At 33.9% G+C, this 61,142-nt stretch overlaps 2 protein-coding genes, 1 long non-coding RNA gene and 1 pseudogene across 3 annotated transcripts; 2 read left to right on the forward strand and 2 right to left on the reverse strand.

Moving 5' to 3' along the window:
* Window positions 1-12,189: 12,189 nt before the first annotated feature.
* On the reverse strand, window positions 12,190-12,678 carry LOC127240969 (uncharacterized mitochondrial protein AtMg00810-like). The gene has a single exon (XM_051259841.1). The coding sequence runs from the start codon at window positions 12,676-12,678 to the stop codon at window positions 12,190-12,192; it is 489 nt and encodes a 162-aa protein (XP_051115798.1).
* A 27,931-nt stretch (window positions 12,679-40,609) lies between these two features.
* On the forward strand, window positions 40,610-45,100 carry LOC127240922 (SNF1-related protein kinase regulatory subunit gamma-1). Its single transcript, XM_051259776.1, has 6 exons — window positions 40,610-40,940; window positions 42,617-42,789; window positions 42,866-43,063; window positions 43,144-43,419; window positions 43,543-43,706; window positions 44,536-45,100. The coding sequence occupies exons 1-6, from the start codon at window positions 40,772-40,774 to the stop codon at window positions 44,831-44,833; spliced, it is 1,278 nt and encodes a 425-aa protein (XP_051115733.1). The 5' UTR covers window positions 40,610-40,771; the 3' UTR covers window positions 44,834-45,100.
* Window positions 45,101-46,945: 1,845 nt separating this feature from the next.
* Window positions 46,946-49,797, forward strand: LOC127240835 (glucose-1-phosphate adenylyltransferase small subunit, chloroplastic-like; annotated as a pseudogene).
* LOC127240836 (uncharacterized) lies at window positions 47,514-51,321 on the reverse strand. The gene is made up of 3 exons (XR_007836370.1): window positions 51,208-51,321; window positions 51,048-51,084; window positions 47,514-47,626 (listed from the first exon to the last, which is right to left on the reverse strand). It is a non-coding gene; the product is annotated as an uncharacterized LOC127240836 (long non-coding RNA).
* Between the last annotated feature and the right edge of the window lie 9,821 nt (window positions 51,322-61,142).

Consider the following 61,142-nt stretch of genomic DNA (forward strand, 5'->3'; position numbering starts at 1 on the left):
ATCATAGTAAGGCTTTCAACATGGTTGTATGGTCATCAAAATAACAAATGCTGTAAATAGAGTTTAATATTAGGCAACAAATACTGTTCCTGCAGGGGGACATTCTCCTTCAGCAGCGGCGGTGGTTGGCTGTTCCTGTCATCTTTTCTCATAGCTCTCAGATCGACAATGGCTTCCTCCCTGAAGCTCCGGCTAGCATCTTGTGGCTCTGATCTCCTCCAGAACACGTGGCCGCCTCGCCTCCCTTTTTCTCCGGCAGAAATGTCTTCGCTCGGACTTTTAGTGTACCGCCCAACATAGCCAAATTGACAAAACTCTTTATGGAAATCATTTGAAAAAACATTGCAGTTTTGGTACTGAAAAACCAATGGGAGGAGGCGCCATTTATGCTGAAAATGAGAGAACACAGTGAAGAACAGTCCCAACGAGTAATTGTCCAAGGGCAACAAGGAGAAATATTCTTCCAATGAGATTTTGAGTTCATCCCCGTCAATCCCATCATTCTTAGCCGACATTTACTTTTTTGTTATCAGTTTACTTTTTTAGTTTAGGAGTGAAATAAACAACTTGATATGGATATGTAGATTGACTTTATTTTGATTTTATATTACTTCTTGGTTCCTTTATGTGATTTATAATTTTAATGTTTAATAATATTTATTTGGTTGGGTATTTTGGCCAGATATTTCAATTAGATTAAAGATTAATTGCTAAATTAAATTAGACGTCCGTAATTGCATTTTGTAAGGTACACACCATTACGAAATGACATAATCAATTTTAAACAATTCCGCATAGATAATTGTTAAATTGAATTAGACGTTTGCAAGAAGGTTTGGCTGGTAAATTCGTTGCATAACTAGTGTTTTAGTTTAATTAGGGAAACAATTCGTTGTTGCATAACTAGTGTTTTAGTTTAATTAGGAAAACAATTGACGGCATACTTAGACTCTCGAGAAATTAAGAAAGAGTTGGTTATTAGGCGTGTGTTGATAACTATAACTAATTGACAATATTCTAGCCGTGCAATAAATATTCCTACTTTCTAATCGACGAATCATAGTATAGTAAATACGGTCGTCTCCACAGGGATCGGTTGATTTATTTCTTTAATTCACTATGATCAAATTAAGAAGGGGTTTTCGGAGTTTAAATCTAATCGTAAACTAAAATAAAAGTACAATAAAAACAAATCAAGAAAATAAAATAAATCAAAAACTTCAAATAAAAACGCCTAGCCCAATGATTGATTTCAGAAGTGAATCTCGGGTTAATTAATTAATTAATTAATCACGATAATTAATTAATTCCCTAATTGAAGAAAAATCTGGATACGCCCACAAACTTGAATTTCTCAATCGCATTAAGCTCTAGAAAAGCCCAACCATGATATGCTAATTCCTATGCAGGATTATCGCAATCATATCATAAATTACTAAGATGGTTCGTAAGCATCTTATTATCACTCAATCAAATAATCACACAATTACTGATACAATCATTCAATTGACTATGGATTACAAACTCAACCTAAATATGCGGCCATGACCATGAAGTTTAAGAAATTTAGCTACTCAAAAAGAAAAACAAAAGAAGAAAGAAAACAAGATAGCAATTCATTTGGATGAAGTTCTTCTCGTTCGGGATCCTGTCAGTTTGTCGTCTCCTCCAGGAACGCGGTGTCACGGCGCTCTCCTCCAAAAAATGTTCTTCACTCTATGCTCTCCACGTCCAGATCTGCCTAGGGTTGCCTTTGCGCCTTCTCCTCTTGTTTTAGATGTTTTTGGATATCTTTCTTGTTTTGCTTTATCGGTAAAGAAAGTTGTTAGAAATAATTCTCAGATAAAATATATCAATAGAAGCGAATACTGTAATTAAACAAATCTGCAGCCATTGCTAAAATTAAATTTGTGCTTCAGATTTTCTTCTTCACTAAGTTGGAACCCTGGCAAAATCTTGCCAAACCCTGACCCTAGGAAATTGTTGCCAAAATGTATTATAATTTTCTGATCTGAGAGTATTTATAACTATACCACATCTCAAATATGGGCCACAATTTAGGGTTAAATATCAAAATCAAATATGATTAAGTAATTAATTAATTAAACTAAGAGAAGTTAGCTTGGATGGAAAACTTTCCCACGTATTTAGGGCCTTCTAGATATGGTTGATTGATTGAAGATATATTAAGGGTATTTTGGTTTTTTCCAAGCTGAGATGGATCATCAAATTCGAAATTCCAATTTTTCCATCCAAATTCCACACAAGCTCGGCTGCCTTAGTCATGGGCATGACTAAGGAACATGTTTTGCTCCGTTTTTGTACTTTGCCTTCCGTTGCATCCTCGCTTTGAATATAATCTAAAATAGCATAAATATCAGTAGAAAACTATTTAAAGCATCAAAAAAATACATATTAAAAATGCATGTGAAATATGAGCTATCCTAAGGAGACGACCCTAATTCCAACAAGTCTCTCCATAAATAAAATAAGTTGGTCCAATGCTTAGCCCGGGCCATCGGATCAGTCCAATCCTTTATAACCAAACCCAAGCCCAATTCCTTTAACCCATTTAGTTAAAGGATTTGTTATGTAGTTTTTTTTTGTTATGTATTTAAGTTTTGGGCTGTGAGTTGTTTCAAGGAGAAACTGTTCGACAGAGAATGAGAGGGAAAAGGGAAATAGCTCGTGAGTGGTTCCGGTGAGAGAAGAGCCTTCATTGAGTGCCAATTCCAGCGGGTGTCGTGGCTTGGAGTGTCGAGCCGACCTCCAACCTTGCGGTTGTAATTACCTCGAGCCATTTAGTACCATGGACCGAACCGAAACATGTCGTCCCGTAGCCGGGAAGAAGAATCGTTGAAGAAGAAAGAAGATTGGAGGAGATCGAATTCGATCGGAGCAGATTCGGAGTCACCAGTGGTGTCGCTGTTTGGAAGAGCCTCTGCCCAACCCCGCCGCTGCTGTCCGGGAGGAGTCCCAGACAAGACGGCTGATGCCGAGGAAGCAAGCGCCGTCGTTGTCGTTCTGTCCAGGTCAGTCATAGTCGCAGGAGATCTTTCAGCCGCTCCGAGCCGCCGACTGCCGGAAGACATCCGCCGCGAGCTGCTGTCATCAGTCGACAGAAGGGTGAGAAATTGATGCTCCCCAATTCTGTCCAGAACGACGAATATGAAGTGGCTAATTCATTTCAATAAATTCAAAGGCGTGTGTAACTTGGTTTCGGTTTTAATTGCCAGTAATTATCATTTATTGTTCGATAAATCCAAAAGATCTGAAAAATAAATTCACAATCATCGTAGAAGTCGGAAGCATTCAAAATCAAATGACTACATCTTACAAGTCAAGCTGAATGAAAAGCTCTTGTACCAGCTGTTTGTTATGATTGGTCAACTTAACTGGTCAACTTAACGCATAGTATGATATTTTTCACTTTGGATCATGCTAGTCCGAATTTACTTTTGGACTTCACCAAAAGTTCTGATTAGACGTGGAGTTATACGTTATCTTATAACTAATAATATTTTATCTTTATTTTTATGATGTGGGACTTCAGTTTGTTATTTTATTCTCAATGTTAGCTCTAGATAATAATCCTGTTAATGTTTTGGTTTATGTTTGCAGACAGACCAGTCTATATACAAACCTACACTAATTGGGCTAGAAGCTGAAAGAGATAGTGCAAGATACAAATTGGCCCAAGATACAAAATGGCCTAAGAACTCAACACAGTTGTGCAAAAACATAGTTGGTCCCCTCCTCTGTAATTGTGGAATGGTTTTTGAGCCCTACCCAAACTCTCGAATAACATAAAGTGGAGCACAAGATGCTGGGAAAACTTTCAACAAATACATGTTTTGAGCTGTTGCACATGGACATTATGGGTCCAACGGAAGTGGAAAGTGTTGGTAGGAAAAAGTATGTTCTTGTAATAGTGGATGATTATTAGATATTCACTTAGGTAAGGTTTTTGAGAGAAAAGGAGGACGTCTATGAAGCCTTTAAAGTACTGTGTAAGAAGGTCGATAATGAGACAAGATCTAAGGTGATGAGAATTCGTAGTGATTATGGAAGAGAGTTCGAATAATACTGTAATAAGAACAGCATCATCCATAAGTTCTGTGCGCCTAAGAAACCAACAGTAGAATGGTATTGTCAAGAGGAAAAATCAATGTCTCCAGGAGATGGCCATAAGCATGATGCATGGAAAGGAAGTTCCAAGGAATCTATGGGATGAAGCAATAAATACTTCATGTTATATCATCAATCGAGTCTTCTTGAGGCCTCACACATCATCCACACCATGCGAGATGTTGAAAGGTAAGAATATGAGTTTCTTGAAAAAGCTTGATTCGAAAAAAGATGAGGCAATCTTTTTGGTGTATTCTACAAATAGACGAGCCTATCGTGTGTTACATTTGAGCAACAAGAAAGTGATGGAGACGGCCAATGTGAGATTCTATAACGAGTTAATCGATGAAAGGAGTCACAGCTCCAATGATGAAGAACCAAAATTTGAATAGAAGCAGATTGGAGAAAGTCTGGATATAATTGATAGAAGTAAAGGGAAGTTAGACTAGGTTTGGACAACAAATGAACAACCTGCAGAAAACAGCAATTCTGAACCTGAAGCAAAATCTTTGACCAAAGCCAATAAAAATCATCCACCAGAGTTAGTCGGACTGAATTGCCTTATTTCTAAAATTGAACCCGCAAAATATTGCTAAAGCTTTGGAAGATAACCATTGGGTGGCGGCAATGCTAGGGAAAATGCAAACCAATGGATGTGACAAGTGTTCAGCTCGTTGCATATCAGATTGGGCAAGTGCTTTTAGATTTGTGGAGTAAAATATTTCTAATTACCAGTTGAAACATATTGGAAGTGAATATGTTGGGATGGAAGGTTGAATGAAATGAGTTGTGCTCTTGGGGTGATTAGGGTTGTGTTTGAATTAGTTGAGGTTGGGCTGAATAATAGTAGCTCTTGAGCCACGCTTGAGGATTCATGTCCTGACATGTGTATTGGGCTGATTGAAGGCTTGAAGATTGTTGTGATGATCGAAAAAGTACCTCTGGGGTTGCTTTTATCTTGATAACAACCTGATAAGCTGATTTTCGAAGAAGCGGAATAGTATCGCTCTCTCGACAGCAAAGGCTGAATACATAGCAACATCCGGAGGATGCACACAACTGCTTTGGATGCAACAAATGATGACGGAAATCATTATTATATCGTAAGAATATCAAATCAGTATCGAAAAATAAATTTTGAAATCAAAATAATTTATTGAAATGAATTCAATAATCAATAATAATTTATCGAAATAAATTCGATATTCACGTCTAGTCGACGTAGAACCTCTCTAATTTATCGAAATAAATTAGATAATCAAAATATTTTATCAAAATAAAATAGATATCGATAACAATTTATCTAAATAAATTCGATAATCGCAATAATTTTAAAGAAAGAAATTTGATAATCTCAATAATTTTATCGAAATAGATTCGGTAATCAAAAAAATTATCAAAAAATTCGATGATCACGTCAATTTGAGCTATAACCTCTCTCCGTAAAAATAAATATGCTCCGATGGTGTCTCTGGTTCATGGTGCAATATTCCCAAAGATAAAATGATGTTCGTCTCCTAATTAGGTGCCACCGCAATATGTCAGAGCTCTGGCGAACTAAAATGAGGTGAATTCGAGCTATGCCAAGAGGCTTGAACATAAGTGCAAGTGCCCAGAATATTGACTGGAAACTCGCCGAAAATATTGCCAGAAACTTAGAGAGGAAAAGAGAGAAGAGAGTTCTCTCTTGGTTTGTGTTACAATTTGGTGATGAGAGTGACCTTTTTACAGACACTCCACCCCTTGAGAAATAAATCCCTATTCGAAACCGTCCGCGTTTAATGGCCGGTATCCGCCGGTCATAATTTCGATAACGTCTGACCATAAACACCGTACTAAATTGTGGTTATAAATATATTATTTTAATTTTTGAATTTCAAATAATGATTTACCATACATGCATGTAATGACAAATTTGGGATCGGGCAAGTGGTAAACGCGCATGTGGCTTACTGGCGTTTATATGTCTAACCACACTGTCAATAACCAAATACATTTCAACTTCCTGAATAATCGGTTTCAAAAAATTATGATTTTAATTTAAAATTAAATTTCATCGATTAAATAATTAATCAATTTTTCAATATATTCTCCCCTATGAATATGGTTTTGATTGATTTTTAGCTTTTAACCTAACCGGGATTGCCAAAGGAAAAAAGATGAACTTGAGTCCTGACACTATATTACATATGAAAAGTGGGAATTCAACCCGATGAATCTCAAGAATCCATTTGCTCACTTGTGGGAAGGATACGAAAGTGTTATAGTATCAGTTGCCTTACCACTAGGCCTGACCTGGCCAGGGTCCATTCTCACTAGGGCCCATATAGCCTAAATAATAATATATATATATATATACACTAATATATAAATATATACTATTATTATTAAAATTTTATAAAATATATAAAATAAGCTTTTAATTAAAAATTTTATTTTGTATTTTATATTTAAATAAATTATTTTTTAATTATATATTTTGTTGTATGATTTAGTGTGTTTGTTTAATTTTTTACATTTTTACATTTTTTTATTGTTAGTTATGTAAAATTATAAAGATATGACATAGAATAATATTTTGCATATATATATTTTTGTTATTTTTAGTTTTATGCATATATATTAAATTTTTATATTTTTTATAATAATTTTTAAAAAATTGTGTATTCTGTAAACAATAAATAAACATTTTTTTTGGAGAAATTTTTAAAAACGATTTTTACTATTTATAAAGTAATTTTCTAAAAAATATTAAATCAAATTTTGTTCAATTAAATTTAAATTTAAAAATATTTAAAAATTATTCTTTTAATTATTATATTATTATAGAAATTAATATATATATATATATATGATTTTGTCCCAAGCCTAAAAAAAGGTTAGGAACGCCAGCTGCCAGGGATCTGATTCCACAAGGTGTCTGGGGCTGCTGGCCATCTACTTCCGTTTGCCAATGGAATGACACATACAATCATACAATCACTTGTAGCTTGACAAAGTGAATGCTTTGTGACAAAACTATGATGCATCGAAACCTACATTGTTGTGTCTTCATTTTGATCATCATTTCCATTTTTTACGTCCATATATCATTGTTGCAGTTAAAAAGCTTGTAATTGTAACTTAGGTTAGATGCCCGGTTGCCTCTAGTATGCAAAGGTTATGTGTCACTTTTGACGGTGATGCGCTCTTAACTTTAATTGATTGGTCGTGATTCCGATGTTGTCACTTTGAAGAAATTAATGTATTTATATAGTACTTTGTTTATTTAATTTGAGAGTAAAAAATGTAAAAACAAAATTAAGAGCAAGAGAAGAAAGATTGGAACTCTACTGTTATCAACAATCTCAATACAACCATAGCCAAACCACAAAACAATAGATAATTTTAAAATAAAAATAAAATAAAAAAATAAAAAAAAAAAAGAAAGCTTTTTCCAACCGAATACAAGTCTGTCTTTCAACTTTCATCTTCAAATTGACACTCCTTCTTTATGAATAATTAAAAATAAAAAATAAAATCCATTCATCAGAGTCAGAAGAACAAGGATCCCCTAAAATCTACAAGGCAGCATATTGATTAAAATTACGCAACATGTCTCCGGTGCCACCTGGAAAGCAATTAGCTTTGCCTCGACTGCTCCGAACTCTGAAAGTGAAGTGAATTAAATTCGAATTTACGAGATGCAAATAATCAGATTTTTCCTACACTATCAACAATTCGATTCCAATTTCTCTTGTTAATAAATAGCAAAGTTGTATTAAATCATTACAATTTCCATAGATGCATGAAAAAACTTTGCGATTTTTTCTTATATCCAATCATTATAATTTCATAAATAGTTATGCAGTATATATCCACGTTAATTTGTTAAGCCTTTTTCCTTTTTAACATATGTCCTCGTATTAGCTATATTTTCGGTGTTTGATAGTAAAACAAAAAATGGAATACAACAAAGATGAAGCCACAAGAGCCAAAGATATGGTTGAACAGGTTGGCTTTGGAGGCTCAAAGTCTCTTTCATGGACTTGATGGCTTGAGTCAGTTCATCGGAGATCATCAACATACACATTACTAGTGATAGATGTTGGATTTTTGGGTCCAATGTTTATCCACACACCAAAACACTAACACACCTATTTTTGCAGCCCAAGTAAATCTTTGCATTAGCCCATGATACAAGCCTGTGACCCGCTCTCATGACCCATGCCTCATCTCTCTTTCCTTGATCCGCAATAGCCCGACCTGGTTCTAGGATCCGCGTCTCTTTTATTAGACACGATCACAACTGTCCGATCTAAGTTTTGCATCTTAGCCATCCATTATGTTTTGACCTATGTACAGATAATGAGAGAAAGAGAGGGGCGCCGCTCTCATTCCATATCTCTCAAACTTTCTATCGCTAACCTCTCTCTCCATCTCTCTCACCCGGGTCCCTTTCCGGCGACTTTGTCCGGAGTTCCCTCGGTGGCGCCTTTCTCCCATTTTGTGGAGTTTCTTGGTAGGCTACTGCTTTTGTTCCTATTTAGCTTGTTTTGATCTGTGGGGGTTCTTTCTTATATGTGTCGTAGGTTGTGGCCCGGTTTATTTGTGTTCGTCGCGATTTCGGTATATTTTTCTATTTCGAGTGGTTTTGGGGCTAAGCCTACAAACCAAGTCATATTTCAAGTTTTTATTAAGATTTGTTGGTATTTTGATCAATAATATCATTGATCCTTTTATTTTTACCATAACAACGACAAAATAATTAAATAAGGATCCGGATTATTATGGAGGTTGATCCAGTGGCGGATGAGGATACATTGAAGACACGGTACAAGAGAATGACCCTCTCCGTTCACCCACATAAGAAAAAATCAGTAGGGGCAGACGGAGCCTTTCAAATATGTTCACCGGCCTGGAGTGCACTATCCAATAAAGAGAGAAGAAATGCATATAATCTGAAGATAAAGAGACTGCCTCAAAATCAAAGTGGTAGTGCTGCATCAACTCAGTGCCGCCAATGTCGATTGGCAACCAGGCAAGACACATTTTGAATATTTAAATAAAAATTTGGAGTAACCTCGGTGCGAAAAGCCTATCCAGGGAATGGAGATTTCTGCTCCAAATTTAAAAGCTCCCGGCTCACACTATTGGAGCGTCTTCCATAAAACTGAGGATCTATCAACATTCTTGAGTCGTTTAAGAAGTGTAGGACAATGTGATGAATAAATAGGATTATCGCAATAGGACTTTGTTTATTAATTAGCTAAAGATTAAGTTAGTTAAAATTGTGGGAATCATCACATTTGTATAACTACTGCGACTATAGCTCTTATATCGACTTTGTTTCCGCCAGTAAATAGGGGTAAAATATGCGTGTATTTTGGATATATAATACAATTTCAAATTTCAGTTTCAATTTTTCTACTAGCATGACTTCTTCTTCTGTTTTTTTTTTTTTTTATCCCACACGCCACTTAGAGCTCAAGTGAGGACTCCGGTGGCTTGCACCACTTGTGACAAAAGTGTTGTGCCCAGCTCCCCAGCTAAGCAATTAAAATAACTGAATCCCTACATATTCCAAACAAAAAATAAATAAATAAATTCAACTTAATTCAACCAATTTAAAACAAATTACAATCCATCAATTTCAAATAAATTATATTTTGTGTTTGTTTACTTATTAAATATCAATTATTACCATTAGAAAAATGTATTGTAATTAATTGCAATTTTAAAAAAAAATTATTAAAAAATGTAAAAATGTAGTAATGCAGTAGAAAAACGTGTAAAGTGCAAATAGAAGAAGAATAATGCGTAAAAAAACAAGAACTTTGTTTGAATGAATTTTAATGATGCCTTCTTGGATGAACTTTTTATTCTTTCCAAAATTCTCTCCACAAAAGTCTAACCGCTCATCTCTATGTGGATTTTCCTCTTAAATATTTACTCATTCCTTTATTTTCTCCCCAAAAATTTCATCTTCCACTTCTACAAAATATCTCTGCTCACTACTCCTCCACTTTCTTTATCCATGTGGCATCCCTTTGGATTAATTATATCTTCCAATTTATAGCCCTTAAATTTAGTACTTTGTCTGCTTAATTCCACATCTCAAGATATGGGGTGACATTATGCCTATAATTCCTCCTTTCAATAATTAATTTTTCGATGAAGTTTGACTTCATATTAATTCGAGTTCGGTGGGAGCCGCATGGAGTTGGGAAGGACCATGCTTCTTGGATTGGATCCGTTTTCTCTTGATTGCATTGGACCAAATTTATATGGGGTGTATTTGTAGGGATATAAATGCCCCCAACAAAAATATTTGGGCAAAGTTTATCCTGCAACTCGAATATTTTTGTTTTCAAAACCCAAATAAATAGCTCGGCATCCGCTCAAATGGATGCCCACTGAAGCACCTGCTTTTGGATCCTTGCGCCATTTTAAGGCCAATTTTTTCCTTCACCTTGAACCCACCCATAGTACCTTTGATCCTTTTCTAGGCGCCAATCAACCGACGGCTGAAGAATGCACTATAGTTCCAATCTTCGCAACTTTAGGACCTTCTGGGAGGACGGCCTTCCATATCATATCACTTTCCTCGAATGTTTGAGGCCATACGTGTTTTTAAAAACCAAACTTGGCCTTCTCTTTAACGTTTGGCACTAGTTCTGAATTAAAGCACCACAGAGGATATTTATGGAGCCTGATATGACAGCATCCTAGGTAGGCGGTGCACCGCCAAGCTTCTTGACAGTCCCGGCATCTCATGATCATCTCCCGCAAAACAATCTCTAAACTCCGGGATCAAGATGACCATTTTCTCCTACTTTTCCGCACTCATCAAAGCACTGATCCGCATTATCTAAGGAGCAACTTCATCCCCCAAATTGACCTCGTTCATCGGGTCTTGCACCTCAAATGGTGGCATAACTCATCGGATCGGGGAGTAAATCTCATCTTCACCTTCATCCAAAAGAGGCGGTTGTGGAGGAGTCCTTGCCTTCTCACCAGAAAGGTAAGCGGCATGAGTTCCGGCTTGCATTAATGGACAACCAGACCTACCTGCTCTTTCCTCCATATCTTGCAATAGCATGTCGTCATTCATGAGCACCTGATCAGCTATTGGGCCACATGTCGGCCTCAAATTCTCAAGGAAAAACTATGATCATATTTAATTTGAATCCGCCCTAGTAATGTTGGGCTTGTTCAAGGTCCCAATCAACCGATACTATGTCCAAACTTTCTTATGATACTACGTTGCAATCAAGTGCTCCAATCATGGGCTCATCCTCCGAAATATGGGCCATTTCGGAGATTGCAGGAGGTTGTTGGTTGGTAGGACATTCACCCTTTGGCAGAGGACACTTCGGCCTCCATTCCTTCCGGGCCCGAAGCTGATGACGCAAATCTTCCCAGTCCGATTTCGGCCTTACTGATGCTACTATTTCTTGATCGTCCGGCTGCTGCCCCCTATCTGACTTTCTTGATAGAGGCTGGTAGCTAGGCATTGTCGCCGCAACCTTCTTTTTGAGACCTGGAGGGAAGCCTCAACCTCCGCTCCGTTGGTTTCACGGCCCAGCTTTCATCATCCGGAGCTTTCTTGGGATGGCATGTCCAATGTGGTGTGATTACCATTTGATGAAAGCCTGAATTCAAGGAATAATTGAGGAGATGGAAGGAATTAGAGACGTGGACAAAGGAATAGCTTTAGGGTTTATTCTGCTCAAAAAGAGATTGTAATTCATGAATGAAATTACAGACAGGTTATTTATAGTGACTTGATGATGGGTAAACTTCAATAATAACTCAACAAATTTTAACTACTTATGCTAATAATGGTAAGTTAGCTCCTAAACTTTTGCAACACGTGATCCTCCTGTTGTAGACTTTAACTGACTTGGTCTTCATCTACATAGTCAAGATTATTAATCCACCAAACTCCCCCTTAATCCTGACATGGCTCGAGTTTGCGTACGCCCATTAGATGTCTCTTTTTTGCCAATTGCATTCCTGGTAGACTCTTGGTCAGAGCATCGGCACACTGTTCATCTCTCCGAACAAACTCCACTTCAATTAGCTTTTGCTCGACACAGTACTTTTCCTTGTATCTGGGTCTCCTGCCATGTCACTATCTGAATATCCGATGATGATTTCTCCAACTCCATCTTTCTGATAGATCAATCCATGTTGAATTGTTCCCTTTAAATATCTCAGGATTTGCTTCACAGCCTTTTGGTGCATAGTTGTAGGTCTCTCCATGAACCTGCTTGCAATTCCTAATGAGTATGATAAATCTGGACGGGTGCGTAGTAAGTACCTTAGACATCCAACTACTCGTCGGTATTCAATTGGATCCATCAGCTCTCCATCTAGGTCTTTATGAATATATGGATTTGGCTCCATCGGCACTTTAGTTGCGTTGCATTCCGCTATACCAAATTGAGTCAACACCTTCTTGGCATATGCTGATTGCTTGAGAGTTATTTGTCCTTCTTCTTGTGCCACTTCTATCCTGAGATAGAATGTGAGAAGTCCAAGGTCGCTCATCTCAAACTCAGACATTATCTGTCTTTTAAACAGTTTGATCTCCTGCGGTCTTTCTCAGATGACAATCAAATCATCGACGTATACACCAATGATGATACCTGATTGTCCCTGTCCTCTGGTACAGACGGTTTGTTCTTGCGTACATTTGGCAAAGCCGAGCTTCTTGAGGCTTCTGTCTAATCTGATATTCCAAGCTCTTGGTGCTTTTCGAAGCCCATATAGCGCCTTGTGTAGCCTGTAGACTTGATGTTCTTTATTCCTCACTTTGAACCCTTCTGGTTGGATCACGTACACCTCCCCCTCAAGATCGCCGTTCAGTAAGGCTGACTTTACATCAAGACGATGTACCTGCCAACCACGATTAGTCGATATGGCAAGGATTACGTGTAACGTGTCCAGTCTGGCTACAGGTGAGAAGACTTCCTCGAAATCCACGCCATATCATTGTACATATCCCTTTGCAACGAGCCTTACTTTGTGCTTAACCACTTCACCATCTGAATTTCGTTTTAACTTGTAAACCCATTTCAGTCCTATGGGTTTGTGTCCTGGTGGTAAGTCGATGAGACTCCATGTTGTATTCTTCTCGATTGACTTGATTTCATCCTCCATTTCCTTCTCCCAGGCGGCTTGTCCGGCAGCTTTGCGGTAGTGAGATGGTTCCTCCATGTCAGAGAGTAGTAAATATTCATCATTTTCTTCCTAAGCTCCACTTTTCGAGCATCTCGTATTACTGAATCAATATTTCTGAAGCGCAGGGGTCTGTCGTCAGTACTGGTGGAGCGTTCTTCTGATGATGGCGATATAGGCACAACTGTAGTAACAGGTTTGGGTACGGATGGCCCTAGCGTTAGCATGCTCTGTACTGAGGGACTTGCTGGATCTTCCTCCGAGGGTCTTTCTGGTACTTAATCTGACTGAGGTCTCCAGATTTGGCATCCTTCGACAGTAAGAGGTTGGCTTCCATTGATTTATGTGTCTACATCCCAACTCTATGCAACGTTCTCTTCAAACTTGACATCCCTGTTTATATGAATCTTCTTTTGGTGAGGATTGTAAAGGTTATGTGCCTTGCAGCCCTCTTCGGCACCAAGATACACCATTGTCTGACTGCGATCATCGAGTTTCTTCTGATGGGGTGTCATAATCTTTGCGTGAGCAATACAACCAAATACTCTGAGATGAGTGAGGTTTGGCTTCCTTCCGCACCACATCTCAAATGGTGTATGATTGTCTAGTGCTTTTGTCGGTAGCCAGTTTAGGATGTACACTGCATGTCTTACGGCCTCCCCCCAAAGCTCGTTCAGGACATGCATAGTTTTGAGGAGAGATCTCGCCATCGTCATTACTGTCCGGTTTATGCGCTCTACTACTCCATTCTGTTTTGGCGAGTAGGGAGCGGTCAGATGTCTCTGAAATCCTTTTGTTTCACAGAACGTGGTGAACTTTGTTGATAAGAATTCACCGCCACGATCGGTCCTCATTGTTTTGACTCGGTACCCGCTGGCAGTCTCCACTTGCTGTATAAACTTTTTGAATATGCTACACGCCTGGCCCTTTGAACTGATCACAAAACTCCACATCCACCGAGAATAATCATCAACAATTAACATAAAGTATTTGTTACCAGATGATGTCGATGGAGTGATTGGTCCACAGAGATCGGCGTGTAATAGTTTGAGTGGGTTCTTTGCTCGGTACTGCGTCTGTGTTGGGAATGGCTGTCGTGGTTGCTTAGCGATAAGGCATCCTTGACATAGCTGGTTCAGACGTGTGATCATTGGTACTCCAATTGCCATTTTCTTTTCTGTCAGCTTTCTCAAGGCCTCAAAGTTGACATGTCCGAGCCGACCGTGCCATAGTCATCCATGATCTGAAGTGTTCGCCATCAAGCATACTGGGTTACAGGAGGTGATCGTAGCCTTGTACAGTCGGTTAGAATGGCATCTCACCTTCATGATCAAGATTCCACTCGAGTCGTATATCCATAGGTGCTCCCCTTCTATCACCAATTTATTTCCTATTTCGGCCAGCTAACCACAACTAATGATATTATTACGCAAATCAGGGATATAATATACCTCATCGAGGAGTCGCTGCTCGCCGCACTTCAACTGGAATAATACAGATCCTTTTCCTTTAATTTGGACCTTGGATCAATCCCCAAATTTCACTTCTCCTTGTACCGACTCATCCAGGTCACGGAAGTGTCTTCGCTCTCCGGTCATGTGATTACTTGCTCCATTGTCGAAATACCAAGTGTCACCACCGGGTTCATCTTCGCCCTTGGTTCGAGCCCTTGGTTCGAGCGTCTGTTTGTTCCTTGCTCAATAGAGCTCGGTTCTCTCTTTCTGCCGCTGCTGACAGCACGAGTGCGGGCTCCTTTCCTCTGTGCACGTTAGGTTGGCTTCTACCTTTCGTTGTTTACTCCAACACTCTGATGCATAGTGCCCCACCTTGTTACAATTGTAGCACCTTATATGGTTCTTGTCACGGCCTTCTCCGCCAGAGCCTCTTGTGTTCTCCCTGCGTGAAGTTTCGGTGTGCTCACCTCTGCCACGACCTCTCCCGCGATCGCGTCCACCCCGGTGCGATTGCCGCTTACTTCACTGAGGTTCCTTTCCTTGCCACCTTTGTAATGTTGTCCTTTCCAATTTGTCTGGGCAAGAAGTAGCTGACTGCCGTTGTTTCCGCTAGGTGCTGTCTGGCGTATTCGCTCCTCGAACATTTTAAGACGTCCAACGGCTTCTTGGAAAGGCATCATGGTGAGATCACAGAATTGTTCGATTCCTGCGATGACTGGGTAATACTGAGTAGGCACAGTGTCAAACAATTTCTTTACCATCTCTGCGTCGTTTAGCGTAGCTTCCAAGCTGGTATACTTTGCCGACATGCCACTCAGCTTTCCTGCATACTCCTCCAATGTCTCCCCTTCACTCATCCGCAACCCATCAAATTCTCTTTTCAACGTCTGCAGTCGCGCTGCCTTAACACGATCAGCTCCTATGAACCTCGTCTTGAGGCTGTCCCAAACCTCCTTGGCCGTCTTTTTCTGAGCAACCTGCAATAGAAGATCTTCCGAAAGGGCTTGGAGAAGAAGTGCTCTCGCTGCTTTGTCCTTCTTTCCCTCCACAGCCGCTCATTCTTCTGGTTCGATGGCCTCCCATACTCCTTTGGCTTCCATTATAGCCTCCACCTTGATCGCCCACGTGGTATAAAATTTGTCGATGTCAATTGTGGATAGACGAATGACACCCCACCGTTGTCTTTTACTGCCGCTTCATGTCTAACGATCGACATCGGATCAAGGCGGAGATATTTTGGCATACAAACCTTGCTTTGATACCATGTGAAAGCCTGAATTCAAGGAATAATTGAGGAGATGGAAGGAATTAGATACGTGGGAAAAGGAATAGCTTTATTCTGTTCAAAATGAGACTGTAATTCATGAATAAAATTGCAGACAGGTTATTTATAGTGACTTGATAATGGGTAAACTCTAATAATAACTCAACAAATTTAACTACTTATGCTAATAATGGTAAGTTAGCTCCTAAACTTTTGCAACACATGATCCTCCTGTTGTAGACTTTAACTGACTTGGTCTTCATCTACATAGTCAGGATTATTAATCCAACATTTAATCCATTGAGGTCACTCACCAAACCTCACCACCCTTCTCAAAACTTACTTTCGCAATCCTGTTGGTAGGGGAAAGTCTCTCCAAATTGAGCTCCTTCTCGGAGGTTTAATCGACCTTTGAAACCTCTCAAACACTATTTTCAAGATCCTGATCCTGACCTTAAAGGCATTGTCGGGCTTACTCCGACGGTGTTTATTGGTGTGGGGAATGTATTGGTATCAACCATCATTTCAAGTTTATCGGGCAGCCGGAGGTGACCTTACTTTATGGCCTTCTATGCTATATTTCTGAACACGATACAATTTCTGACTTGATGCCCATAAATTATATGCCTATTTCAGTACGAGTTCCCATTCAGCTCCTCATTCACTGTCATTTTGTATCCTTCCTTTAGACATAGCTGATTGTCCTTTAGCAAATACTAAAAAAATCCGCTCCATCTTAGCAATGAAAAAAGAAAATGACACCCTTATATTTACCTCTTTCACCGGGGTGGGTTAAGAGCCGGCAAGTGTAGGCCTTCCCTGGGAGATCTCAGCTTATCATGTCCACGAGTTTAGTCAAAGCGCCACGTTTCGGCAGCTCAATTATGGGCATAAACATAATGGTTCCCGCTCTCAAATTAGACCAAATATTTATAGGCTAGGTTGGCCTGGCCAATTGACTAATTTATGTTTGATATCTTCACCTATATAATTTTTTACAAAAAATTATAGTAAAGTAGTGGGCCATAAATTAGTTTTAGACCAAAATAGTCCCTGGCCAAACGTAAGATGGTTTTCAAGAAACAGTCCGAATAAAGCCCATAGTAAATCTTAGGATCTAATCCAAATATAAATTTGTTATATTGGCCCATGTTAAAATGTGTTAGACCAACCTGTCTTGGACAACTTGAATTTTATCCAATATAAAACTCATTTCTTTTTTTTATTTATTTTATTTTGAAATTTATACTGTATTAATTTTTATTTTATTAGTTATAATTATAAGTCTGTCATAAAATAACTTATTTATTTAAGTTTCAATATAACTAAAATTTTAGTTTTTGAAAGTTTGTTTTACCTCCATTTTCAACACTATTTACGTTGACAATATAACTAAAATTTAACAAATCAAAACACAGAAGAAAAAAAAAAAAGAAAATCTTGAAAATCAAGTAAATTACCCTAAATTTGTGTAAATCAAATATGGTATTAAAATGAAGTACTATTATATACCTTAATTTTCAGACAATCAATCTGCCTCCTTTTCTCCAAACGAAGGATGGGGTTATAGACATGCTTGCGAACTGGCCGAACATCATGCCCTGTGTGAAAACCCGATTCAATACAAAGTTTGGCAGGCTAAAGCATCGATTCTATGCATGCAATATCTGCTCAATTCATTAGTGCTTCCTTTATGTATTGACAATGTTTTCTCCATAGTCAAACCCTTGTAGATCAAGCGCTTGAGGGTTGGGTCTTGGGTTCGATCCTAGGTGAGTGCATGTGTGCATGCTTTGGGTGAAATTCCCGCCGGGATGTGAGTTAGTTATAATGTACCCACAAAATGTAGTCTATATACTTTATAACTATCAATTTATTAATTCATTATCTTCTTAAACCTTGTTATAATTAGCTCAAATCCAGTGGAATCAGAAAATGCCTTTGAAAGTTGTAATATGATTTGTCAATACGTTGTTCTAGTGTTTATATTTATTTTGTACTTTATTTTGTACTAAAATAAAAGTCTACTAGAATCAACTGACAAGTGTCAAAATTAGGTTATATTGTATATTAAAATGTCACTTGCATTGGGAATAATTGTAATAATTTTGTATTTATTTCCAACTTTATCCCGATTTTGTTACTTTTAAAATTTAATTTGCTTTTATTCAAAACTTATTTGGATATTATTAAGAAACTTTTTTTTTGTATTTTTGTATTTCGTTAGGTTGAAAATATTACATGAATTTTCTTTTTAAAATATAATACTCTCAAGTTGTGGGTAGAACAATATGAGCTGTTTTAGCCTTTTATGTATGATTGAACATACTTTTTTCAATCCAAATTAAAAAAAAAAAAAAAAAAAAAAAAAAGGAAAACTAATGGACAAAAATAACTGAAAAAAAAAAAACAAAACAATATTTTCTTTTTCTCTGATACCATGTAGATGATCGGAATCATTATCTCACCTAAGAGCTTAAGCTAGTACAGATACATATCATTAATTTATTTTTCCACATATAAGAGTCTCCACGCCCCTCTCACGTGCAAAAGGATATATGCAAGACTTGCACATGGATATATGCTTGATGGGGACAGTAATACTTAAACTTGAGACCTAGAGCTCTAATGTCATTTAAATTAATTTTACAAAAACTAAAAAGTTAAATTATTATTCATAATGAAAATAGAAGCCTATAAATAGGCATGTCATACAGACTCCATAAACTCAAATCATAATAATCTAACCTAATAGATACAACCAAATCTAATACAACTAAATCTAATACAAAACTGAATAACTAAAATATCTCACATGGAAATACATACTAACTACTAACTCATGTTACTCCAGGTACATTCAACCTAGAATGTACCTATAATTATTACTCTTTACAGGTGACGAAACTTATTTCGTTGCAAAAATATTTTTGCTAAAAATTCATTAACTTTTGCTACAAAATATTTTGTAGCTAAATTTCAACTTTTTGTGGTGAAATGACATAAATATTCTCCAAAAAATTAGATTTACAACAAACTTTAATCGGTGGTTCTAGGAAATTTAAACAAATTTTATCACATAAAGTAACGAACATCATATCATATCAAATTTTAAAAGTGTTGACATAACGATTTATAATCCAATCTACTTTTCTCAAACTTAGTGAAAACATCCAAAAATCATGGAGAACTAATCCATTCTCCGATCAAATGCCCTTATTTTAATACCAAAAAATTGCATACAATAATTATATCAGTTGCATGTTGAGAAAAGAAAAGGTTTAATCACACAATGTTCATTCTAAAATGACAGCGTATTGGTATATTATGCAAATGATAGTATATTACTGCAAACAATATGATTTATAACAACGTATATAATTTGTTTCTTCATGTGACGATTATTGAACAAATGCATCATTTTCGAGCCGGATGATTCGTACAGGAAGGAAGTGGGCACTACCAGAAAATTAAGCTATAGCTGCGGTAAAAAAAGTCATGGTTTTAGTACAAATTGGTGACTTTTTACTAAAAAGTCACGGAAAAATGTACAGAATTATTTCCGTTGAATTTTGCTGGTGACTTTTTTTAAGTTGTGATATTTCTGTGACAATAAGTTATAGAATAATACCATGACATGTCCGTGACTTTATATAGCAACAGAAGCTGCAACAAAATTTCGTAAATATTTTATAATTATGACATTTTCGTGACAATAAGTTATAAAATAATACCATTACAGCTCTGTGACTTTATATTAACAAAAATTGTAACAATTCTGTGATTTTATATTTTTGAAAAAAAAAATTATATTATATTTTGTGTTCAATGCAACCACACACGATTATTTTTTTCGGAATTACTTCGTACCACACTATTTTCAACCAATGACCTTATAGTTATTATTTAATTTAATCTGGCAAGTCGAAGGGTTTCGAATTACACTACCTGTCATGCCAACTTAGCTATCTACTCTAAAGTATTACTTTTTGTTTGTTATTATATTTTAACTATATAAATATTATTGATTATAAATTTATCTTTTAAAAATATATACATATTTATTTAATATATCATCATGAATTTTTAACAAAAAATTGAATAGCTACGAACGATATTGAATAAAGATATTGAAGATGATTTTATTATTTTGTTATTACTTTGAATAGCTACAAACAATAATAAGAAAAATTTATAGTTATTTTCGTTACTTATGTTGTGAAATTTGATTTTAAAAAGTCACAAAAATTATACTATGACAATATCTGTAATAATTTTAAATGTTGGAAATATTTTAGTTATTTTTGCCGCAACTTAAAATAGTTAAGAAAAAATTTTGTGACAATTCTCGTGACGAAATAATCAAAAGACACGGAATAGAAATATCTTGGACATTTTCGTTACACAAGCCGTTACTTTAAATAGTTACGGAAAGTTGTTTGTAACTTTTTCAGCAAATATTATTTACGGAATAGTCAAAACAAAAAGTTGTGACATAAATTTGTCACGAAATTACTTTCCGTGATTTTTAATTGTCACATATTAAAATTTGCGACAAATTTCCACAATTATCAACATTTTTTCTAGTAGTGGGGAGGGAGCAGCTAGCGGAGGGATGGAGGTGGACGACAGAAAGAGGGGCGTCGACGGTGAGCTTGACATTGATGGTGGAGGGCAAAAGCGGGGATGGGATGGGTGGGGGGGCGATGGTTCTTCAATGCAGGAGTGGCATTAACGATGGAAGGCAGTTGACGGTGGCGGTGCGTCTGGGAACTGCAACGGGAGAGATGGTTTTCAATCGCGTTAGGGTTTGGGTTGAAATGATAAATTTAATTAATCGGATTGATTTATTACCTTAATTAAAAGAATGCTTAAGCAAATTCTAACATTTTAAATAACATATATATGTATTTCATAAATCATTTATATATTTTTTTATTATGAAAAAAAAGATACTAGGCTATTTTTAATTAAAAAATATAGAAAATATGTATATAAAGAATATTCTGAAAATACTATATAATTAAATCATTGAGGTTAAATTAACTAAATTAAAGAATCTTGTAAAATACAAAAAAAAAATAAAAAAATAAAAACTTATCCTATTATAATTAATATTTCACATGTTGAAACATCACATCATATTGTGGTTATGTAAACATCACTTTAATACAACATATAAAGTATGCCGTTTACAATAAAATATTGTAACAATATTATAAAGACAACATTAGAGATAGTTTTATGCATCATTACGTTTTGGAATGGGGTGCGGATCTCATGCTGATTTGATCGAATCAACATATCTCGTAAAAGTAAACAATATATATTTCTACATAATACTGACGTATGATGTATTATAAAATACCATATACTATGTTATAACAATAACATATGTCAAAATATAAATATGTTGTGATATGAACCATCCATGTTGTTTACCCGTATGATATACGATGATCTTGTCTAATCAGCATAGTGTTGATTTGACTGGATCAACATGTGATCCGTGTCCTTTTGAATATGTACGATTTGGAAAGTAACTAATTACTGTCGTTTTTTAAATTTTGAGTAGATTTATGTTTATAAATAAAATATAACAAGTAATATAATCAAATTTTCTTAATTAAAGATCATTCTTTCTTTCTTTTCTAAAATATTCAAAGTACTCTTAATTAAAATCAACCATTAGATTAAGAATAAAATTGATTGAAAATCCAAAAATATTGAGAATTAATCCGGACTCCAAATTAAATCAAATCAAATGCACTTAATTTTTTCAATCATTTTAGCATAAAAAATCACATACGATAATTATATCGCCGCATGTTGAAAAGGAAAAAAAAACTTTAATTACACAACATTCACACTAAAACGACAACGTAAGGGTATATTACGTAAATCATAATATATTATGTAAACATCATATTCTATAATAGCGTATATCATTTACTTCTCCAGGTGATTATTATTGAACAAGTGCATCATTTTCAAGCCCCGACGATGCGTTCAGAAGGGAAAGTGAGAAGGCGCAACGAAGGGATGAAAGTGGATGACGGGGAGGGGGGTTGACGGCGGCGCTCTTAGGCGCTATTATAACTATAACATTCGTGACATTTTTATGCATCATTATGTTTTTTAATGTGTACGATTTGAAAAGTAGTAACTATTGCATTCATTTCTAAATTTTGAGTAGATTTATATTTTCAAATATAACCTAAGTAGCTAATGTGATTAATTTTTTCTTAATTAATGACCATTCAATTATTTTTCAAATACCCAATATACCGTCAATTAAATTCAACTGTTAGATTAACAATAAAATTGGTCGAATGGAGGAAATTAATTCGGGATGGTTCTGAATTTTATATAGCATCAGAAATATACCAGCAGCCGGATTGAACATAACTCTCTCAACCAAGTATTGGTTTAAATTCTATCCAACTTCTTTTTTTTTTAAGTTAAATAAATATATAACAGTTTTTTTCGAAAAATAAATATGCGTGGATAGGCTCGATTTAGGACTGAAAAAGTAGTTGCCTATCCATTTGAGCTTTGACTAGTTGACATCAAAAAATTTTACAAAAATGTAACAATCACGAAAAGAAATGTATTACTAAATATAGTCAAAATACATTTATATTATATGAGAAATTATTGAAAATTGAGGCAAAAACGAAAAATAACAAAAGTGAAAATAAGAAAAAAAATACAATCATATTTGGTCATTTAGTGTGATTATTTGACTCAATAAAATCATGGACACTAGGTGTCAGATATTATCATTAATTATATCGAATGTGTTGTGGTGGACAATATAGTTTGTTTTGGCATAAAATCTTCTGGGTTTTTCTATGATTGAGTGACTTGATGTTGTGTAATAGTTATTTCGATGTAATGTTTTATGAGAAGAAATAATATGTGTATATATATATATATATCTTTTCAAAAACCTCTACTATCTATGGCAATTAAATTTGCAATGATTTGCAAAATTGTTTCATAGTTTTTCTACGGTTGTATTTTCAAATTATAAAACCTAAAACGCAATTCATTATCACAACTAACATCATATAAAAATAAAATAAAATTTTATATGACGATAGAAATTACTTTGAATGCATGTAAAGAGATAGCGCTAATAAGAATTGAAAAATATTACCTTGTAAAATGCTGCAATATCAAATATCTTCATTGCTTTTTGGGAGTTTACTTAGACATAGTCTACATGCCTTGTCTTCTTTGACAACTGCATTAGATCTGTATTGTCGAGCTTTTTACTACACTTATATACAGTTAATAGTAGTTGACTACTGATAATAAGGAATGAAATCGTAATTTTTAAAAATGGAGTTTAGAATATATTAAATAGTTTAATTCTAAAATAATCTAAATTTAGCACTAAACATGCTCAAAATGCACACAATCATCCTTAAACTGTAAGACATAAGTAAACACACCTTAATTAACATGGCATTATTAAAATAAAGTACTATTGTGTACATGAATTTTTGAACAATCAATCTGTCTCGCTTCATCCACTCAAAGGACAGCGTTACGGAGATGCTTGCGAATCGGGAGGACATCAAGTCCAAGGTGAAAACCGGATCCAATGCAATACCGGCAAGCCAAGACATCACATTCTATGGAGTATCAGTTTAATTCATTGCTATGGACTTGATGTATTGAAGATTTCTCAAATAATAGCAATGTTTTTATCATAAGCTTTGGAAGCCATTTTGGCATGCTATTAGTGTTGTGTTGATATTTTTAGTTGCATGGGGAATTGGTTGTTTTAACTTGGGACCGGTGAGGCAGTCCTTTTTCACGATGTTTTTGTTATGATGGTCTAGGCATTGAAGATTGTTTTGCATTTGATTCTAAAAATTCAAAATGAATCCACACATGCCGTTGTACATTGTCTATCCTAAAAGATTGCGAAACTGAAATAAATAAATAAATAAATTTCAACATTGAACATTGAGCATGGAAACATGGAACACATATTTAAAATTAAATGTAGTCATTATAAGTAAAAAAAATGCCCAAATGTTAGTAATCTTAAAATGGAATAGATACAAAGGCAAGTAAGATATATCAAAGTGTGTATTTTGAATGTATGGGTGAAACATAAGTGCATTTTATGTACAATTGATGCCAATTAAGATATATCAAAGTGCATATTTGAGATTTTTTTTTTTTTTGAAATATTTTTCTTCAATTAATGCCAATTAAATTTTGTAATGATTTATAAAATGGTTTCATAATTTTTTTATGATTGTATATAAACTAAAAAAACTCTAAAACATAATTCATTATCACTGAACATAATTAAAAAGAAAAAAAAAAATTAATATGATCTTAGAGATTATTTGAAATGCATTCAAAGAGAGGGGGCTAACAAGATTCAAAGACGAATTTTATGAAACCCTAAACAAGATTAGTGACAACATCATCATATAATGAAAATTCATTCAACTTAAATCATCAATTTTGCTCAATTTGCTGAAAATAATGCAAATTTGAGACCATAATGAAGTAAAATTATTACATACAAATTAGTATTAAGATTATTGAGATTAATCTTAAATTAGTATTAAATCAAAAAGCTTTCACTTAAATAAGGCAGCTGTAAAATTATAATTTCGATTATAACTTAGTTATGATGATACTAAGTGAAACAGACTATTCAGTAAAGTTTCACTTCACTTTGTAAAATTTAAATATTATTGCATTTATTTAGTCATGGTCATGACTAAATGAAATGTTATATTCTGGAATGATAATCTAGAAAACATATTGAAAGTAAAATCTTAATACATGGATAAACTTCTCTGAACCCCTCAAAATAAATGAGCATACTCTCTCGAATTGAACGTAAAATTCAAATTATTATACGATTTTGAATTTCTCTTCTGGGATGAAGGTAAGTAGAACTCTTCAAGCTCTGAACGTAGTCTCTACATGTGGCACATGAAATATTATAGATTTTCTCTTCAAGAAAATTATGAAAGCCCCACCGAACAAGTTTCCATGGGTATTCATACTACACAAACCTATTTTCGGCCAATCAAAACTCGACAACAACACAAGGTAGCATACATCCAATTAGACTTGAAATTAAGAATATTTTTATATTTGTATAATTTACTCCACAAATTTCATTGCATTTATATTCTAAGAGACTAATAGAGTCATTTTTGTTATTTTCTCTTAATTTGTATTACGTATTGATATAATAATTAATATTTAAATATTAACGAGCAAAAAAGCCCCGTTCTTATGGGACATAAGTAGTATAAATTTTGGTTTTTCTGATAAGACTTTTGGTAAAAAGAAAAAAAAATTAAAAAAAAAACATCTTTAATTAAGTATTTATAGAAGTCGAACCCTAAACCCTAGTGCATGCCACCACAAATTTATACGCACGTATTGTACTATATGGACATCAACTATTTTCTCTAGGTCGAACAACGATCATCGAGGGGTTGTATGTACATTATTTGTTCAAAAATTTTAACTTGAGGTCTCAAACCACAACAATGGCAGTGGAGGGGGAGGGAGTCACATATCTCACCTGTCCACTTCTACCTTACAAATTAATAAAAGAAAAAATTTATCAAAATCATATGTCAAAAAAAAAAATATCAAATTACAGTGTATATGATAACTATTATTATTCTTATGTATTTCTAAAATATAATAAGATTTATTTTATGAATTAGACTATATTTATTCGCCGGTAGTTAATGGTGTGCACTTTTAAACCTAAGTACGTGCAAGAGTATTAATTGAAGTTTTGTCACTTTAAAATTGTGTCCAAAGGGGATCGGTTTGGATCAAATGCTAAATTCATTCATTCAAGTGCTGATAACATAAAATACTAATTACTCTAATTAATATAATTAAATAATTAATCAATATAATTATACATAATATGTTTTTAAATATTAGCAAAAAATTCAGCACCTGATCTATCACTACAAAAAAAAATAATCTATTTGTAACGGAATTCCCTCCCTAAAGTTCACGTAGCTAACGTAATTTCATTCCTAATTCCGTCTCTAATGTCATTAGTAATGGAAAAAGTAGATTTAGAAAAAAAAAAAATTTGTTACAAAAATAATTTTTTCTTTGTAGTGCATGATCTATGCTCAAAGGTGATACCTCAACCATTTTTATTTCTTACAATGCCCTATTACATTTAAACATTCTTAGAAAGAGTTTTAGTATATAATTATCAAAAAAGATTATTTGTTTTCTTTATATTTCCTTTTAAGATTAATTTTTTTGAACTTTTGAACTATTTTCACAATATTAAAAAAATATCAATTACACATTTAAATTTCTCATATAAAATTCGTTTTCTATTTCAAATATTATATCAAATGGCTAGTTTCACTTCAAAATAATAATCTAAAATACATTAAATCATAAGTAAAAAAATAAAAAGAAAAATAAATTCTTCTATATTGTTAATACAAATGTCCGGATGATTTTAAAATTATTTTTTTTGTAATAAACTTTTATTGGTATTATCTTGCATTGTAGGTATCATATATAATTTTCAAAAATTTATTGGTTTATATAGTGAATAAGTATGTCAGATCAGGTGTTAATAGTTCGAAATCTATAATAAAGTCAAATATTATCACTGTCATATTAAATATACAATATGCTTTATTCAATATATATCATGTACTAAGTTTATGTATATACTATTTTCTGTTTCTATGTGTAAAAAATGTATAATCTATATCCATGCACTAACATTTTAGTGTTAACTATATTCATATTCATATAATGTGTTGTCTATATGTCAAAAGTGTGTTGTCTTCTAGTCGGATTTTTGTTTTAAAGCTTTTAAATAAAATAATATCTTTAACCCTACATGTGATAACAAGATTAGATTAATCTAACAAACTAGAGTTAAGTACTTGCCAACATAACTTTTTGAATTACAAATTATTTTGGATTTGAATTTTTTAAACCGATTTATTATTATAATGAGTCGACAAAACAACATCAATTAGAGCTAAATTAACTCATATACTCGATCAATTGTTCTGTCCGTTCCACTAAGGAGCTCAGATAAATAACCGAAATAATTCGTTGTTTAGTAGAAACGCTTATTTTTGGATGAAGAAAATTTAATTAGAAACTAATAACAGATGAATTCTTGTGGTGTTTGTTGTTGTTTGGTTGATATTATTACTCATAATATATAGAACTCTAATATATCTTGAAGGTTATTGTTCCACATAAGAAATAAAGGGTGTCCATTTTGCCAAAATAAATAAATAAATAAAATGACTTGACTATCAATAGTTTTTATCAGATGAAATAGAAAGCAAGTCAACCATTAGTGTAGTTTGAAACACTTCCCTGAAACGTTTTTCAATAATGAGAAGAATATATGGGGTCTCTGTCTTCTTTGTTTCTTGTTTCGACATTTCCTCTTAATTATAACATTGCAATTTTCTTGTGGTTCTAAATTTCTTTTGAGAGACCTTCTGTTTTTAGAACCACTCGACCATCATTTTTTACCTTCTTCCATGGCTTAGTTATCTCACGCGTACAATCTTTCACTTTGCAAACTCTCAAATTTGAACAAAACGGCTACCATTAACGTAACATTTTTATTTATGGATTAACTTATTTCAATAAGATTCAATGTGGGAGTTGGTCTATGAGTTCCTTCGCAAAACTATGAAATCAAGTTTAACATAACATTTTTATTCATGGAGAATGTGACTTTGTCTCCACCAATGCTCAGTGTAATTTCGCCTTGAGCAAAATTGATATTTTTATGAGCGGTGGCAATAAGATATCTTCCCAGAATAATTGGAATGTCATGATCTTTACTCATTTTCATTATGATGAAATCTGCAGGAAAGATAACTTTATTTACTTGCACCAGTACATCATGAATAATCCTTTTCGGGAATCTTATTGATTTATCAGCAAGCTGTATTATAGTACGACCTGGCTCTAACTCATAAAAACCTACTTTAATAAAAAACGAAAAGAGCATAAAATTGATATTAGCTCATAAGTCAAATAATGCCCTAATCGCCTTAAACTTTCCAATAGTACAAACAATAATAAAACTCTCAAGATCAATTAGCTTTTTTGGGAGATTCTGGTTGAACATGGCACTGCACACACCTTCCAGCTGCACTGCCTTACATCCACTTCAAGAATGGTACGCCTTTTATTGATAATATCTTTGATAAACTTAGCGTAATGTGGCATCTGTAGCAAAACATCAGCAAAAAGAATGTTGACTTTGAGATTACGATAGTATGCACAAACTTTCCAAACTCCTTGGAGTTGTCCTTCTTTTTGAGCCTCAAAGGGAAGGAAGCTTTGGCTATCCCTTACGATGGTTCATTCCTTGGTAGTGTTGGCTCTCAAGCGGTTTCTGTCGCTCGTGGCTCATATTGAATATCTTCCTTAAGCGGGGCTTGAATATTCTCATCCTGTACAGGTAATGTATTTAATGCAATAGGAGAATAAGAGCAATTAATACCTCGGTTTGGCAGCGGTGGTGATGAGGTGCACTTCTCTATCCTGGTTTCTATAGCCTTCACTGGATTTGGAATAGTTTCAAATCTCCCATGCAATGTTCCTTTCTGCTGGAGCTTCAATGCCTCAGCTATCTACCCAACCTACATTTCTAGTATTTTGATCAAGGCAAATGTATTTCTTTGGAACTCCTGGTTTGCCCGCTCTCAATTTCTCCATATTTCCCCTAGACTCAGTGTCTCGCTGGCTGACTGTTGTGGGATGTTGGGAAAAAGGTGTCCGTTGTGGAAAGTGAGGGGTTTGAAAATATTGTTGCAGTTGATAGTATCCACCTGATAATATTGTTGCACAGTGAACTATTATGGCTGGTGGAATTGTTGTTGAGGGTGAGGGCCACCACACCTTTTGGGTTTGAGGACGCTAAAACTGTTGGTGCTGGGGCTGGCCTTTATTTCCTATATAAAAGGCCTCATCTTGCTCTGAGTCTGTTTAGATGAACACTCAGCCGCCTGTGGCTGCTCTGATTGGTCTACATAGGTTACATGCTCCAAAACCTCGGCCTTATTAACTAACTTTTTCCTTTGTTACCATTTATCTCCCATTTCACGAGCTTAGACAACTCATTCACTTGGATAGAGAGACTCTTCATCCTTGTATCATTCTAGACAGTAGCACAACCTAGTATAGACCACTGTATGGCTCCGGCCTGCTGCTTTCTAGCCAGCTGGTCTGATTTGCAGCCATTTCCTCAATAAGCGCCCTGTCTTCAGAAACGCATAAGCTCATTAGTGAGTTGTCTGCTGTTACATCCAATGACATCCTAAAAACCAGAGTGATTCCATAATAGAAGATTTTGAGCTCCATGAAATCAGGAATCTCATGGTGAGGGTAGTTACGAAGCAGTTGCTTGAAACGGTTCCAAGCTTTGGATAGTGTCTCATCAGCAACCATCTTAAAGTTGAGAATCTCATTCCGCTGGCTGATGGTTTTAGATACAGGATGGTACTTGCTCATTGAACTGCTTCCTTGAATGTGGAGAGTGGTGGGCTAAAAGCATCGAACCATTTCCTCGCTTCACCTGCTAAAGAGAAGGGAAACAAAATTAGCTTGACAGTGTCCTCGGAGATGTCTTGCACCTTTGATGTAGGGGCAATTCTATTGAATTTCTGAAGATGCTCGTATGGGCTTTCGTTGAGAAAACTGTGAAACTAGTTCTAGCTAGCCAGCCCTATTAGCGTCGGCTTCAGTTCGTAGTTGCCGATTCCCCTGGGCACCGTACTCATAATTAAAATTGCATCCAGTAAGGATTGGTAATTAGAATCCATAAGGACCTTAGAAGTTGGGTGATTAGTAGCCCTACATTCCTGAAATTGCCTTATTTGAGATTCAACAATAGATGGCGGTGAAGTGTTGTTGGCAGGATTCGCAACTTCATGAGTTGCTTGGGCCTCTTGAGTAGCGATCAGCGTGGCCTGATGAACTTGAGCCTACTTAACCTAGATAAGGTGCACTTGTAGCCCAGCTATCCCCTGTTGCATGCTTGCAAGTGTCCTGACTATATAATCCTCAGTAGTAGGCAGGACATGGGGGTACAGCAGTTGGCTGGCAAGTATTATACGGCACCTCCTGTAAAGTAGCATATATGGTTGAAGTGTTTGATGTCCCAGCGGAAAGAGAGACTGGGACAGCGGGAAAAAGGGGCAGCAGAGTTTCTGTTGGTCCCAATAATCCTTTTGCCGGTAATGTAACAAAACAGACGTCTCTGAGTGCGAGAAGATGTAGCAGGACTGGTCTCACGTCAAAATCTTCTAGGAACCCTTATTTAAAGTTAGCCACATCAAGCCAATAAGTGAAAATACGAGTAATAATATATTATCAATGGACAGAATTAAAGTAATTTATGGTGGAAAACTCAAATATTCCAGAGATTCAATTTCTTGATGTTAAAATTCCCGAAAATGGTGCAAAATTATGATAAACTATTTTGATGATTATGCTTTTAAGAGCGATTAGCTTTTCAGCAATAATAAAGGATTTTGATGTGTTAAAAGAATCTTGATTCTTGCTATACAGAAAATGATCATATATAGAATTTAATGGAAATGATGTTTTTGCAGACCTTAAAATGTTATATCATAATTGATTTTATACTCTTTGACTGGTGAGTGAGTGCGCTGGTGACGGAGCGGTATACATATACGTGAGCGATAATTGGTGAGCAGCGTACGATAGTGATAGTGAGTAAATGAGCGATGATAATAACAACGATGAGAATGTATAGACATGTTTGTGTGTGATCGGTGCGTTCTGAAATTACTAGATTCTCATGGATTAAATAAACAAATAGTGAAGGTGAAATAGCGAAACATATATCTATAATGCGAAATGACAGAAGTAAAGAATGTGCTCATATTTGTTCATTTAAATCAAAATCTTGACTCGCTCATACTTGACCTTAAGGGATTTACATCAAGACTTAAATGACACCCTGATTCAGAACATTATAAGCGAGAAAAGATATTGTCACTACACATTTCTGAGACCTGATAGACAAACACCTCTGTCCAATTATTATTCCAAAATCTGTTTCATTAGTGACTTTACCCTTATGATACCTCTCTTTAATCAAAATTGAATTAACAACAGTAATTAAACAGATCGACAAGCCTCACATATACTTAACTACATTGAACCACCTAAACTTTGTTAATGAATCTGATGCAAAATTAGGCTTTGATAATCAATTCCTCTGAAGCACTTTCCACAGCGAGCGAAATTCCAGACTTAAACAATCTAATACAAACTTGATTTGAGAGTGAATTTGAAGATGAAGAAATCTTGATATTGAATTAATACTAAGAAATTTGTAATTCTACATTACAAAAGCGATAAAATAAAAAAATAAAAAAAAAACTATAAATCTGCCTCATTAAACAATTATGATCCTAATTCTTGCATAAAGATCGTTTTTGTTATCAATGAGCTAGAGTTCATTGCATTATTCACTCCAGATCTTTTTTTCATTTACTGAATTCTAAGCATATATGCAGGGACTATAGAATGGATTTTACTCTACAAGTAAAAGATTGTTTCAATAAAAATAAGTTTCCAGTCTATGAATAAAATTGACAGTTTGGGTAGTGGATTTGATTAGCGATAAATATTTAATTTTATTGGTTTCTAAATAAATTAGTTACAGTTACCGATACGCGCCTAATAACCAACTCTTCCTTAATTTCTCGATAGTTTAGGTACGCCAGTCAACTATTTCCCTAGTTAAACTAGAACCCTAGTGATGCCACAAAGAACTTACTAGCCTAACCACCTTGCGAACTAGAAGAGTCCAATTCAATTTAACAATTACCTATGCGAAATTGTTTAAAATTGATTTCGTGATTTCCTAATGGTGTCTGCCACTAGTTGCTACTTGAACCATATTAAAATTTCCAATCCTTCTATACATATATTAGACCGGACCCAGTCTTAGGGCTGCCTACGTATCTCTCAGATCTGACATGGCATTTCCACGATTAAATAATATTTCATTCTGGTTAACGCAATTACGGACGCCTAATTTAGTTTAGCAATTAATCCTTAATCCAATTGAAATACCTGACCACAATATTCAACCAAATAAAATATTATAAATCAAAGAAATCAAAAAACACATAAACACTTAGGAACCAAATAAATATCATAAATCAAAACAAGTCTAATCTCCCAAATCCATACCAAGCTGTTTTTCACTCCTAGACTAGAAAAGTAAACTACTCGCTAATCATAAGAAGAAGACCAAAGAAAGCAGAGATAAACATCGCCTGAGAATGATGTTGGTAGGGGTAGAACTCGAAATCTTTTTAGAAGAATCTTTCTCCTTCTTGCCCTTGCACGGTTTCTCCCTGGGACTGTTATGCACGGTGTTCTCCTCCTTGGCATGTAAAGTGGCAAAAGTGGCACCTCCCCCTTCTTTTTTTCCTTTATATTGCCGTAATTTTGTAAAAGAACCCTTGGGCAGGCAATAAGCATTATATAACCATTATATAACTAAGTCCCTAGTCTGAGTTTGATCTATGGGTCAGGATTGGTAGAAGAGGCCTGTCCTGCTTGACTTTGACTCTTTCCTTGACGTGGAACGATTGCTGCAACGTTTCTTGGTTGATTTTGAACCCCAACAATCATTGAAATGAACGAGCATTTTCGGGGACTAGCCTCCTACCTTATATTTTCATTGGTATTAGATCGAAGAAAGAACAACCATACGCCTATAACTCCACGACGGGTGATCGGATGTACGTCCCGCGATGGGACAACTTACGAAGGGAAGTGATGAAGGAGTGCCATGACTTGAAGTGGGCCGGCCACCCAATTGGACTTTGGGCATTTTTTTTTATTTTCCCTCTAATTCTACCAATTTTATTATTTTTTCTCCTGCAAGTCATAAATAAAAAATATAAACCCAAATCAGGTAGAATCTAATCAAAATTAACCAAATATTTCAAATAATATGAATATTTAACGCATGTGATTTATGGCTATCAAATCTCCTCACACCTAGATCATATTTGCCCTCAAGTATAAATTTGAAACAAGCCAAAAGAAATCGCAGACGACTTAATATGACAAGAAAATCTCACTCAACCAAATCAATCGGAAATTCAACATATTAAGCCAAGTCAACCTCACGAGATAATGTGTATGCGCACATGCACTCTGAAAGAAATAAATGTGTATAATCAGCTAACGCTCAAGTAGTGTGACAAAATATTATCCCATAGGCTTGAATGAAAATCAAATCTCGCTTACTTAAGATACTCGAATCTAACATCAAGAATCAAATGAACTTTTTTATAAAGATTGTAACGGGGTTGATGGTTAGGGGTAGAAAAAAGTATATGCGAAGGCTAGAATATATCAGAAAAGAACACAATAAGAATGAGATGCTAGCACGTGAAAAATGGTTCGGCATAAACAATGAAACTCTTACTTTATTCACTACCCAAACTTCAATAACATAATTATATCAATAATACTTCATCAAGATGATCTTTTTTTTATGAGGGGGAGGGGGGCTTTTTCTGTTTTCTTTTCTTTTTTTTTTTTTTTGGCCTCTTTATTTAAAATATATATATACGTCTTTCACTACCCATTCTCATTGCAACAATCACTTCTGAATGCATTATTTATATATACTCAAACTTCGTTTCTAAATGGTGCCGAACAAAAAAGATGCATCACAACGTGAACTTAAAGTAATTCTTTCTAACATAGGGTTCAAATCGGAGAAGACTTAATATCAAAAGAAGTGTATGAGGCTAAAAGATGGTTTAATATCGAAGAAAAATAGGCTAAAAAGTCTCAAATTGGTTAACTAGGGGAAATATATTGTGTTGGGTGATAAGGAAAGGCTCAATGGGTTACCTAATACCCTTATCATTTTCAAAATGGAAGACTCGATAGTTGCAAGTTTAACATGCATAATCAGTCAAGTTTTAGTTCATCTAATTGAGCACTACAAATCACACAAGAAATAATTTCCAAAAGCTTGATAATATGTAGTTTATTTTCTAATGTAAGCTTTTAGGAATATGTACTCGAATTCTCACATGATTCAAATGTCAATCTGGTTCAACATATTTCAAATCCAATATCATCAATCATGTCAGACTAACCTATCACTCAAACCACCTTTGACTCACTTCAGAAAAATCTCAAAAATATGCGAATGAACAGCAAATCAGGCATAAAAAGTAGCACAACATAAAAAATTTGCCCAAAACATTTGCATTACTCTTTCCTCACACCTAAAGCAAACATTGTCCTCAATGTAAACAAAGATAAAATAAGATATGAACTTCCCTGGAATCTGTAAGGTCGGTGCGATTGCGTGTTTTTGCTTTGGATTCCAAACTTCCTCAATTCGATTGTGCGTCTCTTTTAGCCAATACCAAAATCGATGGCTCACGGAGGTCAGATAAGCTGAATAGAGAGGAAAAAGAAGAAAAGCGGCGGTTTGGTGGATCGCCATTTAAAAAGTAGGTTTTTTTTTTTCCAAAATTCTCCAAGAAGTTTTCTACAAAAAAAAATAAAGAATCCAACTCAAATAGGCGATATTTAAAAATAAAACAAAATTTAAAGAAAATAAAATAAATAAAGCTAGAAAACTTAGGTTATCTCCCAAAAAGCGTCTCTCTTTAACGTCTTTGGCTAGACGCAGTTACCATGTTAGCCATTAGGTAGCGCTACTTCAGACCGTCTTACTCACTTCAGTTTTTGTCTTTTACTTTCATGTTTAAAACGATGATTACTCACAAAAAAGTTTCTCTGCAAGATTCACATCATCATTTAAGTGAACAGGCTTCAATTGATTCAAATGCGGCTTCGATTTTATGTCCAAAATAGATTTCTCATTCAATCCCAAGACTCTCTGCATACTTTTGTTAATAACATTCACACTTCACAACGCATTAGATTTTTCAAGGTATTTTATAGAATCGGAAATGATAAATTGTACTTTATCACGATCAAATTCCATAGAAAGTATACCTTGTTTCACATCAATTTTAGTTTGTGCGGTGCACATAAATGGTCTACCTAGTAAAATCGGTGCAGGATTTGGAAAATTATCATAATGCATATCAAACACATAAAAAATAACTGGAAAAATTAATTCGTTAACTTGCACTAGGACATCTTAAATCATTCCTTCAGGGTAAGAATTTGTCCTATCGGCTAATTGTATAATAATTCTAGTTTCTTTTAAAGGCCCAATATTTAAAGACTTATAAGTAGACTTAGGCATCACATTAATTGCAGCTCCTAAATCTAACATTGCTCGTTCAATCTCCAACTTACCTATCTTACAAGAAACCGAGAACATACCTAGATCTCCGCATTTATGAGGAAGCTTACGTTGTAAAACAGTAGATACGCTTTCACCAGTGATTATGCATTCATCTCCCCGTAGTCTCTTCTTGTTCGCAGAAAGATCCTTCAAAAGTTTTGCATATTTCGGCACTTGCTTGATCGCATCCAGTAGGGGTATGTTCAATTCCACCTTTCGAAACATCTCTATCATCTTCTTATTTTTGTCAAACTTCTTTGGTTTTTCAACCTGCAAGGAAACGGTGCAACATTAGTTTTAGTATTAGTAGGTGTATTGAAAGTTACCTTGTTTGATGTTTCAGTGGCGGCTTGCTCTATTTCTTTCTCAATGTATTCCTCATTCTTGTCCTTTGGAACTCCAATCTTTGATACGTCCGAATCTTTTCCATTTTGTATAACAATCGAGCTCACATTCCTCGGTTGGCCATCGGGTTGTGAGGGCAATCTGTCTTTTTCTCTTGACTTCATCTCGCACATCTCATTGGCTATTTGATTTACTTGTTCTTCCAAGTTCCTTATGTTATTCCGAGTTTCTTGTTGAAATTGCAACATGTTAGATTCCATAGTTTTTAGGATATCCTCTAAGGAATTATTCGGAACTGTTTGAGGGGGTTGTGGAGGGTGGTTAGGTGCTGGGAATCCTCTCGGATAATCTCCAAAGTTATCTTGTTGATTCTCATACTTTAAGTTTCGGTGATTTTTCCATCCTGGATTGGAGGAATTCGAGTAGTGGTTGTATGCTCTTGGGATGAATCATGCAGCACTGACATCTACTTCTTGACTCAAAGTAGGACAAATATCAGTAGGATGTTCCGAACTTGTGCAGATTCCGCAAGCCTTAACTTGTGCCTTCCTTTAAACAAATTGTCGAACAAATGAAGTCAGTTCAGTCAATTATTGTTGAATAGAACTCACCTCGTTTGCTTGTTTAGTTGCTACTACTTCTCTTTGTCCGAACTTTTGTGAGTTCATCGCCATATTGTTCAGTAAGTCTCACGCCTCTCTAGGAGTTTTGTTCATCAAGGCCCCTCCACTTGCTGCGTCTATGATTCTCCTGTCGATGGAAGTCAAACTTTCATAGAAATGTTGAATCAGTAACTGCACGGGGATTTGATGATGGGGACATCAAATAAGTAGAGCATTAAAGTGGTTCCAATATTCAAATAAAGACTCCTTCTTGTTGTGTCATTCTGCATCTCTCTTTTCTCATGATCGCAGCTCGTGAAGCGGGAAAATACTTTTTGAGAAACTTTCTCTTTATGTCAATCCATGTAGTGACGCTTCCGGAAAATGGATTGAATAGCCAATCTTTTGCAGCGTCCTTCGGTGATAAGGGAAAAGCACGAAGCTTTATTTGATCTTCTGTTACTCCTTGTGGCTTCATACTTGTGCAAACGACATCAAATTCTTGAAGATGCTTATGTGACTCTTTTTCTGACAACCCATGAAAAGAAGGCAACAAGTGTATTAGTCCTGATTTTAATTCAAAAACACTGTTACCGTCTACCATCGGGTATGTTATGCAGAGATGCTGTTGAGTCAAGTTAGGAGCTGCCAACTCCCTTAGTGTCCTTTGATCCATATCTTCTTCTAGCTCTAACTCGTCAGAACTCAAATCGCTAAATGATTCTAAAGCTAAATCTTTTTAATTCAAAAGCACTATTACCGTCTACCATCGAGTATGTTATGCAGAGATGCTGCTGAGTCAAATTAGGAGCTGCCAACTCCCATAGTATCCTTTGATCCATCTCTTCTTCTAACTCTAACTCGTCAGAACTCAAATCGCTAGATGATTCTAAAGCTAAATCTTTTTAGCGACGCTCCCAACTTTCTTTTCTTAATCAATACGCAGTCTTCTCAATCTCAGGGTCCAAAATCAAGTTACATGTGTGATCAGATCTCGACATAAACTAGAAAAAGTCAAATTTTTTAAAAATAATATAAAACAACCAAAGATAAATTGAACCAATTAGAATTCCCCCGCAACGGAGCTAATATTTGAGAGGCGTTCTTCACACTCTGCAAAATTTAAATAAAATAAACCTACTTCTACAATAAAAATAACGTTGTATAGATGAAGTATGGTCGTCTCCTAAGATAATTAAAAATATTTTATTTTCGATTGTTTAATTTATAAATATAATAAAATGGGAGATTTTTTTAAGTAGGAAATAAAAATAAAATAACAAACTAAAAACTCTACGGTCACAAGTCCAACCCCTATACCATTAGGTTATCCCTTACGGGAAAACTTTATTGTTTATTTGATTGTATTAAAAGTTGGACTAGAATTTTAAATAATAAAATTTTAAAAAAAATTAATATAATATAAATAGATGTTATATAATTTTTAAAATCTTAAATTAGTTTTTAATGAAATATAAAAATATCTAATGTTTGATTTGGTAATATATTATTGAAAAATTAGTTAATTGTGAAATTTGACTTTTAATTTATTTTTCCTTTGTTAAAAATGATAAAATAAAAAATGTTTATTTATCACACAAAATTATAAAAATACTTTTTATTTTAGTATTTCGGCGTAAAGTATTATATTTTGATATTGTATATGTAATTCGGTTAAAAATAATTTGATTTGGTATAAAAAATATTGGATTATATTGTATATCGTTCCAAATTTTTTGGTTTATTTTTCGATACCATACCAAAAAATTGGTATTTAATACAATAATACTAATATTTTTTATTTTCTGTATATATTAAAAATGTCAAATTGTATATTGCTACAACACGAAAAATGTTCGGTTGGTACCATGCATATCATAACGAAAATTTATAATTTTTGATATTTTTTATACAGTATACTTGCTATTTCGACAATTTGATATTTTTTCATCAAAAAGTTCGGTACGTAATTATTGATATAATATTGGTATGATAAAATATCAAACTAAAAAATTTTGATACGGTGTACTATATACAATATAAAATTTGGTATATCATGAGAATCATTCCTACCAATAACTAAATTCGAAAATTTTAATGTATCGTTTTGCTTAAAATTTTTATAGTTACAATTTTTATTGTATTAATTAAATTTAAATAATTAAAACCAATTTATTTTTTATTATCTAATTGCTCATATCAATTTATAATCAATACAAAAATTATTTTATAAAATAATTTCAGTAAATATAATATTCAATATTAAAATAAATAAAGAGACAACAAGTGAGGCGTACCCATTTATTTCTCCAGTGTCTTTTTCAAGTAATCGAACTAACCTTATCTTAATCGGATTCTGGTCCCATTCTCATTTTTCATTCCCAAATATCTAAACTGACTCACCAAAGCAACTCATTAAAAAGGACAAACCAATGTAGTGACATCCTTTGATTATTTATTTATTTATTTATTTTATTATTATTAGTCCACTGCCCACTATTAAATTTTGTTTATACAATAATTTTAAAGTTTTTTTGTACAATCAAGAAAACATATAAGAACGTCAAATTTGTTAATTTAGTTCAAGATGATTTACATTTGGGGACGGTGTGTTTCTTTTGATGATTAACACTTAACTCTGTGTTTCTTTTGATAATTTTGGAAAAAAATTGATTTAAATTTGATATATAAATAATATTTGATGAGATATTTTGTGAGAAGAAAAAATATATTTTTTTAAAAAAAATATAGAGTCTAAATAATAAGATTTGAAAAAATTGCAGTAAAGAAACAAACCTTTACATGTGCATCGCTTAATTGTTTTTAACTTGAACTTTATAGCACATCAATTTTGATACTATTCAATTTATTTAAAATATTATATTTTTTTTGTCATTTAAATTTGTGTTCATTTGATTGAATAGTTGTACGATATGATATAAATAAGAATTGATGTGATATTTAAATATAAAATTGATTTTTAGTATAATATAAAAAATAAAAAATAAATATTTGATTTGATGTTTTTGGAGAGAAAATTTTGTGGGAATAGCAGAAATCCCACAAAATCCCTCAAACAAACACACCCTAAAAGTAAGTAATAATTTTTTTTATAAAAATTATTAAAAAATAAAAATAATTTTATATGAAAATAATGAAAATAATTTTCTTTTATAGTAAAAAAATTATAAAAATTATTAAAAAAATAAAAATAATTTTATATGATAAAAAATATATATATAAATTTGAACGACCAAAAAGTATAGGATACAATTTTTTTAGTATTTTTTTTATAACTTAAAACGTTAATAGGTCTTAAAAAATGTGTCGAAACGAACCTTGAGCCTCTCTCGCATACATGATTCTTATTTAAAATTCCAAGTGGCTGTCTAGAAACTCTGCTCTAGTGGATAAGTCTTGCCATTCAAATGGAATAAGGATAAGCACTAAATAGCCACGTGTACCTTCCCATGTCAACATCCCACGGTCAGATCTCGCAGGACCACATGCACCCGCGTAGCATCGGAACAAGAACCGCCCACAGTCTCCCTAGTGTATTCGAATATTATAAGTTGTGATCTTTCTATGAATTTTATCGTATATTTTTATTATTAATATTTTTTTCTTTAAAAAAATTATATTAAATATTTTTTTTTATATTATATTATAAATTTATTTTACGATTAAAAATATGGTATCAATTTTTATTTATATCACATTAAATAATTATTAAATTTAATATTTTATTATTCAAAAATTTTAACCCAAAAATTAAAAACCAAGTAGCTTTATGTACACAATACACTTTCACTCAAGTTATTCATTCTTTAAAAAATACCATATCAAATATATTTTTTTTCACAAAATATCAAATTAAATACTTAATCTTTTTATCTTTTACAAATTTTCAAATTTCCAAATACCTCCGTAACTCTCGATCTAAACAATAGAGTTTTTATACTCTCTCCGTCCCACATAATTTGTCCCTATTTTTTATTTTTGTCCGCTCAGCATAATTTGTCCTTTTTATTTTTGGAAATATAATTATGCATTTTAATAGTATTTTAAATTTTAAATTTTATAATTTTTTTAATTTTAATTAAATTATTTACTTATTTTAATTTTAATTTATAATTATTTTTATTAAATAATAATTATTTTTATTAAGATATTTTTTAATTATTTACTAATTATCCTTTACCTAAATGATCGTGTTAATAGACTCGTGGGACGGAGGGGGTATCTTTGTATATTATATTGCCTTGCCTACAGTGTTTGGCATTATTGGGGGCCAGACTTGAATTTCATTTCAAAGTGCCATTTGTTTTTATTATTTGTGAAACTGTGGGTGGATCACTGAGTGGAAAAAGCCATACACACACATACATACATAGCAGAAAGACAGAAAAGAAAGAAAGAAAGAATCAGAAGAGAGAGAGAGAAGATGGGTGTGGAGGAGAGCGAAAGCCCGACGAGCCCAGAGGCCAAGTTTGGGAGGCAGGTTGAGGATTTGTGGGATGTTCAGGAGCCTCAGCTCAGCCCTACTGAGAAATTGAATGCCTGTTTCGAGAGTATTCCTGTCTCTGCTTTCCCCCTCGCTGCTCCATCACAAGGTAACACTACTCTCTCTCTTTCTTTCTCTCTCTCTCTCTCTAATCCTCTTTGGTTTCTTTTTTCTTTTTTTTGTTAATTTGATTCTTGATTCAGTTTTCACTTAGTTGGTTATCAGAGTTTTGTTATGATCGAAACTTTTTGGCTGTTCGAATTCTGGAAAGTTTTTTTTATCAATCTGTCGTCAGGTAATCGGATTGAGTAATTGTTTGATGAGTAGAGAACATGAATGAATTGGATGATATTCAGAGGTCTATTTCTTTGCTAAGAGAGCTGACATAGGAAGAGTTTAGGAGTGTCGTAATCAAACTATTTATGATGTTTTCATTTTAAAAGATTTTATAGGTAAAAAAGAACTTATCAATAACAGGGATTTTAATAAAAGATAGATATTAGATCGCTATATATTTAATAGAAGGAACATATTAGAGGTGATATTTGTTAAGAGGTAAAAATTATTCTATCGAAGATGGCATAGGCCAAACAAGAATGGAAACACAAATAACAATGGTCATGGAGCTTTTGATCCGGTCAAATAAGTATGGTGGTGCTGATATGACTGAATTAGTATATGTCATTGGGTGACCAAAATATATTTATAAATATCTCTAACATATTTATAATATTATTATAATTCATCCTATACTATCACTATAAGAAAATATTATTTTTATAACAAGATTTTTTCGTCTTTAAATTCACTTTTTCCGTTACTAATGGTATTAGAGACGGAATTAATGATGGAATTACGTCAGCTACGTGATCTTTAGGGTAACGTCCAAAATGCCTATACGAACTCAATTTATTATTTCGGTCTAAAAATGTGATTTAGGGACGGAATTTCGTTATAAATATACTTATTTTTTTGTAGTGTATCTTATAACAAAGTATATGTTGTAGCATAGACTGATCCCGTCAAATTATAACCTTGCTAACTTTGTCTGATCAGTATAGTATAGTATCTGTGGTCGATAAAAATACAACCTTTCTTTTATTGACTTTATTGTTAAAATAAATACTCCATTTTTTAGTTTGTACCAAGGTCGTCTATTTTTTTTTGCTACACAAAAATTTATAGTTTATTTTCTATTTTAGTAAAAGTAATTATATACTCGTATCAAATGATCTTTAACTTTGACTTATTTACAAATATATTATTACATATACAATTTTTAATTTATTATGAAAAAGCAAATGGCTCCGTTGGATTGGATTGGAACGGAACGGAGGGAGTACATCCTTTGTTTTATGATGTGAAAATCCACAGGGCACGAAGTCGTGTTAAAGCACAGTAGTGTGCAAATTAGGCCAACAAAGTAAAACATACTAAGGCGGACAAGACAAATTGAGGACATCGATCTTGCGGTCACAAATCCACCTATCAAACCAATTCAGTCGCCGTTTGCGATGTCTAGTGCGTGCTCGGTTAATTTCTTTTATGTTGATTGTGTGATTAGTGGTGTCTCAGTTAAATTTTGTGTCGAATTTTCGCTGCAAGCGATATCTCCAAGAGATGTAGGCAAGAATAAATTGGAGCTTCTAACATGAATCTATTAACGATAGCTGTAAAAGAATTCTACTCGAATAAATACCATCATTTATGGCGTACTTATATGTGTAATAGAAACATAGCCATTGGATGTCTCAATCCCATAATTATCGTTGTTCTTGCATGCAGTGATCGAAATAACATCAGACACAAGCCTGGCTGAAGCCGTCAAGCTACTTGCCCGGCACAGAATACTCAGCGCTCCGGTGGTGGACGTCAAGGCACCTGAGGACGCCACCTGGATCGACAGATACATAGGCGTCGTCGAGTTTGCTGGAATTGTTGTCTGGATCTTACATCAGGTTGGTTTCGCTTGTCCGAAACCCAGGCTGTTGTTCTTATTCTATTCACACAACTGACCAATAGCTTTTCCTGCAGTCGGAAAAGATAGAAGGGCAATCTCCATTCGACGCTGCGATGAACATCTCCGAGCACGACATGGGACCCGCCGTCGCAGCAGTAGCTAACGGAATATCTTCTCCGAGGTTTAAGAGCATGCATCCCGACTCTCCAACAGCCACTTGCGGAAAATTTTTCGAAACTCTTACAGCCTCCGACTTGTACAAAAATACAAAGGTTCTTCTTCTCTTACAGCTGACCGTAATGTAACGATTTGTATTATTAAACAAAGTCCTCGCTCTTTGTCGGACAAACAGGTTGGAGATATTTCCGGATGCTTTCGCTGGGCCCCGTTTCTCGCGCTGCAGAAAGCCAACTCGTTTTTAACGATGCTATTGCTTCTGTCGAAGTACAGAATGAAGAGCGTTCCCGTAGTCGACTTAGGAGAAGCGAAGGTCGACAACATCATCACTCAAAGCTCGGTTATTCACATGTTGAAAGAATGTTCCGGGCTTCATTGGTTCGAAAGCTGGGGCTCTAAAAAGCTTTGCGAACTCGGGTTGCCTTTGATGAAACCGAACCACATCATAAAGGTAATCGATCTCATGAACTTTTATAATTAACTTGTGGCATTGAATATGAACTGCTTTGGAGTCTTCCGGCGCATTTTGAGCCAAATCACGATTAGTTAAGATTGTAATAATCGGGTTTTGCAGGTGTATGAAGATGACCCGGTGCTGCAGGCATTCAGGCTAATGAGAGAGAATGGAGTTGGGGGCGTGCCCGTCGTTGCAAGTGACGGGAATAAGGCAGTCGGTAATATAAGTATCCGCGATATCCAATTCCTTCTCATGGCACCCGATCTCTACAAGGAATACAGGTCCGTCGAAAACCTTTCTTCGCTTCATTTAACTAGCATTAAGACACCATCATTTATTTATGTTTCAAAATTACGTAAATTCTATAAAGAAAACAATACGACGTTTAAATATGCAATCTTAATTACCGAAACATAAGGTCGTAAACGGGTTCATATGAGTTGAATTGTGAAGAGTGTGTGTTGGCATATGCCATATATAGCGTTAAGATTTCAACTTCATATACTCCCTCATTCTCGATTCAAAATATTTTTTTTTACTATTTTTGTCTATTTCATTTTTTTTCTTATTTTAGTAAAAGTAATCATATACTAATAGAAAAATACTATTAACTTTTATTTAAATTATAAATATACAATTACATATACAATTATTTTATATATAAAGTCAAAAAATAATAATGTCTAAACTTATTACAGACTTTCATTTTCAATGACAAATAAAAACTACTTCTTCTGTCATTCAAATTTATTTTTATTTTTCCTTTTGGTTTTTCATCTAAATTTATTCTCGTTTCTTTTTTAATAGTTAGTACTGCTTTTTCTACTTATTTTTTTTACCAAAAAAAATAAAAGTCTATATTTTTTCCTATTTTTTTAAAAATTTGTGTCCTGTCAAATGAGCACAACGGGGAGAATATAATTTGTTAATGTACTACAAAATTCCAAAGGGTTACATTCTAGTAGGACGGAGGGAGTATATTGTAATTTTTATTCGATATAGTAAAATTTTTTGTTTTGCAGGTAATCAAATTGTTCTGAGCTTTATATTGTTTTACCTTAGATCCTTTGATATTTATATAATATAATATATATATGTGTGTGTTAATAGATCAATTACGGCGAAAAACTTTTTGACGGTGGTTGCAAGCTACCAAGAGAAACATCGGAGTGCAGCGCCATTTCCGAGCAAAATGGTCACATGCCGGAGGGACGACACTTTAAAGGATGCTATTGCAAAGCTGGATTCGATGAAGATCCACCGCATATACGTCGTGGATGAGTCGGGGAACCTCGAGGGAGTTGTGACTCTGAGAGACATAATCTCGAAGCTGGTGCACGAGCCTCGCGGCTACTTCGGAGACTTCTTCGACGGGGTGTTGCCGCTGCCGGCCAACAGCAGGGTCTAAGGACAGCCAGCCTGTGCGTGCTCCATATTAGCCGGATCGAGTCTAGTCGGGTCGGGTCGAGTTGTTGGGCTTTTCCGAAGGTGATTTGTAGAGTTGATGGGAATAAAATGGAGGGGGATTTGAAGAGGAATAAGGAAAGACTCGAACATGAGATATTGTTCCTTTGTAATATATATATAGTTGTAATATGTATAGGTTTATGGTTTGGTTATAGCCTTTTGTGGCAAACTTTGTTGTAGGATCAAGAAATGGAACGAGTGTTCTGCATTTGTGCGACTGCCTCCTGCTCCTTGGCAACTTTTGTTTATTTGACTATTAACTTAGTGTTGCGAAAAATGGGTTACTTTCGCACAAACTTTGAAATATCATATCCAATGAATATTAAAGAAAATTTTCTAAGTAATCGGAAAAGATACAAAGTTCATTTAAAATTCAATGTTCTTTAAATCTTTTGTAATTTTTTTGAAAGAATTTTTTCCGCTAAATTAAAGCATAATAAATAATTGTAAATATAAAAATCAAAGCAACATCAAATTTAACCAGGTTCGACAAAATCATGTCTATATTCTCGGAGAATCAGATAGATTCATATCTGAAAGAGGTTGACAATAAGTTCTTTCAAAATGGACTATTTGTCCCTCTGTTAGAGGTGTTCCAGAAATGTCTGCGATCGAGTAAATAGTTCTACGCAACTAAAATTATATAATGAGAGAAGATAAGAAATACAACACAATTAGAATATAAAGATTGTGTTGCGGGATGAATCGAAACCACGGGCAGGGGATCAATACACTACAAAAAAAAATTGAAAATTGCAATGGAATATTGCCAACGAATACAATCTATTGCAAAATTGCAACGGAACTTGTTAGGCAACAATGAAATAGTCTCAATTACTATATTTTGTGAGAGAATACTGCAATAGAATAGATTTGTCACAAATATTTTTCAAATTACACAAGGAATATAATATTCCGTTGCAAAATTGCGACGAAATAGCAATATATTAAATTTGTTGCAGATTTCCCAAAAATTATGCAACGAATAAAATATTCCGTTGCAAAATTACTATGGAAATAGCAATAGATTAAATTTGTTGCAAATTTCCCAAAAATTATGCAACGAATAAAATATTCCGTTGCAAAATTACTATGGAAATAGCAATAGATTAAATTTGTTGCAAATTTCCCAAAAATTATGCAACGAATACAATATTCCGTTGCAAAATTAATATGGAAATAGCAATAGATTAAATATGTTGCAGATTTTCCAAAAATTATGCAACAAATATAATATTTCGTTGCAAAATTGCGACAGAAATAACAACAAATTAAATTTGTTGCAGAGTTCAAATAAAAAAAAATTAATTTTATAAATAATTTAATAATTATTATTTTTTAAATTTTAAATTTAATTTTTAATAATTAATTTTATTTATTTATTAAATAATTTTTATTTTTAATTTTTTATATATTTTTTATTAATTAAATTGTTACAATATAAAAATAATTAAAATAATAAATATAGTAAATAATTAAATTATAAAAATATTGTAATAGATAATAAAATAATTTAAATTATATAGGGTAAACTGTTTTTTAGTCCCGTGGACTCTCTTATCATTTTAGTTCCATAAGTGGAGCATGTCACAAACTAGTCCTATAAGTGAAAAATTTTCGTTGTTTTAGTCCTCCGGCGCCGGAGACGCCCGCGTGGCTCGCCGGAGGTGACGTGTCCGCCAGATGTCCCGTCAGGTCAGCGACACCTGGCGGACACGTAGATTTATTTATTTTTTTAATTTTTTTTAATTGGACCAAATAAAAAAATAAAAAAAATGCAAATAAAATTAAAAATAAGTTTTAAAAAAAAATTTAAAACATGAAAAAAAAAAATCTACGTGTCTGCCAGGTGTCACTGACCTAGCGGACACGTCACCTCCGGCGAGCCACGCGGGCGTCTCCGGCGTCGGAGGACTAAAACAACAAAAATTTTTCACTTATGAAACTAGTTTGCGACAGGCTCCACTTACGAGACTAAAATGATAAATGAGTCCAGTTACGGGACTAAAAAAACAGTTTACCCAATTATATAATAAAAAATTATAAAATATAAAATATAAATAAAAAAATATTAATGGTATTATTATTTTTTATATTATTAATAATTATTTATATTTATTAATATTATTATTATTATATTTTAAATTTTAATTATAAATATAATGATATTATTATAAAATATACACAATCTAACCGTATCCACACTCCACAGACGCCGCAGCCGCCCTCGCACACAGGTTCTTCTCTTCCTTCCGATGCCGCAGCCGCGCCTGCGCCCGCACACGCAGGTTCTCCCTCTTCCTTCCTTCTTCCTCCCATCCCATTCCTTTCCTTTCTCCACCTTTCCTCCTTATTTCTTCTTCTTCTGCTGCGCGCCTGCCTGCCTCTGCCATGGTGAGAGATTATAAAAAAAAAAAAAAAAAGCCTTTCTTATGTACGTACGTCTCTTCGTGATGGAAGCTGCCGGATTGTTCTTGAGCGTCGTCCCCAAACCAATTGCTGCCGACGACAATAAATCACATTGTGCGGCCGGTCTCGGTTCAACGTATAGGCGCCTGTCTTTCGCAGCATCTAATATAGGTAGGAATGGCGTCAGTTTCCCATTGTTGAGGCGTCGTTCTGGATTTGAATCTCACAGGCAAAGGTCATTGATCGTGTCTCCGAAGGCCGTGTCCGATTCCCAGAATTCGCAGACTTGCCTCGATCCAGCAGCGGACAAGGTAGTTAATCCATTCTGTGATTATTCATTCGCTGTTTAATTGTGAGTGTGCATAAAACTTACTGTCTTCGTTGATGTTCTTTTTTTTTTTTTTTGGCATGGACGGTTTTATATGGAAATTGGGAGAATGTAAAAATGAAAATGAATCTTATGGATCTGCGCGTATTGTTTCATGTGTCATTTGAACATTTGTTTTAATTCAAAGTTATATCAGTGTTTTGCCATGGATCTATAGTTTTCTCTCTCGATATGCAACAATTATTCAGAATACATCATGTTCAAACAAAGTTATACGATTAACTGTAGCGCTCTACATTTGGCAGAACCAAAGCTTGCAGTGCACTTTCAAAGCTTTACATCTGTTAATATTACCGTTCATATCTGCAATATTAATATGTAGTTGTTTGGTCACAGATTTAACAAAATTGGTGGGAAATGAATTAATGTTTATAACTTTGTTTTGAGGATCATTGATTAATTTTATAGAAAGAACGAGTGGGCTGCAATGGAAGATAATACCCAATTAGTTTGTTCATAGTAACAAACATTCTGTAGATTTCACCGAATATTCCTTTACTTATCAGAATCTGTGAAAGTCTGATATATTTGAGGACTACTCAGGTCTTATATATAATCTGGATCAATAATTCTCTTTCCTTGTTCTTGATCAGAGTGTCTTGGGAATTATTCTAGGAGGTGGAGCTGGTACTAGACTTTATCCTCTCACAAAGAAGAGGGCAAAGCCGGCAATTCCTCGTGGAGCTGGTACTACCTTTCAAGGGCATATGCAAGTAACATGGGCGGTTACAAGAATGAAGGCTTTGTTGAGGTTTTTGCAGCTCAACAGAGTCCAGAAAATCCAAATTGGTTCCAGGTACCTTTCATTAATCCAGTATTCTTGAAGTTTCCTCACCCATAAATGACAAAGTAGGTGTATAACAGTCCCCATAGCTAAACCTCTTGTTCTGTTTTTGTTTAGCTTAAATATTTCTTTAGATTTTTTTGCGTTTTTGTGGATTATCTACCAATTGTTTATATTTAATTTCATTTCCAGGGTACAGCAGATGCTGTAAGGCAATATTTATGGCTGTTTGAAGAGCACAATGTTCTTGAGTTCCTCATTCTTGCCGGAGATCATTTGTACAGAATGGACTATGAGAAATTCATTCAGGCCCACAGAGAAACAGACACTGATATCAGTGTTGCTGCATTGCCTATGGATGAAAAACGTGCCTCAGCATTTGGACTAATGAAAATCGATGAAGAGGGACGGATTATTGAATTTGCAGAGAAACCAAATAGAGAACAGTTAAAAGCTATGCAGGTTGCTATGCTGTCTAGTAAATAATAGATTGAGGGTTCAAAGTTTGCTACGAAATTATCCATCTTTATTCGCCTAATGGCTTGGTTTCGCAGGTCGATACTTACCATCTTGGGACTTGATGATACTAGAGCAAAGGAGATGCCATACATTGTAAGTATGGGAATATATGTTATCAGCAAAGATGTGATGATAAATCTTCTCCGAGACAAGTTTCCTCCGTCTAATGATTTCGGAAGTGAAGTTATTCCTGGAGCTACAGCCAGCGGACTAAGAGTATGTAACTCAAATATGTGTTTCCATCCTTCTTTACATCAAACACTACCACTTTTGATAATCTTTAGACCAGTTGGGAGCTAATTTATGTCTTCTATGTAGGTGCAAGCTTACTTGTTCAATGGCTACTAGGAAGATATTGGTACCATTGAAGCTTTCTGCAATGCTAATCTAGGGATCACGAAAAAGCCTGTGCCAGATTTCATGTAAGAATTTCCTTTCTTAATCTGCCTTTTCTGTTCCATTACGATAGGCTGTGCCACTAATAATGTCTCTAATCATAGAACATTGAAATACCTTATGTTGCCACTTGCTTCTTGTAGCTTCTACGATCGATCTGCTCCAATCTACACCCAGCCTAGGTACCTACCTCCTTCGAAAATGCTGGATGCAGATGTCACAGATAGTGTCATTGGTGACGGCTGTGTGAGCACCATCCATTCATAGGCCCGAACCCGATTCAGGTGGTGGTAGTGCTCCGATATCATGATATTTTATCATTACAAGTGTTTTACTTACGACCTTAGTTGTTTTTGTATGATATTATGGTAACTTGAATTAGATTTATACATTTTTCTGATATGTGCTACTTGCGGTACTCATTCTAAATACATTGTGTTTTTGGTCTATTGATAGTTATATGATTTCAACTAGTTCTTGTATCTTTGAGAAGATATATTAATCGAATCATTAAATTTATTGATTATGGAGGATTGGATTCATATTTTTGAGATAGATATTGAAAAAAAAAAATTGACTAAAAATTGCGACCGAATTAGCAATAGTTATATTCTCTCGCAATTTGCTATTGTATTTGCAACGGATCTTGCAACATATATATTCTTTTTTAAAATGCGTTGCAAAAACTTGCAACAGAATTAGCCACTGATCTTTTCAATTACATTGCACTATGATAACAATATGTTTCTTTAGTAAAATTCCGTAACAAAAGATTGCTATAGAAATGACTATCCCTAATTCTATTGCAATTATCTGCAACGGAAAATTTTAATTGTCGCATTGGGTTACTACAATAATATTTACTACAACTTCCACTTGGTCGCAAATTCCGTTGTAATTGAACGTTATGACCGAAATTTTGTCAGTTGTGACGGAATTTTTTCGTAGTAATTTGTAATTTTTTTTGTAGTGATATAAGCGCAATTCATCCCCAATTCAATTCCGTAGGCGACGTGGGATGCAGGTGTAGCCACAAAGATTGACTTTTCCAACAAATCTCCACTTTGACGACCTCCAAATCCCATCCATAGTATTTTTTACAAAACTCTCCCAATGTAAAATTTGGGTGGGCCTCCAAACGTGCTTTTCAGCGCTAACTTCAAACTCTTAAAATATTTATCAAGTTCAAACCATGTTTGAACTTGATACACCTTATACATTTTTTTAACATACCTGCAGGATTATCCGTGGTCTTAATCTTTTGCACCTTGACTCCACATTTCTTTAATTATTTTTCGCACAAAATGGTACCACACATCGATATGTTATGTTCTAGCAAAATATATCTGATTCTTTGCTAAGTGAATGGCACTTTGACCGTCACAAAACACACCCAAACAATCCCTGTAACCAATTGCTTCCTTGACAGCCTTAGTGATGGTCATGTATTGTGCCTCTATTGTTGATAAAGCAACAGTAGAATATAAGGTAGACTTCCAACTAACTGGTGTGTTTGCAAGAGTAAACACATAGCCAATAGTTGATCGTTGTTTATCCAAATATATTGCATAGTTTGAATCGTAGTACCCAACTATATGTTGACCACTACCATTATTTCTTTGAAACACTAATCCAAAATCTAAGGGTTTTAAGATATACCTTTGAATTCATTCCACGGCCTGCAGTAACATGTCATCTGCATAGAGCAGAAAATAAATAAGTGATACATCAAGTAGTTTACAAAAATACACACAGATCAAACATGCTCATGGTGTACTTCTGGCTGGTTATGAATTAATCAAATCATTTGTACCACTACCTTAAAGATTGTTTCAATTCATACAGCGATTTGCTCAACTTGCATACCCAACCTTCTTTTCCAGCAACTTTAAATCCTTTGGTTCATCACGTAGATTTCTTCCTCCAAATCACCGTATAAGAACGCTATCTTTACATCCATTTAAATTAGTTTCAAGTCGTATTGCACTACCAAGACCAACAAAATAGAAATAGAGAATGTTTTACAATAAGAGGAAGTACCTCATTATAATCAATTATCTCCTTCTGATCATTGTCTTTGGCTACCAATCTTGCCTTGTAGCGTACATCGGTATGATTTGAAAATCCTTCTTTGTAAGTATAGATCCACTTGCAACCAATTATTTTCTTTCCCTTGGAAATTCAGATAACTTCCATGTGTGATTTGTTTTAAGGGACTGCATTTCCTCGTCCATGGCTTTCTTCCACCTTTCTTTTTTTGAAATATTTTCTGCATCGAGAAAAGTTTGTAGTATACCTTCTTCAGTAACAAGAAATGTGTAGGTTACAATAATTTGGAGTCGAGCAGATTTTTGAATTTATTTTCTTGGTCTCCTTACTACAATTGGTAAATCTTATTGTTGTTGAGGTTCTTGGGTTAAAACCTCGCTTTCTCTCGGCTTTTCTCTGGCACATGGATCATCATTTTCCATTTGTTGACCATCTACTGGTTTGGTTATAGGTTCTAGAAACTCCACCTGTTCGAAAGAACTCTCCACCTACGGGGAAGTACCATCCATCTGTGTCTCGGTTGCTCTATTCAACATTGTTGATTGGTTGAAGGTAACATCCATGCTAAGGATTATTTTCTCATCTCAGGGCACCATAGGTGATATCTTTTTACACCATATGATATCCCCACGTTAGATAGCTTTTCTCGTCCTTGGATTCAGCTTTGATTCTTTTACGTGATAATATGCACTAGATCCAAACACACATAAAGAATCATAATCAGTAGCAAGTTTGCCAAACCATATCTTCAAAGGTGTTTTGCCTTTAAGCATATCTGATTATAGTCGATTGATCAGATGGTTTGCATATGTGACCGCTTTAACCCAAAATTATTTGCCCAAATTAGCATTAGACATTATACACCGAACTTTCTCCAGCAAGGTCTAGTTCATGCGCTTGGCCATCCTATTTTGGTGTGGAGTGTAGGGATGACATACCATACCGTATCGAAATTTTGTGCCCATATCGCATATCGTACCGAAAACATCGGTATGGTAGAAATATATACCGAAACTGTACCAAAACATTTGATATACCGAACATTGGTATACCAAAAATTTTGGTATTGTACCGATATATACCATTTATACCAAAATTTAAATATTTAGAAATTATAGTATGTAGTAGAATTTCGTCGTCGGATTTAGAATTTCTCGAACCCCAAATCGGCTTACAGGCACTGCCATTTACTTCCACCTAATGAAAAGCTACATTTTTTTTTATTTCCAATAGTTGTTTCAGGAGGCAGACGAGACCATACGGCTAGGGTGAAGATAAGACGATGAAGGAAGAAAAAGAAAGAATAGAAGTGGAAGTAAGGAAGAAAGAATGAAAAGACCGATAGTAGGGGAAGAATAAAAAGATGGGAGAAGAGAAGAAGGAAAAGAAAGAGGGAAAGAGAAGAGGAAAACAATGGGCAGTGAAAAAGTAAAAAAAAAAAAAAAATGAAGGGAAAAAAATAAATATGAAGAAATTATTGACAAGGCAGCGACGGCGTGTGAATGAATGTGACTAGGGCATTTTACATTTTTTTTATATTTCTTATTATTTTATATTAATAATAAAATTATTTAACTAAAATATTATCAATATGGTATGATACCGAAATACCGATCTTTTTGAAAATTTATACCGATATCGTACCGAAATTTTTGTTATGGTATCGATATTGTACCGAAAATTTTTGTATACTGAATTTTTTTATATTTTCGGCATGATAAGGTACGGTAAATCGGTATTTCGGCATTTTCAGTAGGTTTGTCCATTCCTAGTGCAGTGTCCCTACTGTGAAATGTGGGTGATACCTTCCTTCTTGCAAATATCAAAAAAAGGTAATTCAAGATTCCGTACCATTGTCCAATCGAGACCCTTTAATCTCTCTCCTAGTCTGGTTCTCTATTGTTTTCTTCCAATCGAGGAATTTTATGAAAGCTTCGTCTTTAGTTCACATAGGAATACCCATATTCTCCTAGAAAAATCATCAACAAATGTTATAAAATAATGGTTGCCTCACAGAGAAGCTGTCTTGGTTGGTCCCCACACGTCTGAGTGAATGTAACCCATAATGCCTTTAGTGTTATGGATTTTTGTTCCAAACGTCACCCGCGTTTGCTTTTCCAGAACATAGTGCTCGCAAAAATCAAGTTTCCATATCTTTGCACCCTTTAATAATCCTTGTTTTGTTAAAGTCTACAAGGATTTTTCCCTAGCATGTCCAAGCCTCACGTGCCAGATCTTGGTCATCTTCTCTTATTTATTTGTTTCTGATACTGCTCATGCTATGGCAATTGTTGTGTTGGCTTGGAAGTGATACATGATATTTTTCCTTATACCTTTCATGATGACAAGTGCTCCTGAGATCACTTTTAGTATCTCATTCTGAATGCTGATAGAATGGCCTTTAAATTACAGGACTCCTACTTATATGAGATTTTTGGCAAATTTCGGTATGTACCGAATCTTGTCAGCACTCTGATTGTTCCATCGTTGTTCTTAAGATAGACAAGCAACTCCAACTATTTGGCAATGTTGATTGTCAGTGAGTTAGACAACTCCACCATCAACGTTTTCAAAGTTGATAAACCACTACTTCTTAGAGCACATGTGGAATGAACATCCTGAGTTAAGATACCAATTGTCATTGCAGCTTACCAATGAGGTACAAGCTAATGAATAGTATGTTTTATCATTATCAGCAACACATGCTTCAGCTATTGCTTTTCTCTTTTTCTTTTGCAGTTTGGAGCAGTCTTTCTTCCAGTGTCATTTCTCGTGGCAAAAAACACATTCATCTTTTGCTACTCTGCCTCTTACTAGGATCTGTCTCTTCTCACCGACTTGTATTTTTTGTTACGACACCGGAAAAAGTGCGCTTCACCAGTCGAACTCCTGTGTTGTAACTTATTTTTCTTTCTGATCTTGTTAGAATACAAAACATTAGTAACTTCCTTAAAAGAAATTGTTTCTTTCCTGGTCAGCATACTAATAATTATATGTTCATATTCATCGGGAAGTGAAGCTAGCAATATCAATATCTTATCAATGTTATCTATATTCTCATCCAGATTTGGCAAATTAGTAACTAGAGAATCAAATTTAGTTGTGTTCGTTCATGGTGGTACTTGACAAATATTGGAAGCGATACAACTTTGTCTTCATGTAGAGCTTGTTTATGTGCTAGTTTTCACGAATTTGTTCCAGTTCTTTACATAATTTGTGCATCATTGTCTCTCTCATAAATGGATACTTTTGTCCTTGAAGAGACATAGCCGGACTGTACCACACGCCAAGCGGTTGATCCTCATCCATTCTTTATCATCAATATTCTCCGGTTTGTTCTCTTCGAGTGCTCCACCAAGCTCTTGTTGGAACAAAATGTCCAAAACTTCGCATTGCCACTTATCAAAATTATTGGTACTTTCGAATGCTTTTTACATAAAATTTGGCATTTGTGACCATTGTTCTTGATGACGATGTCACCAGTGACTTAGAATCTGAAAGTTGATTTTCCACCGAAATTTACCGTCATTTCTACTCCAGAGTTTGATTAGAAAAATTACACAATAAATGTATCTTAATTGAGACGCTTTTTTTATGTGGTTGTGACCACAGAGCATACTAAGCAATTAAAAATTTGATACCAATTGTTGCTATAACTGGATTAGCCCCGTACAAACAGCGAAACACCACACCCAATTTCTTTAAACCGTGTAGTCTTTTTGATAGAATTTTCCCGGCATAATTAAAGCACAATAAATAGCCGAAAATATAAAAATCAAAACACCAGAAAAAAATAAAAATACCAAATTTAGCGAGATTTGAAAAAATTATGCCTACATCCTCAAACTCCAACCAAAATTATATTACGAGAAAAGATAAAAAGTACAATACAATAAAAATATAAAGATTGTGTTGCGGGAGAATTGAAACCACAAGCAAAAAATCATTATATAGGCACAATTCATCCCAATTTAATTCCGTACAGCCACAAAGATTGACTTTCAACACATAGCCAAATACAAGTCAATCCCAAATTAACAACATCCAAATCAATTCAATCCAATCCAAATTAATTATTTTACAATTATTGGGACAACAATACATTTAAAAGAAGTAGAATATGTTCCATTTTTTTTTAAAAAATACAAAATTCTCCGCATTCTTTCGTTATCTATGTTTAGGTAATCCTTAGCCCCACTATGCTCTGCGTAGCAGTTATTTTAAATCTCTCGGTAATAGAATTAATATTTGAAAATGATAATTAACCCAAATTACAAGATAAATTACAATTTACCTAAATATATGTTAATGGCAAGCATAACTAAATGTTCTACTCCTTTTGTCTTGAATATTTTATAATATTTTTATTTTAACATATTTCAAATATTCTGCAATATTATTAAAATAAAAAATAATTAAATACTTAGCTTCTACACCATATTTTATCAACCACATTACTCAAATAAAAATAAATAAATAAATATAAAATTCTCTCCCATCATATTACTTTATTTTCAAATTATCATAGCTAATATATTATTCACTTAAATTCTCGTGACGAAAATAAATATTGCACAATATTTAGGAAAAAATGACTATTTGTTAATTGTTACCATCATTATTACCATCATCATCATCATTATTATTATTATTATTATTATTATTATTATTATTATTATCCAAAACTATTTTATCCATAGATTCTAATAAAGTATATCTTTTTCATTAAATATAAATAAAATTAATATTATACAAAATCAGACAACATACTCAAGTTCAAACCAAAAAAAAGTTGCATATACTAATAAATAGATTTGTTTAGTTATGATTTGAAATTGATTGTTGGTTTGGGTTTTGATGATATTTTATAATTTGTATTTTAATTAAATATTTTTTGAATGTAAATAGTATTCTTTTCGTTCGGGATTTCTTTCATTTTTTTGAGTACACAATCTAAGAAATATTAAATTATATGGTTAATTAGTTTGATTTAATTTATGTAATATAGTGTTATTTTAATTAATTTTCACTAGGTAAAGATAAAAATAAAAGTTAAAAATATTTGTTTAAAGTTTTTGTATATTAAATAGTTTAAGTATTGAAATTAATTTTTAAAAAAATATTGTATCAATTCTAAATTAATATGAACAATTAAATAACAAAAACAAGTAAACTAACTTTATTAATTTAAAAGCAATTAGCCAATTAATCTAGCTTTTCATAAAATTTCCTCAAAATTTTTACCCTTAAAATTATTTTGACTTACATTGCTTCATGCTAAGAATTTGAAACATAAATTGAATTAGGTGATAAATGTGATGGGTGGATATTTTTTTCTACTTTTTTTTAAAGAAATTAAATTCAAATTCAAATTAGTGACTATTTTTTTCTACTTAAAACATCAAATTAAATAATTGTTTTATTTTTTATATTGATCAAAAATTAATTTAATATTTAAATAATTATTCGATTTTAAAATTTTATCATTTAAAATTCAAGTTTGCATTTATTTCACGTTTTTTATTTTAATCGGCCCTATAACAGTTACACGTTTAAATTTATCAATTTTAAATATACTTGATAAATATAAATTAATTTAATTAAATTCCTAACATAGTTTTGTTTGTTTTTTGAAAATTTCTAACATGTTTTCTAAAAAAAATTAACATATTACAAACATTCATTGTTTTTATATTACATACATCATTATATTTTTATATTACATGTTTTAATTATTTTTATATTACCTACACAAATCTCGATAACAATATTTTTCCTTTGAATCGAAACACAAAACAAGAAAATATATACTTCATCCGTTCCAACTCAAAGTGACATTTTTACCATTTTCGTCTGTCCCTCTCTTTTATATTTTAGTAAAAGTAATCATACACCAATACAAAAATACCCTTAACTTTTACTTAAATTACAAACATATCATTACATATACTTTATACATAAAGTCAAAGGGCAAAAATATCAAAAGATCTTACATATTTTCTACAAACTAACAAAATATTATTATTTCTTAATTTACTACAAAACTTAAAGGGTCCCTTTAGACTGGGACGGAGGGAGTATATTAGTTTATTTTTATAAAATTAGTTTATATTAATTATAATAAAAAAATAATTTTATTTATTTGTATTAAATAAAATTTTATTCTACGTAATAATACTCATATTGTATATATTGTATTAAAATATAATCTTTAAAGATATATTCTAAATTTCTTTTAAATACATATTTTTAAAATACAACCAATATTATTCATATAAAAATATATAAAAAAATAATATCATAGCATATCATCTTTAATTTACTAAACTCTATTTTGTGTTCCTAAACAAATGGAACGCATATATATTATATTCCATTCGTCATCCAACTGTGTCTCATTTGATCAAGCGCGGATTTTAAGAAAAATATGTAAAAATAAGAATTTTTATTTTTTTTTAAAGAAAAGTGGTATTTTTTTACTAAAAAAAACGAGAATAAATTTGGATGACAACCAAAAATAAAAAATAAAAATAGATTTGAATGACAGAGGGAATATATAATTATAAATTATCAATAATTCAACTATCTCAATTCAACTATGGAACTACCCCGCATCCCAATTGTTGGGCTCCGGTTGACCCAAAAAGTTTTACTTTTTCACTAAATATGCGTACAATGTTTTCTTTTTATTCTCTACATAAATAATTTATAGAGACGATGAAAATAGACATGCTTAAAAAATCTGATCCAAATTTAGTATGAAAAAATGTTCATAAATTTAAAAAAGCAACCCTAAAAAAAATTTAAGTTGTGTCAATCCAAGCACATTTGATGCACTGTCCAGACTAAGCCTACAAAAGTCGGACTTCACCTAGAGTGTGTTTCTTCAGCCGAAGTTTAGAGGTTCCATGCTTCGGAGGTTCCACTATGGAGTTATTGTGTGGTGGTCTTCGGGCGGAAATGTCACCCTAGTCAACAAGCTGTAGAAATAGAGCTTGTAAACTTGTCTAAAAGGCCCGAATTTTGTATTTTTTTTTTTATTTTTATTTTGTAAAAACATTAGTTGGTGAGGGTGTATTTTGAAATAATTTTCAATTTCTTTAATAATAATAATAATAATTTATTAAAATATATATAATATATATTGTATAAAATAAAATTTTATATTACCTTCGTTCCGGAAGAAGAGAGTAACGTTTACTTTTTGCACGTAGATTTTTTAATATTAGTATATATCAGTCTATACTAAAAAAGACAAAAAATGCCCCTATTAGATTTTGTGAGATAACAGTAATAACATTTGTATAATATATTAGAAGTTGTAAGAGTATTAATTATATTAGGTAGGTAGTACAATTACTAAATAAGAAAATGATATTCTTGTTTTGCGACGGACAAAAATAGAAAATGGTATCCTTTTTATGGGACCGGGGGAATATAATATAATTAAATAAAAAATATAGATATTTATATATAAAGGATTTACCTGGTGTAAGATATCACATTGTTCGAGGAACCCTAGATGTTGTCGGAGTAAAGGATCGTCAACAAGGGCGTTCTAATGCATTGTAGATTCTTATCCAAGCGCCCTGAATAATCCACCCGTTCGTCAAGCAGAGTCTCAAAAAATCTTCCCTCTTTGGATTAACACAAATTAATTACTCAAATTACATTATTATTAATTTCATAAATTTAATGTTGTTACAAAAGTACCATTTTTTATTTTGGCATATGTTACTAACTTTTCAAGGTATCGAAACTCGAGGACGACCCAAATATGGAATGCAGCATACTGCCGCTGAAGGCTTTTTGTATTATCTGTTTGTGCCTCTTTTGCATAGATTTTGTCAATATATGGACTGTCAAACATAGGAGAATGTTCAGGGACAAAACAAAACGATGTTGCAGGTTTGTGGGCATTTAATACCCCAATGTTGGTTAGTCAAACACTGCATTGAGACAGTGTGTTTGTATAAACAGACTGTGAAACAGTCTTGTGATGTGAGAGTGAAATATAGAGTGAAAAATCTAGTGAGAGAAAGAGTATTTTCTCTCAATCTTTTCGTTTTTCACTACTCCTTGATCTGAAGAAGAATACGAGCTTTCATGGAGATTTGAAGCTCATCTAGAGAAGGAAAAAAAAGATTTCCAATAGGAGAAGAAGATCAACTTGTACCTACTTACTCTTAGTTAGACTGGTAGTCTGCTAGGATTAGAATTGCGATTTAATCCATAGTTTCTTGTACATTGCGATGTAAGGAAGACTGTAGGAGAGAATAGCTTTGGGTCCGTGTTTGTTGAGTCATTGAGTCCCTTGTATACTTGGTGATAAGTTTAGTGGACGTCTCATAGATTAGAATCCCCCAGATGTAGGTAGTTACACCAAACTAGGTTAACAAATCTTGTGTGTTGTTTGTTTTATGTTTGATCTTAGCCAGTCATAGGCAAGTATCTGTGACACACACAAAAGTTATAACCACGGAGCAATACTACGTGTTTCCGAAGTGCAAACCCCTTGTGGTTTCCTATTTCCGCTGCCATTAGACTCGGAGGAGTGTTGGCCTCTTACTGTGTACGTGTTCTAGCTCACATCTTTCCTCGTTACCCAACATCTGGTATCAGGGCAGCGTGCTCAATACCCCGATTAGATCTGTTCGTGGTTGTGAAAAATGAATCGAGAAGTTGCTTCTACCACTCGTCCACCGGTCTTTGATGGAACTAACTACAGATATTGGAAGACTAGGATGGAGGCATTTCTGATGATGCAAGGTGACAATGTTTGGGATGTAGTTGAACGTGGATGGTCTGCACCTATGAAAGTCATTCCAAGAGAAACAATGATGAATGCTCCTACTGTGATTCCGAAGCCGAAATCGGAATGGACACCTGAAAAAATCTCAGCTTTGACTGGAAATGCAACAGCAGTGAACACTACTTTCACTTGCGTTGATGAAGTGCAATTTCGTCTTATTGCAAACTGCAGGAAGGAAAAGATGCATGGGATGCATTGAAAAATGCTTTCAAAGGAACTGAAGATGTTCGAGCAACCAAACTTCAAAGAGTTGAAAGTATATTTGAGTCCTTGAAGATGAATGAAGATGAATCCGTAGGAAATTTCTATAGTCGATTCAAAGATGTAGGGAACCAAGCATACTCTCTTGGACGGGAGTATGATGAACAAAAGCTAGTGAGGAAAATGATTCGATCTGTTACGAAGAAGTTCAATCCGAAGGTTGCAGCCCTTGAAGAGTTGGATAAAGTGAAGACGATGACTTTGGAAAGCTTGAATGGAATTCTCTTGACGTATGAAATGAATCATCTTAAAGAATACACTAACAAAGGCATTGTTCTATCTGCTGAAGACCAATAGTTGATTGAATCTAATAAAGAGATGGCCCTTATATCTAAGAAGTTATCGGGGATGATCAGAGAAAAACGAGCAGCAAAACAGCTTGGCAAGTCGATTGACAGAAATCAGTTTGGAGTTAAAACAACAGGACAACACAGAAATTAGTCTGAGCAAAAACCTTCAGCCTTAAACAAACCGAGAAGTTCATTTGAAAAAAGTCACAGAAAGAGATTCAATGTTGCATCTAGACCCAATGTTACACAGGAACCAACTTGCGATGGTTGTGGTGGTGTTGGTCATGTGAAACTTGAATGCCCATCTATGAAGAAACGTGAAAAACAAGCTTACCAAGTAAC

The sequence above is a fragment of the Andrographis paniculata genome, unplaced genomic scaffold (genome assembly GCF_009805555.1).
Source record: "Andrographis paniculata isolate CXL003 unplaced genomic scaffold, ASM980555v1 Contig80END, whole genome shotgun sequence".
Taxonomy (NCBI): domain Eukaryota; kingdom Viridiplantae; phylum Streptophyta; class Magnoliopsida; order Lamiales; family Acanthaceae; genus Andrographis; species Andrographis paniculata.

Coding starts and splice junctions, on each gene's coding strand:
- LOC127240969 (XM_051259841.1), bottom strand. CDS start 12,678: ATGTCTGAGTTTGAGATGAGCGACCTTGGACTTCTCACATTCTATCTC.
- LOC127240922 (XM_051259776.1), top strand. CDS start 40,772: ATGGGTGTGGAGGAGAGCGAAAGCCCGACGAGCCCAGAGGCCAAGTTT. Junction 40,941..42,616: donor CCTCGCTGCTCCATCACAAG/GTAACACTACTC, acceptor TCTTGCATGCAG/TGATCGAAATAACATCAGAC. Junction 43,707..44,535: donor GATCTCTACAAGGAATACAG/GTCCGTCGAAAA, acceptor GTGTGTTAATAG/ATCAATTACGGCGAAAAACT.